Source organism: Helianthus annuus, chromosome 1, assembly GCF_002127325.2.
Source record: "Helianthus annuus cultivar XRQ/B chromosome 1, HanXRQr2.0-SUNRISE, whole genome shotgun sequence".
Classification (NCBI taxonomy): Eukaryota; Viridiplantae; Streptophyta; class Magnoliopsida; order Asterales; family Asteraceae; genus Helianthus; species Helianthus annuus.
In genome coordinates this window covers 31040921-31113009 of record NC_035433.2, presented here as the reverse complement: position 1 = coordinate 31113009, position 72089 = coordinate 31040921, and the positions used below count along the sequence as shown (strand labels likewise).

General features: G+C 36.1%; 1 protein-coding gene and 1 long non-coding RNA gene across 2 annotated transcripts; one reads left to right on the top strand and one right to left on the bottom strand.

Annotated features, from left to right (window-relative positions):
• Positions 1–28534: 28534 nt before the first annotated feature.
• Positions 28535–34618, bottom strand: LOC110944158 (RNA pseudouridine synthase 6, chloroplastic). The gene is made up of 9 exons (XM_022185874.2): positions 34371–34618; positions 32913–33041; positions 31869–32123; positions 30992–31073; positions 29776–29891; positions 29639–29693; positions 29445–29556; positions 29195–29364; positions 28535–29109 (listed from the first exon to the last, which is right to left on the bottom strand). The coding sequence occupies exons 1-9, from the start codon at positions 34571–34573 to the stop codon at positions 28834–28836; spliced, it is 1398 nt and encodes a 465-aa protein (XP_022041566.1). The 5' UTR covers positions 34574–34618; the 3' UTR covers positions 28535–28833.
• A 1218-nt stretch (positions 34619–35836) lies between these two features.
• Positions 35837–49900, top strand: LOC118492355. The gene is made up of 5 exons (XR_004893333.1): positions 35837–36167; positions 46190–49195; positions 49313–49408; positions 49484–49710; positions 49776–49900. It is a non-coding gene; the product is annotated as an uncharacterized LOC118492355 (long non-coding RNA).
• The last annotated feature ends 22189 nt before the right edge of the window (positions 49901–72089 follow it).

The following is a 72089-nucleotide window of genomic DNA, read 5'->3' as shown; positions in this document are numbered from 1 at the left end:
TCGGCCCATTTTTGACACGTTTAAGCCCCGTTAACCTCATTTCAAGGCTCTAAAATGAAGTTAAAGTATTGGGAACTCAAAACGTGCTCAAAAATATCTCGGATGTCGGTTCATTTGGTCATACAATCGCGTTGTTCGGTTAATTACGACGGAAGTCGTAACGAACGCAAAATCGATCCAAATTGAGCGACGAATGGATTTTTATCATGCCAAATCACTAAAATAAAATATTTTAATGATTACATAAATTTTTGGATGTACGGATATATTCAGAACGTAAGATATGCGCGAAAATGCAAACTTGTGCACTTTTTGACGCTTTTAGTCCCTGTAAGATCAAATAAGCATGTTTTCGCACACCAAACCCCTCAAAGCTTATTTCTAAGCTATGTGAAGGTTATTTATGGTATGTTTAGCTTATGATCAAGTTCCAGACTGTTCGACATCATACGAATCAGTATATTTCGCAGTTTGACATAAATAGTCCCTGCGATCGAACAAACTTGTTTTCGACACACCAAACCATTCAAAACTTATTTCTAAGTTATGTGAAGGTTATTTAAGGTATGTTAAGCCTATTTCACTATCCCGGAGTGTTTGTCGCATTAAACTGACTGTGTTTACGCACCAGTTTGCGTATAACCTTCCAGAAAGCGATTTAAAGCTTGAAATCGAATCGAATCGAATTGTGAAATCACCAAACACGTAAAACAAATATAATAACACCAAAACACATTGTATTATTGATAATTAACATTGTTTTGCATTGTTCATCGATTAAAGAGCACTCACATTGTATACATCGCGTGCCCGTTCTTCTTGCTTGCTATCATAGTGGCTATAAATAGCATTGCAAAATCCATTTTTGCACATCTCCTCATCTGCATAACTATTTTCTATGATCTTGTCGACGATGTTCTTACAACTAATCGGGACCTTCACAAACCGGTTTTTCCATGTCTCCACAAGTTTCTCAGCAACAGCACATCCTTCCGCATCCCTCACCACCTGTATTCCTCCGTAAGGTACGCCTATTATTCTACGGATGCCCTCTTTATCAACTTTTATTTGTCTGTCCCCAAGATTGATTTCCATTTTTCGGTATCTAGCCTATCGACCACAAAATACGCCAACGATGCATTTATGTCTGATACTTTGAGATTCAGTATCTTTCCAAATCCAATTTTACGAACCACGTTTCTCTGCCACCTCGTCAAGATGCTAACAGCTTCAAACAATTTGTTCGGAGAGGTACGCGTCGTTATCGTCGGTAACTCTTTACAACGCTTCGCCCTCGCACGTTTCTTGATGTTACTTTTTCCTTTTTTGGTGGTCCTTGCTTGCTTCCTTTTTTGAACTTGAAAATCTGGTCAACCGCATTCATCTCACAATCTTCTTCGTAATCTAAACAATTATCAAAACCGTTAACAACGTACTATAACAACTTTTGTATACATATAACAATATAAACAATACCTCCTTTCACGTCTTCGTCTTGGCTGGCCATGCGTTCCGCGTCAGTCGTCTTCATCATCTTTCTCCCACAACCCTCGGTAGCTACATCAAAATCTAATCAAAACACATTTTCCTATTGTTGTATACACAGACAATTTTGATAACTGTTGCGTGCATATGTCATAATTTAACTTACCTCTACCAACTTTTTCCTTCCCATTTTGGGATGTGTGTTCCTCATTAAGTTTGTTACTATCACAAACTTTGTTAATTGTTTCCGTCTTGCACACCTCGTCGTTTCCTGAAGTAAAAATCCACAACCATTAGGACGCTAAATACAACTTCGGCCGCATAGGCACTGATTGATTACGGTCATAAATATCAATGCATATATGTTATACCGTCCTGTATATTGGAGAACGGCACACGAACCGCTTTAAATGATTGACCACTCAGAAGCCTACATGCTTGTCGTTTTCTTCTCTTTCCCAAAACTGTTTCATTCATACACCCAACCAATTAGTACACACGAAAAGCAACGGTTTCACAAGCACTTTAACATGTTTTGACGGTTAAACAAACAATCTAACTGTGCTATTACTAACATCTTTTGTTGTCTTCTTTTCAATGTCAGGACTAGCACACACATTCGCTCCTTCTGTACCCGACCCTTTCTCATGTCTTTTAACATCAACCATCTAAATACCTGTTTAAAAATATAAACCTCAATACCTGTTTTTTAATCTAAATCCCACATACAATACACTTATGTACATTTTTTCCATTAAAACTACCAATTGTGTTCCTATCCATATGTAATTGAGAAAACTCATTTACACAGACATCAAATTGGTGTACACATTAAATAACATTAAAATACACATATTTACTTTAGTTTTTTTTACTCATCTATTAAAACAAGATAAATATACCTTCTTTACATCTAGTACACAAGTGTACACTAATAACATTACATCATCCTACGAAGAAAAAAAGCAAGCTACAACCCATGGATACACTTGTGTATTCCGACTATATCTTTTTTATCTATTTTTATGAAAAAAAGCACATTTACACAGACATCAAATTGGTCTACACAATAACTACATGAAAATACACATGTGTACTTCAGTTTTTTACTCATGTTTCAAAACAAGATGACTACAACTTCTGTACATACAATACACAAGTGTACACCAATAACATTACACCAAAATATGAAGAACACAAGCAACCTCCAACCCATGGCTAGACTTGGGATTTCCGGCGACACAGAGCACCGTCGAACATCCGATTCCGAACCCACATTCCGACGATACAGGGTGCTCATGTCATCGAATGAAAACTCAGCCAAAACACATACTCATACGAACATCGTTCGATTAAACAAATAACACAACAACATATTGATTCCATATGATCCGATTGAACAAACCCTAACTTTTCGATTCTCTAAAAAAAGAAATTAACACTGATGTACATCAAGAATCAAGGTAGTGAAGTAAAAACTTACCGTCGTTAAACTTCTGTTCTCTACCGTCGCCGAATTGCTTCTCCATTACCATAGTTTTAATTGCCGTTTGGGGGTGTTTGTAAGAGTGATGTTATTCTGATTTGTAGCTACCTTCAAGGAGATTTTGTTAGAGTGGGATATATAGCTATGATTACGGGAAGAAAAAGATTTCTCACAATCAAATCACAAGAATACGTTACTTGTTTCCCATAAATATAAAAGTTGTATTTTGACAAAAATATCCCTACTATTTAATTATAACTATTTTATTTTAATAAATAATTACTAAATTGGATTAGAATCAAATCTCAAGATCTAAAAAACCAATGGCTATGATTTGTTCACTTTGTTCACAACTTAACCCTTGTTCACTCTAGAACCTTACCATATATATATATATATATATATATATAGAGAGAGAGAGAGAGAGAGAAAGAGAGAGGCCGGTTATCATACAATATGCCTAATCATACATTATGTACGCTATAACCACAACCGTCAGATCATCTCATTTAAACCCCGTGCTTAACTATTAAATTAATCAAATTAAAATATATAAATGAAACCGCCAAGGTTGAAATCGTCCATTGCGAAATCAAAACCCCTGATAATCAGCAAACAAAAACTCACAATCAAACCGTAAACCCAAATTCAGCATTGCATTCTTCTTCCCCAAGTTCCCTACTACTTACTGTTGCGATTCAACGAAGACTGATGAGTTTTAAGAAACGGAGCAAGGCCAACAACGACAGACCACAAGCAAAGAAGATGAATCCAGGTATCGAATGACATATGCGATTTTATAATGGGATTTACAGGGGCTTTGGATGACATATGCGATTTTGTTTGTTTAGTAAGGTTTTTATCTGAAACCTATAGTTTTATAAGATTACGTATTGTTCATAACTACGATTTTGTTAGGGTTTATGTCTGGTATGTTTTTTTATTAGGTTTTGTATGATTATGTAGGTTTGATAATGGTTAGCTGATACATGTGCGATATTATAGAGGGTTTTGTGAGGGATTCGAATGACAAATGCGATTTTATATGTTAAGTTTTGTTTGTTGAGGTTTTTTCTCTTAGGCATGCGATTTCATAAAAGTTATTTTTGTCTAGGGCATGTGATTTTGTAATATTATGCAGTTTTGGTAATGGTTAGCTTGTGCATGCGAATTTATAAAAAACTCCATGCGATTTTATATGAGTAGTTAGTGTTGGTATATGATTAAATGATACGTGCGATTTTATATGTGTTTTTTGTGTGAAGCATGCGATTTATAAGATTATCTAGTTTTGGTAATGCTTAACTAATACATGCGAATTGATAACTCATTCATGCGATTTTATCAACTTAATGAGTTTTGATACATGATTAACTGATAAATGCGATTTTATAAGTTTTTTTTACTGATAGCATGCGATTTTGTAGAAATAGATTCTGATGATGACTTTGAAGACCCAATATCAACATTGAAAAAAGTGAACAAAATAGAAAAAGAAGGATTGTGGAAGAAAGTTCTGATGAGGATGACTTTGTTAAGCCACTGCCGAAAAGAAGAAAGATGACAAGAAATCTAAGATACAAACAAAAAAACCTTCAAAAAAGGTGGAACCACCGAGAACAGAACCTAGGACTTTCTTCGAATACAACAACAAAGCAATACTGTTGAGATGTCAACCTAACTCGTATATGGATACTGTGAAAAAAAATTCAAAAAAACAGGTTGATGAGGTGAAGAATATGGGATTTGGGGCTATTCTAGATATGAATATCAACCATATTTCGACACGTTTGGCATATTGACTAGCCAGAAACTTTGATGAGATGTTCGATACGCTAAACGTAGGTAGACACCAAATAAAAATTACATCGGACACAGTTTATGAGGTATTTGGAATACTAAAGGGGCCAAAGCCAGTTGAAATAATAGTGGATAAAAGAAAAGTTAAAAAGGTGGAGAAAATTGAAAAGAGTAAAGAACTAGGAAATACTGTCATGGATACATTCATCAGTCAATGGGGGGGAAACGCGAGAATTACCCATGGCTTAATTGCAACTGCAATAGATAATCAAAGAGATGGGGGGAGCCTGTTTAGACTAAATTTCCTGGTGTACTGGATGACATTTTTTTGCGGAGATTACAAAGGCCACAACTGCAAATGATAGATGTTTGCTTGGTATAGATGCTGTTGAGGACATACCGCATCTAGATTGGTGCTCATATCTACTGGAAACTTTATGTCGTACACGAGCGGGCTGGAAGAACTTTAAAATACAGTTCGTGGGACCTGTTGCCTTTCTTACGGTATGCCTTACTACATTTGATAACATATTTACAAGACTAGTTTGTTTTGTTATATAATTAAATGATACATGCGATTTTAAAAATATTTTTGTTTGAGCATGCGATTTAAAAGATTAGATAGTTTTAGTGATGGTTAACTGATACATGCAAAATCATTACTATTTCATGTGATTTTATCAGATTAGTGGTTTTGGTAAATGGTTAAAGAATACATGCGATTTCATACGGTTTTTGTCTGATAGCATGCGATTTTGTAGAAATAGAGTATGATGATGACTTTGAATATAAAATAAATACACATTTTAAGTAAATATCAACTCCTTTTTATATTTATACAGCTTCTATACACGCATGAGTACAACAAGAGGCTTCCACTGTTCGAGAAAGTCGAGGAGATACCGGTTATTCGTTATATCACATTTACGGAGATTGATAAAGTCGAAGAGCATATTTCAGATAACGGACCTGTGTGGACAGCAAATGAGAGTGAAAATGAAAAATAAAAGGGTCGTTCAACGGAGGAGTATACACGACTACCACCCGTTGACACCACAATAAGCTACAGAAGAAGGACTGCACGTGCAGTAGAAAACACAGAAACCGAGGAAGACCCTAACGATAACGAGAACATTGATGATATGATGGATTTCAGTTTTGAACTCCATGAAATGTCTCAGTTGAACCTTGTGATGGGAGTTGGGACACAGACACAGAAAATGATGGACTATTGCAACACTCCTATTCACTTTCACCATCGGTAGTCTACGATTCGGCCCATCAACGAGATCGAGAGGCTTCGAACATCAACAAAAAGGTAAGCCCAAAAAATATTAATTTCACTTAATCCATTTATGTTTAACATCTGGATTGATAGTATATTAACTCGAAAAATATTACAGAACCTATTGAAAAAAATGAAAGCCAATGTCAAAAAATACATTAAAATGGTTCAAGATGTTCAAGGGATGAACAACTTAGTTTCAGAAGCAAAAACCAAGTGTTTTTTGGATCCGGAGATTGTGGAGGCCTGTAAGTAGTGGGATGAGACACTTAGGAATAATCCCATTTGTGTGCCGCCTGATTCGGTTCAAGAGCCTGAAACTGCACCCTCTAATGTTCATCAACAGCCTGAAAATGCAGCTTCTGAAGTTCATCATGAAGATACTACAAACGAAGAAAGTAGACAGAATGAAGAAGCTCAACAAGTAATATCCAATGTTTTGGAACAAATGGCATCAGAAGGTATACATGCGATTTCAAATTAACACATGCAATTTTATGTAAAAATCACCATTTCCTATACACATGCAATACCTTAAAAATACACATGCGATTTTATGCATACACTTGACATTTGATTTCGCATGCAATGTCATGTATAACATGAGATTTTGATTCTGATGTATTAAAATTCAATAATTTCTATCTATAGGGGTACTGCAGCCAGATGATGAAGGATTGACAAATAAAGATGATGGAGGAGTGACAGACACCCTTATTGCAAACATTTAAACTGTCAAAACGGGTGTATACGCTTACAAACCACCTGTCAAAGGTAAAAAAAACACTTTATATTAGAAAAAAATAAAAAGAACAAAATATTATATTTTTTAACTTACTCTAGCCTGCAGAAAGTGGTGAAAACAAAACTGGTATGGAAGAAACAGTGAACTTAGCCGAATCTACACAAAACATTCAAGAAAAAGTTTAAGAAAAAGTTCAAGAAAAGGAGCCAGAAGTGGAAGCAGTCTCTTTAGGAGAAACTACGCAAAAGGACCCTCAACAAACCGATTCAGGTATCGAAGTTGAGAAGGAACCAGAAGTTGAATGCCCTCAGGTGACGGCTGAGGAATTGCAATCAGTTGAGTCGCTTTTGAGCCTGGGACCCAGCCTGGTAGAAAATAAGGGAAAAAAACCAGCTAGGGGGAGAAAAAACTCAAAACCAAAACAAGTTATACCAAAGGGGTTAAATGAACTCCTTTATAAGACAATAGAAGCCGCCAAAATTCGAAATGAGAAAAGATGTGAAGAGCTTGGAGAAGCATTTTGTTCCCCTTTCTGCAACAGAGTGGTAAACATGCACGAAGCACTCTTGAATCAAGAATTGCGTGTGATCCGATACACATTTTCTACATTTGCAAACATAGATTAAGTAAAACAATTATATCAAGTAACAAACATCAAAATATATACACTCAAAATATTTAGTTATTTAATTTTTGCCTAGCAGGGATGTATTTTACCTATCAAAAACTGGGGTTTACACAATCAAAGGTATCTTTGAAAGCTTCTACAGGGGTCAGTACGTAGCATCAAACGAAATAGATGCATTTGTGGATGTTCTCAACCTTGAAGAGAAGAAGAGGGATAGAAAATCATCACCATACAGACTCTTCTTGTTTAGCACAATGATGGTATGTTTTTCTAAGCATATTGGCATTTGAAATTAAAACAGAAAATGCATATTCAATGATTTGGCATACTAATCATAGTTAAATCGCATTTAGAATAGTAGATAGTTTTCCTGTGAAAACAAAAACAACATTTCACATACTATTATAATTTCGCAAACAGTATATATACAGTGCGCATGTGAAAAATTTTCACCCGTTATTTTGCATGTACTAAATTCGCATGTACAAATACCTTGTAATACATTACTTAACCTTGGTTCTAATTGCATAACATACAGCTGGATATCATGTACAAGGAGGAGAAATACACAGACAACCAACGTCTAAACGTATTTGCCTCAGATTTAGAAGACATAATACTAAAATATGAGGTAAAAAAACTTGATTCGGTTGACTTGGTGTTTATTTCGGTACTTCAAGGTGACCACTTCTATGTCTTGTGCTTCCACTTGAAAACCGACAAAATTGAGCTGATTGACAACTCAGCAGCTGAACAAGAGTTTGAGCAAAGATACAAGGGGCTTCCAGACACACTGGTAATACAAAAACTTATTCATATACATGTTATATTTTATGTAAAAGCTACTGACACAATGTTGCTATTTACAGAGAAGGGTATTGGTTTTATACCTACAAAAGGCCTTAAAACCAACACCGGCTACAAAAGCACTTGAAACATCAGTGATAGAAAGAAAAGTGATGGAATGGAGGACGGAGAATAATGGTGTAGACTGTTGAGTGTTTACGATGCGTCACATGGAAACATACAAAGGAGATAAAACACCATGGGTGACTGGGTTTGTGAAAGAAAATGAAGTAAACAACATACAGAATTCACAACTTCATCTCCTGAGGCACAGATATCTAAGTAAAATCATTCTATCCGAACACAATGTAGAGCGTTAAAAAATAATTAAACTGACAAATGCTTTCGATAAAAGCCGGACAGAGAAAAGTATTTCAAAGATTTGGACAAAATAATCCCAGATAGGTTGAGAGCATTTATTGGAAAGGACTAGTAGACTTGTTTGATCTTGAATTTCTGTTGCATATTTAGACTTGTTAGATAATGTTTTTAATTTCACATATTTTATGTATAAAATCGCATGTTTGACATTGAATTGCTTAAAATATGCAAAATGGGGAATATAAACATGCGAAATCAAATCCCATGCCATAACACAACATGCGAATTATATGAAACATAAAACACCTGCATGTTTTATTAAATAAAGCACTAAAATAAACAAGTTCATTCAAAAGATGAAAGGAACTTCATTTTCATCTCCATCAAGGATCTTAAGATAGTTATTGCATCTGCCAACTCTTTCAACTGCTTCTCATCCCTCTCACCCAGATCAACCATGAACATTACAGCAATTTCTTGAAGACTACTCACTTGCATCTGAGAAAGCAAGTTCACAATTTCCTGTCTTCTCTTCATGTTTTCTGTTACACGAGAAATGTTGGTTTCCAGCATCTCTTGACATGATCGATCCTCTTGAATTTGTTCCTGAATCCTTTTTTCTCAAAGACTGTTTGATACTTGATTCAGAAGAGGATGTTGGGAGGTCTGCCATTTTTTAATAAGATAAGATATAAGTGGTTTGAAATGGTGATAAAAAGATAAACTTTATAGTAAAAGAAAAACGCACTGTAAAATTATTGATATGAATTATTGATATCAATTATTGAACTGAATTATTTGATTTGAATTATTGAACTGAATTATAAAACACACTGTGCGAAATTACATATAATTACCTTTAAATCGTGCGAAATATTGAGCTAAATATGTTAAATACTTTTAGTCTGCGAAATGACCAACTTAACCATGCGAAATTACATATTAAAACTTTATTGTGTGCGAGTCCAACTTAAACATCCGAAATTATTCATATGATCCAATCTTTAATACCTGCGATATGTTAAAAACAACACATGCGATATTTAAAAACAACACATGTGATATGTTAAACTCACCAAATAAACCCAGAAACATCTTATCTTCAACCTATTTACAATCTAATAACATGAAAACACCTTCAAATCATATAAAACCCATACCTCAACCGTAACCCTATGATGAAAAAACCCAAAATAAACATCCTAAATGACAAATCCAGCATTTTCGGTATCCCCAATGTGTGTTCGGTATAGGAATCAATCAAAAAACCTACAAATCGAATTGATACGAACAACAATTAGATAGACGGTTTTGAAACGAACTCGTATCTGCTTTCTTATAGACGAAATTCCCTAATTAGCCCTTAGATGATTGAACAGAATGTCTGATATACCCTTATCTAATTAAATTCAATCAGGACACGTGAATGGCTGTGGGGATCGCATACGTAATGTACGATTAGGGGATTTGTATCCTACACTTCCTCTATATATATATATACATATAGGGTAAGGTTCATGCGAGAACCACCTTTATTATGAGAACCAATGTGAACACAACCTAAAATAGCTAAAAAAAACCTAACCCCCACCCACCCCCCCCCCCCAAAAAAAAAAAGCTAACCCCCCCCCCCACCTGTCACACCCCAGCCAATGACGGAAACATCAGAGTGAGACGAAATAGATTGCAAGAGACTTCATAACAGTATTTGTGACAAGTATTTAAATGATAAATTTTCATTTCATTTCTAAAGAGTCAATTACAAGGATTTGAAACAATACAACATGAATAATGAAATACAATACAAATAAAATACAAAATTTAAAGTGTGTATCTAAGCATCCTACTAGATTCTATGCATCATCAACATCATCGCTAAACCTGCAACATGTTTTAGAAGTGTAGTTCAATACAAAAGTATTGGCGAGCATACAAGTTTGGTGCGTAGTATATAAGTATAAAAACGATAAGGAACAATCCACATGGCAAACCTAGTTATCAAGATTAATGTATAAATTGGCATGCGATTAACAAGTCAACCCTCTGTTTACGCAAGTATGAAAGAATAAACCTAACATGACCTCTCGTTCACGGGTGGTGCGTTACTCCTATAGTGCTATACATGTTAAGTGGAGGCTTGTACGAAGCTAATGACAAGTTCATCACATAAGAATCACCCAGAAAACACAAATCAAGCATAACAAATAGTAAGCATGTATTGGATTGTTTGTTTATGTATTTGCGTAAGCGTATGTATACTAAGAGTGTTTTGTATATAAAAACATGTTACACCCAAAAGTGTGAAAATGGTAAAATGGGTTAAGTATACTCACAAAGTTGCATATGCTTTCCGATTATCCCATGTGACGAAGTTGTTGAGACTAGGAAGTTGAATGTGTTCAATTTGGAGTTTAAGAGGTGTTTACATATGGTTCTAGGGATTTGGAGTTTAAATAACATGAAAAATAAACATATGAAAATAATCATCTATCACCTATGACACTTGTTCTTGACACTATGAAACTCTAAAAGAGTTTAAATGTTTTCATGAAACAAAGTTCCATTAGAATCGTGACAAGTTGTCAAGGCCTAAGATGATACAATCTACTAGCTTGACGAATGTCCATTAGTTCATCACCAAGAGTTCGATAATTTGGTTCTTACATAAGTATTACATAGTGTATATTACATCTTATAAGTCAAGCATGAGGTAGAAGATTAAAGTCTTCATTTAGGCACCTCTAAGTATCATGGAATTCATACATGAGGTAGGAAGAACAAAGCTTCCATTAAGGTACCTCTATTGTTCACCACTACACTTGTTGTTATGAACAACAAGGAGGGTCATGAACTTACAAGAAACAATATAATATGAACAACTAATCTATGAGAAAACATCAAGCAATGTGTGGATTTTCAAGTAGGTTAGCCCAAGCTAATCCTAAATCACACAATCATCAAGTCTTGAACTTGAGCATCACTTGTGGGTTAAAACCCTTGAACAAAACAGAAAGTTTGTGAGGTTTATACCTTTGATTTTGAATGTCTCAACCTTGTTTTTAAGCCTAACTAACCATAAAAGTAGTTATAAGCATAAGGACATAGGTTTGAGATGAGTTTCCTGAAGTATAAAAAGTTTATCAAAGTTTGAAACAAGAACAGAAAAACCAGTCCACTTTGGAGCCCTTTTAGCAACATTCCAGGCTCTGGTTTTCCAGGGAAAACCCATGGAAACGTATCTAAGGTCAATACAAAGTAGTAGGAAAAAGAATCGAGTGAATCGGATAAGAATTGAGTAAGTTATGCTCACTTTAGTGAAGTGGTATAAATCTGCTCGAATTTCTGCAATCAGCTACGGTTTGGAGTGTTTGAGAGTGAATGGAGAGTGTTTAGAAAGTGAAAAATGCTTGGAGGAGGCTTGGGTTATATAGGGGATGGATTAGGGTTTCATTGGGTTGGGCTTTGGAAGTGTTTAGTGGGCTAAATAACTCAAAACAAGGAAATTAAGTGGGCTGATGCAAGGCTGTTAACAACCCTATAATTTTTATTTTATTTTATTTTTTTGACATTAGAAGGTATATATTTGATGTTTAATAAAGTGTTACATGGTGTCTAGTATGTATGTAACTTGTAACAAGGTCCAAAATGCATAAATGACATGTTTTAATTTAGCAAAAAGTGTGATAACATAGGTGTGTAAAACACATGAAATGTAACAAGTATGTATGGTTTATAGTTCGGTATGATCAAGTGAAAAAAAAACATACAACTTAATCTTATAATTGAATAACTAAGTGTTTAAATGTATGAAGCTTCAAGGGTTACGAATACACGATCATTGTTTACGAGTTATGCTTACGTTTATACGAATTACGAACCATGTATCAAACGAGTGCACGTATCAATGTATAAACATGTATAAACGATGTATAATCTTTTCGTTTCATTACGATCAAAGTCTCATATTTTACAACGATACAACGAAATACGATTACAAGGAATACAAGATTTCCAAAAAATAGAATTTCAAGCAATGGTTTCTAAATATGGAAAGTATGAAAACGCAGGGCGTTACAGTCTCCCCTCCTTTAGGAAATTTCATCCCGAAATTTATTTAAGAGGAAGACTTGAAAAGTTTTGGTCAAAATTGAGCCTTGGAAATTTTGAAACGGTTTGAAATGTACGAAACTTTGGAGAACGACAAGGTAAATTTGCAAGGGAGTTCGTTGTCTAAAATAATTTGAGGTACCAAACATAGTTGAAAACGTGTAGGTGCGTATATAGGTAAAGTGAGTCTAAACAAGTTTGGATAACTTAAATTGGAGATGTATTAAAAATGGGACGTATTAAGAAGGAAGATTTTGACAAACGGTTTGTATTTTGTTGGAAAGTGGGGTAGTTTACAGGGGAAGTTTTAAGGATAGTATAAAAATCATACTTTCGTAAAAATTGTTTATTGAGAGGAACGAAAAGGTTTGGTACTTTGAATAAAGCGTTAAAGGTATACTAAGTACATTTACACAAGAATAAAGAATAGGAAGACGATTTTAAAGGTAATGAGATAAGTTGGGATTTGAATGTTTAAACAAGCTTGATTGTGAACGGGGTTCATATGAAAGAAAGGATAATGGAGAATAATAGGAGTATGGGGCGAACGATTGACTCTAAATGAATGCAAGTATATGAATGATATAAGTATTAGATAGATGAAAATAGCATGTTAAAGATGAAGTCTCGTCATGGATAATAGGATATAATGCATTTGTGAGTTGTTTAAAGTTTGTATTAGGTCAAAAGGTCTGCAAAACACTGAATTTCTCATGGCACGTTTTACGAAAGTTTGGTAACATGGTGAAAACACTTATATATAGAAGTACCAGTGGCGTATCCACCACGTTTTGACCATGTTATGCCCGTCTCGTTATTCGGTGTCATGTTACGTTCCGCGTCTTACCATACGCAGTAGTACATTCTATGGTTTTCATACGCCTATCACTATAATCCCGTGTGCACCCACGATTATTTGGATCATCGCATGATCCGCATAGCTTGTACTAGTTGTGTATGAATCAAGGTATACATAATTTAAAAATAAGAATGTGTACGTATAAGAATATAGTATATAAGCAAGTCCATGCTTAAGTATGTATGGGACCTACGTAAGCGAATCACTCGGATTACGCTCGCGTATGGGTACGAATGTATGAATCATGAGTATGAATGAAAGTATAAGCATAAGTATAAGTTTAAGTATGAATATGCACGTAAGTATGAGTATAAACATAAAACGTACGAGTAGTATGAGTATAAGTATAAGTATAAGCATAAAACGTATGCGTATAAGTGTAGGTACGAATAATAAAATTTATGTATATAGTGTACGTTGGGACATAACGGATTTAAGCCTATAAAAGCATTCAAACGGTTGAGTATGTAAATACGAACGATATGAATGATGTTATCACGAGATATCGACTAAAATGTGTATGATGATATGCATGTATAGTTGTTTAAACGAAATGCTGAGTTTATCGAATCAAAATTAGATTGAGCTTGATTTGAAGGGTAGAATATAGTTTGTATATGTAAGAGGATATAAAGTACTCATTGGTTAAGCATAATGTATTTTGTGATGAATGGAAATGCTACTTTTGTTTTAAAAGAGTTTACGTAATCCGAAGATGGTCGATCCCCATGAAGTCTTCTTGCCCACGTGTTTTGTAAATTGGTGTAGGAAAAGTGTTAGTGCATATGTCTGTTGACTTCGTCTTATGTCTCGTATCGAGTCATGTAACTAGAATAGATAGACCATGACACGTTGTTCGAAAGAACGGACGAAGTGGCTAGGCCACCTCTCACGAGGTGACCAAGTTCATGCTTTCTGGCAAGTTCATGCTTTCTGGCCAGGTCGTGCGACTTGGACCAGTTCGTGTGGTCTGGTTCATGGGGTCTGGCATTTCCTATATATATGTGGTCTTGGGTCTTCATTTAGAACTTTTGGAACTTTTGGATTCCAGTAGAGAAGCTCTGCTGAAGTGTCGCCAGCTCGTGTAACTTTGTCAAATCAATACAATCGACATTTAAAGTGATTCTACGTGCAAATCTAGCTGTTATAACATCAATATGTCTGATTCCGCCTTTCATATTGATCGAGAACTCTTCTGAATGACTCGTTTGATCGAATCCCGATCCTACAAGTGGTATCAGAGCTCAGGAGGAAGAGTTCTTATCATTTCAGCTTGTTTTCATGGATAAAACTGATTTCTACTCATTTTTCTACACTTTTTCATCAAATTTACCGAGATTCCACGGCTAAAATGATCTGATCTTGACAAATAACACGTAAAATGCTGATTTGAACAATCTGCGAACAAATTTGACCGTAAATTCAAACTAAAAACTGATCAAATTTGACAAAATGATGAATTTTTGGACTTAGAAGTTTCAAACGGAGTGAATCTTGTTCAAATCGCGTGAAAAATATCCTCAGATCGTTCGGAAAACATTCAGATCGTGTGAAATTATGTCCAGGTCATTTGAAATTGGACTCCAGGTCGCACGAGTTGACTCCAGGTCGCACGGGTTGACTCCAGGTCACACGAGTTGAATCCAGGTCGCACGGGTTGACTCCAGGTCGCACGGGTTGACTCCAGGTCGCACGAGTTGACTCCAGGTCGCACGTCTATAACGCATTCAGTACTACCTCAGCTACTGCAAGTTCAGTTGTTCAGAACGTAAACAAGAATTAAACGGGAACGTTACAGAAACCTCCTAAGTTGATGAGCATTGAAGAATATTACAGTTGGTAAGAACGATTCGAGAATTGGGTTCTAGCAAATCATCTAATGTCTTGGGTTTGTATTGAAACTAAGTATGTTCGACCTCGTTCTGATGTGGGAGTTATAAAAATTATTTCTGAATTTTCGGATAAAGAGAGAGACATGTACAAGGCAGAAAAAATGATGATTAGTTTACTTCAACAAGCTGTGAAAGAAGACATTTTCGTATTACTTTAACATGACGGTAGTGCACGTTCGATTTGGGAAGCACTTCGCACAAAATTCGAAGGAAGTACGGAGATGATCAAGAATAAAAAATCATTATTAAAGAAAGAATTTGAATTGTTTTCAAGTTTGCCGGGTGAAACTACAAAGACTCTTATTGAGAGATATTGTCATTTAGTGCGTTCAATGACTCGGTTGGATATCAATAAAAATCGAGAGGAATGGGTTGAAAAATTAGCCGATGCTTTACCTCAAAATGAATGGGGTACATATCTTATAATTTTGAAGAATACCGGAGAGTATGATAGATTGTCAATTGCTCAATTCATTGAAAAACTTGAAGGACAAGATCTTGAACAACAAAAGATCGCTAGAATGAATAATTCAAGTTGTCAACAGGATATCAAGATGTATTTCAAAGGTAATATTCAAAATGTTGAAGCTAGTCCAAAGATCCAGACCGCTTTCAGCGCAGAAAACTCATCCGGATCACTCAATCAAAGTTCAATCAACAACAGTGGATTTTCTTCATATCCGAGTGTTAATCCTAATGTTTCAACTTCAAATTATCAGTCTCAAAGCTCAAACAATGGTAATGGTCATGTGCTACAATGCAACATCGCGTTGCATCTTCAGAACAGTCAGAATTTCTCTGAAGAAGTCGCTAAAGGTCATATGGCATTACTAGTTACCGTGTTAGAATCATATGAGAGTTTGGTTGCGGGAAGGATCGGAAATCCTACGTTAACAAAAGAAGATTACGATCAGATTGATGCTGAGGAGATGGAGCTAATGGATATTAAGTGGTGTTTAGCGAGTGTGTTGAGGAGAGCTGAGAAATTTAAGCAGATTACCGGAAGAGATGACTTACGTGATGCTAATGTTTCTACTTTAGGTTTTGATAAGTCTAAAGTTACTTATTTTCGGTGCAGGGAAAAAGGACATTTCAAGAGGGAATGTACCAACCAAGAAGCCGGTGGAGCTCAGAATCCTTTCAGGAACAATGAATATTATCGAAAAGCAATATATCATCAAGTAGCTCAACAACCGTCATCATCTCGTACTATTCCAATTGAAGATGGAAAGAAGAAAGCTTGTATTACTATGCCTCCAGATCAAGAAGATGAAAGATTGCCAGAGGGATTTAGCTGGGACAAATACATTCCGGCTGAAAGTAACTCAAAGTTTAGAGCAGTTGTTGCACAGATCATTCAAGAGCCAGAGTTGATGAAAGAATGGATGGATGTGTTTGCAAATGATGAGAAAAATCAAGATGGAGAGTCTGTCTCTTCAGAAGATAGCTCAGAAAAGACACATGTCTTTGATCAATCACCAATTGATAGCAGTGATGATGTTGAAGAAATTAAACAAATAAATATTGGTAAAACTCATCTATCTCCTGAAAGTTTCAAATTTTATTTTGCAGATAAATTGGAGAAGCTAAAGGAGAGACAAGCTGCAAAAGAGAAGAAAGAGGTAAAATGTGAGAATGTTGTTCAGGTGGAAGAGAAGTATGAACAGAGTGAAGAAGTTAAAGTTGTTGAGAAGATTGTTGAGATTGAAAAGATTATAGAGGTCACAAAACCTTGTCTGAAATGTTTGGAACCATGCAAACATTGTGAAAAGAAAGATAAGAAGTTTAGTGAGCTAGACAAGATGAAAGAAAAATTGTTGTTCGATGTTAAGTACGTGAAAGAATCTTATGATGTGTTGAACAGAACAGTCAACTAGTTGGAAAAGACAAACTCAGAAAGTGAAGATGCTTTGACAATGATTGTGACAACTCGAGTTTCCGACTTTCACTTTCGCATTTATTGCACATTGACTTTGACTATTTAGCTGTTGACTTGTTTGACTTGCAATTGTACATGTTGTGATATGATGAAATGTATTATGATCATTGCATATTTATGTGGATGGTGTTGTAACATGGAACTCATTGTAAAACTTAAACTGTTTACGTGTTGAACAACCCGACGAATCAAGCGCGACGAATCAAGTGATTCGTCATGACCCAACTCGACGAAACAAAGTCTGTTTCGCCATTCCAATCCCGACGAAACAAGTGTTTCGCCGGCCCAGTATCTCGCCGAAGCCCATTACGGGCCCAGAACCATTATGCGCGTATGAGTTATACGGGACCACCCCATTTGTCACACTTTAGCAAAACAGAAACCCTAGAACTCCCTTGTGTGTGACGGCAGCCCTGTGTTTCCCTAAGCTCTCTAGCGATCTAAACCATCATCTGCAATATCTCGGTTAGTAGCATGCTTGTTATATCGGTTTCTTGCTTCTTTGATTTCTTTATACCTGTTGTGTATGCTTGATTTCTGATCGAATGTGAATACATGTGTAGGATAATCTTGATTCGTTATGTATGATTAACCGGTTACGTATCTTTGTGCGAAACATGGTGTTGATTTATGAATCCTAATAAACAAGTCGGATTGATGTGAATAAGTGATTGGTGGAACTGGATTTAATGATGTTCATGTCGGATTGATGTTGTTAATCTTGTTGATTGAATATTGATCGAATACGTGTTAACTGTCATGAATCTACTTATGTTTTGGTAACTTGCGAATCATGTATTGACTAAGATGATGATTACACACTGAACGCTTCCTGTATGATTGCTACCTGTTGCGACAGCTGATTAGGGTTTTCTGTAAATTGTAACTGATTCATGACGTAACTGATACTGGTTCACGAAACGGGATTTACGGCGAAACAGAAAGGGTGTTCCGCCAAGGGTAATCGGCGAAACAGTAAGGGTGTTTCGCCAAGGGTAATTGACGAAACAAAAAGGGTGTTTCGCCAAGGGTAATTGACGAAACAGGACTGTGTTTCGCCAAAGGATTGAACGACGAAACAGTACGTGTTTCGCCAAGGAGGTGAACGACGAAAGGGATGGGTTTCGTCGGGGAAGGCTCACGGCGAAACAAAAGGTGTTTCGCCGATTTGAATAATCAGCACAGTAACTAAACTATTCTGTTAAATTTAACTGTGTTAATTAATGACTGTTAGATACTATGCATGACTTGTACGATGTTTGTTTGTGATATGTACTACTTGGTGAACATTGATTTGTGTTACTACGTGAACCTCATGAATGCAAACTGATTATGTATACGTGCATACCTTAGGACGTGATTGATTAACTGTGAGCGCATACTTAGCATACCGAGCAAACTAAGGTGAGTTCACACTCATACCAAGGCATGGGATTCCCGGGGTTGGGAATGGGTTGGAATATTGGAATTGAACAATTACTTGTACCTATGCTATTGCTAGACTATCTACCATCGTCCTCAGTTAGGCAGGGCACTTACGTAAAACCTACGTGAACTAGTACTTACCACTGTCCTCAGGATTCGAGGGACACTTACGTAAAACCTACGTAAACTCATACTTACCACTGTCTTCCGGGTCAGGAAGGACACTTACGTAAATCCTAGGAAAACCCCCGCGTACCACTGTCCTCGGTAAAGAAGGGCACTTACGTAAAGCCTACGTAAACCTCGTACGTACTCCTGTTCTCGGGTTAAGAAGAACACTCATGGTTACGAATAGTCTAGTGTATTTAAACATGGGAAGCCTCCACTAATTGAACATACAACTGATTTAGTTAACATGCATGGTTATGCAACGAACTTACTTACTGTGAACTCGCTCAACTAGTTGTTGACTTTCTGTTACATGCCTTGCAGGACCATAGGTACATTTGGGAGCTTGCACAGGGAGGAGCTGGTCGTTGTGGGCAAGGATAGTTATTACTATGTTAAACATTATGACATTTCAACTTATGTTTGTGATAGGTTACTTTTATGCTTCCGCTGAATATTGAAACTTATGTTTATGTTTGAACGTCATTCATATTGGTTTGGGTTGATATACAATTACTTTTTACATCGTTCAATATGATTGGTGGCTTGATCCTGGTCATGTCACGCCTCCAAGCGGTGGTACTCCGCGTGTGGATTTTGGGGGTGTGACAATGATGAATGCAGTTATGATGTCTAAGCAGAAGGCCATCAATCACTATATTGATGAGTGTGCAAAGTTGAAGCAAGAATTAGAGACTGAAAAGATTGAGAATGAAAGAATCAGACGATTGCTAATGAGTTATTCAAGTTCTGATTATTTGATTGATAGAATATATCCAACAGTAGCAGGTTTTGAAGCCTTTCAAGATAAGAAGTCGGAAGATACGGATACTGGTAAGAAACAAAGTGCAAAATATAAAAGGTGTCCGCCTCCAGTTTGGGAAGGGTATTCACCGAGACATCCAAACTCGGAACAAGTCAAAAAGGCAGTCAATATACATTTGAAGTCAGAAACAACGGATGACTTGCCAGATAACATCGATGTCAGTTTCACAACATCTGATACGGATCATGAGTCCGAGTTGATTAAGAAAGTGGTAGATTAGGTGTTGGATAACGATGAGGAGTCAGAGTCAAAAGTCTGAGTCTGAAACTTCGAGTTCATCAGTCAACAGTTCGAGTTCATCGGTCAAGAGTAGTCATAATAAAGAGATTCCGAAAACAGAAAATAGTTTGAATGATGAACCAATCAAAGTGGCATATACTTTGAATGATTCAGACAAATTATATTCTGATGAGGAATTTCCAATTAAAAATGTGAAAATTGAAAATATTAAAACAGTTTTTAAATTGATAAAAATAAAGTTTTCAGAAATAAAAAATAAAATGGAATTTTCAAAACTTAAATATACTTCTAGAGTTCAACAACGTTTAAACAAGAAGAAAGGTTTCGGTCCAGGTCATCAAAAGAAACCGAATCATAAAAGCAATTTCAAAAAGAAGGGGTTGGGTTTTGATGTTGAAAATAATCAAAATATTAAAGATTTTAAATCAAAAACTGTATTTGTTTCAGGGGGAAGTTCTGAAGAAGAGAAAAAGAGCTCATTCTGGAAGCAATCGAACAAAGCGTTTCTTGCAGAAAAACAGAAACATGAGAAGAATGAAGCTAATCAGAAAAAGGAGACAAGAACCTGTTACCGATGCAAAAAAGTGGGTCATATCGCCTGGAACTATCCAAAGGGAACCAACACACAACAGGGAGTGTCTTCTAAACTCAAAGAAAAAGTTGTTGATAAAACTGAACCACTAACTGAAAAATTTAAAATGTTTAAAAATTCCACATATGAAGTTGGTGAGTGTTCTAAAAGGTTTTACAAAAGAAGAGTGAATCTTAACAACCAAACGTGGGTTGCTAAGAAACTAGAGGTTAAATCTGGCGATGAATTTGTTTCTTCGGAAGCAAAGGAGCTACTTTCTGGCGATGAATCTGACTCGTCAAAGTCAGAGGAGCCACAAGTTGAGCTAAAAAGAGAAAAGTCAGTACCACCAATGGATGATGTCAACTTTCCACCATTGCGGGCTGCAAATTTAAAATCAAAATTTGGAAAAATGGAAATTTCGAATCAATTCTATTCTGAAAAGAAAGAATTCGATGTCGAAAAGGCTTTCAATGGGAAAGTAAAACATATTTTTGGAAAAATGGTCGATGGTAGGGCCAAAGGGGTAAAAGAATTTTATGAATCAAAGAGGATAACTTACACACCGAGTGAAAATAACTCGGATGCACCCAAGGCTGGTCAGGCTTGGGTGTCAGCATTCTTTGTTTGAAATCCTGACTTGCCGGAACTCCCAGGTTGATAATTGGGGAGTAGGATTCGGCATCTTTCTTGACAAATTCACAACTGTGATATTTCGATTTACAAGTAGTATTGTTGATAAGAACCTACAAGTGGTTAATCAAGGTCATTAAGTTGAACTTGATTTAACTTTCATACAAGTGGTTGAAAGAACAAAGTGATGAATGAATCCCATGGTGTGTGAATTCAACAAAACTAATTTTCCGAAAAAATCATTTTCATTAAAACAAACTTAAGTGTCTTGAAATCATAATGGGAAAATAGTTTGTTGTCAGGGGGAGTTCTGATTGTTTAAGCCAAGAGAATGGAGAATTGAAGCAATTCACATCAGTTTGTCATTTTATTTGTACAGTTTATTGCTTTTACTTTCAAATTTTCCCAGAAAATCAAAAATTGAAACATATTTTTGATTTTAGGGGGAGTAAAAAATTTAGAAATTTTGAAAATTTGAAAAATCCAAAAACATTAAAAAATCAAAAACGAGTTTCGTTGTGAAAAAGAGGAATGATAGTACATCAGTGGACTATCACAACATGCTAAAGAAATGGAAAGTCAAAATGTTTTTAAACAAGTCTCACTGATGATGTGCCAGTAGACTTCGCACGACTAGTAGATCGAATTTGAGATATAAACCTAAATATCAATACTTGCTTATCTCGTGGGAAACATCTCTCGGATATATGGGTAACCCCCAAAATCTTGTTTGAGAGATTGCCTGATTCTGAGATATTAGGTCTTTATACTATTTGATATCTGGGGTATTATACCTGGTCTTCTGATATTGCAGAAGCAATGGCCTAGACCTAGTATAATACTTAATGCGCTTTAAAAGCTTAACCTCTGCATAAAAATTGAAAAATATCGAAAGATATGAATCAATTGCAGTTGAAGAAAAGATTCCCTAAAGGGAACACACCTAAAGTCGAGCCTTCATCTCTTTGACTGAACGGAAGTTCATACCTGAGCTCTCAAGGTCTCGCACTAACCCAGATACAGATATCAAATTGGTATACTCACCTGTAAGACTGAATCTAGGGAATTTTGATACGGGAGTATATTCAGAGGTGGGACACGCGAATAAGTTTAAGTCCTTAAAACACTAATTCGTATCTCAAATCACTTGAAACTTGTGTAGAAGTTTAAGTGGACAACAATACTGACAATCAGAAGTGAATTTGTTTAAAACTTAAAGATAAATCAAGATCAACGGTGTTAGTGATAAGTCTCAAAAACTGATATGATCCTCTTACACAAACTCACAAAAAGATGTCTGTATATAGTTTATTTCCCAAAATCCAAAAAGATTTTCGGTATGTTTTAGCATAAAATTTTTGAAAATCCAAAAAGATTTTATTTTATCTTATTTTCGACAACTGATGTTTGAAAAGCTGATTTTCAAAATTTCAAGTGCTAAACATGATGAACGACAACAGGGTTAGGAGAGTTTGTTTGAACTGAGAAGTGATTTTGAAATGATTAAATGGTTCATTAATTTGAAATCAAAATTTGAGTGTTACGAATACAAGTGGTTAAGCAGAGATCATAAATGAGAGATCATGTTGATTTGAGAATGTTTCAAGTAGTTTCTAAAATTGTTATAAATAAAAAACCTTATGTTTTAGATAGAGTATGTGCAGGTAAAAAGCTTTGAAAGAGCTAGGTTTCGACTCCTGAGGATTTTCCTCGTAAGCGTATGCAGATTAGAGCCAGGTTTCCGATTCAAAGCTTGCAGATAGTGAATTCCAGACTGCGATCCCAGCTTATCGAAAGGGGGAGTCTGAAGACATAAGAGCCAGATTCAGATCTTGGAATAGCGTTCGAGATAGAAGATGCTAATGCTGAAGAGCTTAATGAATCAAGAGATCTGATCAAGAGAATTAGAAAGATCGAAGAGTAAGGTTGAGAATCTGGAAGAGTAAGAGAGAGTTTGATAAAGATGCTAACAATGGAGAATACTTTGGACAGAGCAAGAAGACTGATCAAGACGGAAGACTCAATACACTAAAGACTCGTCATCATCCAAGGGGGAGTTTGTTAGTGCATATGTCTGTTGACTTCGTCTTATGTCTTGTATCAAGTCATGTAACTAGAATAGATAGACCAGGACACGTTGTTCGAAAGAAACGGACGAAGTGGCTAGGCCACCTCTCACGAGGTGACCAAGTTCATGCTTTCTGGCAAGTTCATGCTTTCTGGCCAGGTCGTGCGACTTGGACCAGTTCGTGTAGTCTGGTTCATGGGTTCTAGCATTTCCTATATATATGTGTTCTTGGGTCTTCATTTAGAACCTTTGGATTCCAGTAGAGAAGCTCTGCTGAAGTGTCGCCAGCTCGTGTAACTTTGTCAAATCAATACAATCGACATTTAAAGTGATTCTACGTGCAAATCTAGCTGTTATAACATCAATACGTCTGATTCCACCTTTCATATTGATCGAGAACTCTTCTGAACGACTCGTTTGATCGAATCCCGATTTCGATAAAAGGTATGTTCGTTCCATCAAACAAGAAATTATGAATTTAGGAGGTTCTTGTGAAAACGAGGATCCTTAGAAAAGAAATTTAGCAAAAGGACTTAGTGATTGTTAAAAGTTTTAACAAATGATTTGTTGATGTTGAAAAGAGTATTTTGTAAAACGATCATATAACATCTATAAGATCTTATAAGTAATTAAGAAAGGTTGGTTTGATTTCGATTAAGAATGGAAGTCTCTAGTATAATGATATAACGTGTGCGTGTTTTAGTGATTAAGTTGAATATGAAGTTCATGGGCCAGAGATTCATTGGACCGATTAAATTGATAGGTAGCATTTCGTAAGGTTTTGAAATTCAGGAAATAAAACGTTTTGATTAAGAATTTCGTGTATGTGAATTATGTGAAAATAGATTGTAGGATAAGAAGTACGTTTGATAAAACAATGTATTTTGGAATTGATATAAGTGGGTATTTCGATAAATGATAAATGATTTAGGTATGAAACATGATTGTGTTTGCTTGATAAAATATTTTGAAGGAAAGTTTTGGTAACGATCACCTAGGTAAGAGAATCACCCCTAACTCGTTGGTGAGGTCGTTTTAAGAAAAGAAGGAGTGGAGTTAATCGTCAAGGTAAGGAAATCACTCCTAACTCAATGATATGTCTCCATTTTGGCGTTATAAAGAATGTAAACAAAATTGAGTGACGTTTTGAAATCATGCATAGGTATAAATGTATGAAAAAGATTTAGTATGATGTGTATGTGTGAGAGGAAAATATCGAAAGTAAATTCGAATTTGAAAGATTACATCGTATAAAATAAATAATAGAAACACATGTTTGATTAAAATTTGGGATGGTTCCAAAACGGAACTTTGACTAACCAAAATGGTCGAAAAGTCTTTCGAATTTGAGGAGCATGATTTGGCCTAATAGGTGGAATACTCTCGCCGACAAGTCGGTTAACGGTATTTACCCTTCCGGTTATTACATGTCTACATGTCCCAAATCAATCGAAATTTCGAGATTTGGCGGGATTTATGAAAAATTCAAGTAGTGGAACTAGTCGACAAGGTGCGGGTTTCACCCCTAACTTGACGATTTCATATCCTAAGTGTGGTTGGTACTCGTCGGGTCAAAATTTAATTTTAACACTTTGACGAGGGTCCACTAGAATTTGAAAGTGCAAATCTATATCAAGGTGAGGATCTCACTCCTAACTTGGTGGCGAATTTCGTGTAAAAAGAATAAATGGATGGAGAGTCTTTCACCAAATTGTGGGTTTCACGCCTATTTTGGTGAAGTCGTCTAGTTTGTGTATTACAAGTGGTTTCGATTTTAGTATAAATGAGTAAAAGACGTATGTTCAAAATAATAATAACAAGTATAAGCACATAAAGCATCTCAAGAAAATAACACGTAAAAGACATTTCAAGAATAGCACATAAAGGTGTCTCATAAAAATAGCATGTGAAGCAAGTATGGTCGAATTTGGTGCTTAACTATAGACTAGGTCAAAAGCATGGCAATTTTCCTAATTCTCTATAGTTATGGCTCTGATACCAATCTGTCACACCCCAACAGATGGCGGAAACATCGGAGTGAGACGAAATAGATTGCAAGAGACTTCATAACACTATTTGTGACAAGTATTTAAATGATAAATTTTCATTTCATTTCTAAAGAGTCAATTACAAGGATTTGAAACAAATACAACATGAATAATGAAATACAATACAAATAAAATACAAAATTTAAAATGTGTATCTAAGCATCCTACTAGATTCCATGCATCATCAACATCATCGCTAAACCTGCAACATGTTTTAAAAGTGTAGTTCAATACAAAAGTATTGGCGAGCATACAAGTTTGGTGCGTAGTATATAAGTATAAAAACGATAAGGAACAATCCACATGGCAAACCTAGTTATCAAAATTAACGTATAAACTGGCAAGCGATTAACAAGTCAACCCTCTGTTTACGCAAGTATGAAAGAATAAACCTAACATGACCTCTCGTTCACGGGTGGTGCGTTAGTCCTATAGCGCTATACATGTTAAGTGGAGGCTTGTACGAAGCTAATGACAAGTTCATCACATAAGAATCACCCAGAAAACACGAATCAAGCATAACAAATAGTAAGCATGTATTGGATTGTTTGTTTATGTATTTGCATAAGCGTATGTATACTAAGTGTGTTTTGTATATAAAAACATGTTACACCCAAAAGTGTGAAAACGGTAAAATGGGTCAAGTACTCTCACAAAGTGGCATATGCTTTCCGATTATCTCATGTGACAAAGTTGTTGAGACTAGGAAGTTGAATGTGTTCGATTTGGAGTTTAAGAGGTGTTTACATATGGTTCTAGGGATTTGAAGTTTAAATAACATGAAAAATAAACATATGAAAATAATCATCTAACACCTATGACACTTGTTCTTGACACTATGAAACTCTAAAAGAGTTTAAATGTTTTCATGGAACAAAGTTCCATTAGAATCGTGACAAGTTGTCAAGGCCTAAGATGATACAATCTACTAGCTTGACGAATGTCCATTAGTTCATCACCAAGAGTTCGATTATTTGGTTGTTACATAAGTATTACATAGTGTATATTACATCATATAAGTCAAGCATGAGGTAGAAGATTAAAGTCTTCATTTAGGCACCTCTAAGTATCATGGAATTCATACATGAGTCAGGAAGAACAAAGCTTCCATTTAGGTACTTCTATTGTTCACCACTACACTTGTTGTTATGAACAAGGAGGGTCATAAACTTGCAAGAAACAATAGAATATGAACAACTAATCTATGAGAAAACATCAAGCAATGTGTGGATTTTCAAGTAGGTTAGCCCAAGCTAATCCTAAATCACACAATCATCAAGTCTTGAACTTGAGCATCACTTGTGGGTTAAAACCATTGAACAAAACAGAAAGTTTGTAAGATTTATACCTCTGATTTTGAATCTCAACCTTGTTTTTAAGCCTAACTAACCATAGAAGTGGTTATAAGCATAAGGACATAGGTTTGAGATGAGTTTCCTCAAGTTCAAACAAATTTATCAAAGTTTGAAACAAGAACAGAAAAATCAGTCCACTTTGGAGCCCTTTTAGCAACATTCCAGGCTCTGGTTTTCCAGGGAAAACCCATGGAAATGTAGCTAAGGTCAATACAAAGTAGTAATAAAAAGAATCGAGTGAATTGGATAAGAATTGAGTGAGATATGCTCACTTTAGTGAAGTGGTATAAATCTGCTCGAACTTCTGCAATCAGCTACGGTTTGGAGTGTTTGAGAGTGAATGGAGAGTGTTTAGAAAGTGAAAAATGCTTGAAGGAGGCTTGGGTTATATAGGGGATGGATTAGGGTTTTATTGGATTGGGCTTTGCAAGTGTTTAGTGGGCTAAATAACTCAAAACAAGGAAATTAAGTGGGTTGATGCAAGGCTGTTAACACTATAATTTTTATTTTATTTTATTTTTTTGACATTAGAAGGTATATATTTGATGTTTAATAAAGTGTTACATGGTATCTAGTATGTATGTAACTTGTAAAAAGGTCCAAAATGCATAAATGACATGTTTTACTTTAGCAAAAAGTGTGATAACATAGGTGTGTATAACACATGAAATGTAACAAGTATGTATGGTTTATAGTTTGGTATGATCAAGTGAAAAAAAAAACATACAACTTAATCTTATAATCGAATAACTAAGTATTTAAATGTATGAAGATTTTTAAGGATTGCGAATACACGATCATTGTTTAAGAGTTAACCTTACGTTTATATGAATTACGAACCATGTATCAAACAAGTGCACGTATCAATGTATAAACATGTATAAACGATGTATAAAAGATTCGTTTCATTACGATCAAAGTCTCGGATTTTACAACGATACAACGAAATACGATTACAAGGAATACAAGATTTCCAAAAAAATAGAATTTCAAGCAATGGTTTCTAAATATGGAAAGTATGAAAACGCAGGACGTTACACCACCCCCCTCCCAAAAAAAACCTAACCCCCCCCCCCAAAAAAAAAAAAAAAAAAAAAAAAAAAACCTAAAAAAAAGGTGGTTCCTAACGGATCCTTCTCATATATATATGGTAGGGTTCATACGAGAAACACCTTTATTGCGAGAACCAATGTGAACATCAACAAAATAAACCTACTACACCACCCAAAACCTAAAAAAAAACCTAACCCCCCACCAAGCTAAATGTTAAAAACTAAACCATAAAGTTAAACCCCCCAAAAACCTAAAAAAAACCTTAACCGATAAGCAATTGAACTGGTATAAGTTCAAACCGGTTTTTAAAACACTGGGTGAGACTATATAATACATTTTCTACGGTAAATGTACACCTTGTGCTGTCCATCTGACCTGCTTGATGTTTTGCAACGTTTTTATACTGATATGATGTGCTTTACTTTTATTTACATTTTTATATAAATTTTATTCAAAACCAAGTCATCGCAACGCACTAGTTAGAAACAAACATGTCAAAAAACCAAACCAAAATTCATCTTACAATTTATGTTCCCCATTTCATTCTATGTGTATTCATTTAGATTTAACTTAAATATTTCAATTTTATGTTTGCAAACCAAAATTCTTCAAGACTAGAGAGTGAAGAATTTCAACATTAGGATTTCGCAATCATTCAGCGTCTTCAACTAATGTCATTACATATATTACTCCTCGTTAGGTCACACTTGCTTATTCGTGTTTTCGTATTCATATTAGTAACGTCATATTGTCATAATCAAAACAAATCAGCCATGGATTACGGGCTAACCATATAAATCTGCTCGTGTTAATGTACAATTTTGTGCTTATTTGTGTTTTAATGGTTCATTCAATTGAACCAGTAAAAAAGGTTTCTAAATCATAATTCCTTTTGACCAATACCAAGCCCACCCATCTCTAAAACCACACCCAAAATGGGTATTATATTTGGTACCATAAAAGTTAGTATCCGGATGAAAACGAACCTCACTTCCATATGCTAAGCAAATCTCGGTCAGTCGCAGAGGACAGGAAACAAAATTCTAGAAGTTTCTACTGAGCCCACCAAGGAGGTCCAGCTTCGTAGACATGGTCACCATCATCCCATGAAATTTGACAAGCTTGCAGGCCAATGGCTACACCTGGTTCCTTCCCATGTTTTGCAGCCCATTCTTCGGCAGCCTGTTCTCTATGAGCCTCACTTTCAAATTGCATTTTGTACTCCCCAAAAGGGTTTACCCCAGGGTTGGCTAGCTCTGCCATTGCAGCCGGCATATACATCGAGTCACCTACTATCGGTGCACCGCATGCTGCCAATTGAGCTCGAATCTATACCATGCAAATAGTAATTCACACTAAAGTAAAAGAGACCTAAAATTATAACATAAAGAAGACAAAAAAAAATATCATGTACCTGGTGGGTACGGCCGGTTAAGAGGTTGATTTTGCACTCATATGCAAACTCTTTATTCGGCCACCTAACATCCTCAATTCCATACGTCTTTTCAACCAAATCATTTGGCCAGGGAACTTTTCTGCATTCTAGGACCTCAAGTTGGCACATGTTCCATCCCTTAACGACGTCTACATGTTCAGAAGATATGTGTACGTGTTTAATTTAATTCAACTAAAAATTATTATGAAATATTAATAGTTATAATTACCTTTTGAAACAACTTTAGGAGCCATACGCAATGGTCGCATGTAATGGGTCATGACTCCACATGGCACATAAGCAGCAGCAAGTGCCAGATAAAGCTTCTTCACTTGTTTCTCCTGGTGGACAAATAAATACAAATCCATCATTTAAAATCATTAAAATATAATAATAATAACAACAAAAATGATTATAGACTACCCGGATCTTTCTATGAAAAACTGAGCAGTAATCCTTCGTTCTAGCTAGCACAACACTGCAAAACAAGATTAAATTAGTCATTAATAAAAAAAAAACTAACAAATATAAAATAACTAAATATAAGCTTGAGATAATACCAGCCTTCTGTGCAGTTATCAATCTGATGAGTTGTCATTAATGGAGTGGTTAATTCCAGGGCACGGGTAGCAAAATTTACGCAAGTTTCTTCAATATTGTCTGTAGTTCCACCTACCTAAGTAGATGGGAAGTGAGTGATAAAATAAAGAATAATTCTAATTGTTTACTTTGGATTTTTGGGTTACTATTTTTAGTATTCCTCAAACCACATAAAAGAGACCCACACAAAAATTAATTACAAGGATGGTACCTGTGGATTACTCATATTACGGTTATGGTTTCTAATTTTGAGAAGTTGCAGGTTTAGACAACTACTTTGCACAAACGTAACACAAAGTTAACCCCCATGGCTCCATCCATTTCTGGGAAACCATTGGTCTAAACCTGTAATTTCTCCACGTTAGAGACCAAAACCGTAATATGAGCATACCACAGCCATCGATGCATAGTTGTCGATGGCGAATAGCGACAAATAGCGACAAGGCACCTATAGGCTACGTAGCGAATAGCGACAAATAGCGACGGTTATTTTATAAATAGCGATTACACTAGAAAAAGAATTTTGAAAATTTTTATATGTATATTACATCAAAATACCCTTGTATATATGATATTTTACATGTATATTTAACAAAAACCTATAAATCCAGCTACTTTATAGCTATATCTAATTGATATTAACATCAAAAAAAAACCCCAACTGTCGCTAAGCTCGCTATTCATCGCCATAATCAACCTAGCGACACATAGTCGCATCGCCATAAAGCGCGCTATAGCGACAAATAGCGACGGTTATTTTATAAATAGCGATTACACTAGAAAAAGAATTTTGAAAATTTTTATATGTATATTACATCAAAATACCCTTGTATATATGATATTTTACATGTATATTTAACAAAAACCTATAAATCCAGCTACTTTATAGCTATATCTAATTGATATTAACATCAAAAAAAAACCCCAACTGTCGCTAAGCTCGCTATTCATCGCCATAATCAACCTAGCGACACATAGTCGCATCGCCATAAAGCGCGCTATATCGACAACTATGCATCGATGTAATTAATTTCTCACAAAATGAAAATAAAAGATGCTATTATTAATAAATGGAAGCAAAACGAATAAAAATCATAATGCGATAATATATACAAATACTGATGTGCCAGTATATACATATCATAAGATAAGATCAAGGGGAACATATGCACATACTGATGTGCCAGCAGGCTTGTTGAGAAGCACATAGGACTCTGTCACAGAAATTATTCTGGACCTCCAGTCAATTTCATAACATCTGGTGAATTAGAAAAATGTCGATATAAGCTGAATTGCCAACAAGTAATGTCACATTATTTCACACATACAGCTAAAAGTATGTGGCCGATTAATCGGCGCCTAGGCGCTAGTCGGTGGGTTACTGCCTAAATTTAAGCTAGTCGGTCAAAAAAATTGGTTATGGTCAAAATCGGTCAAAGTCGGACAAAATCGGTAAAAGTCGGTCAAAATCGGACTAATCGGGCCCATGTTTTTTGACCCAAAAAACCCAATTTTGAAACCTGGCCCATGGTTTAAAGCCCAAATTTTAGTTATAAACCTATTTTAACATTTAAGTTTAGGTATGTTAACATTTAACCCCCTCTATCTTTCACTAGTTTACATATGGTTCCTAAACTTTTAAATTTATTAATAAAAAGTATAAAGTTATCTCCTAAACTTGTAAATTTATTAACAAAAAGTATAAAGTTATCTATATATATATATATATAAAAATTTGTAAAATTATACTTAAAAACTCCAATCCGATTAATCCCTAGGCGGTACCTCACTACCCGACTAGCGCCTAGCGCCTTCTACAACATTGGTATGTGGTGTACATATAGCAATTTAGTATTTTGAACTATAAAAAACGGATCAGAGTGTTGAATATTTATTTAACTTACCAATAAAGCAAGTAAAAGGTCAAAATGTCGAATGGCAAAAATAGGCTTACTGTTTTTTTTTTTTTTGTATTTAACAGTTTAAAGAACGCAATTTTACAAGTACGAAACAAACTTTAGCATATAGGGTATAGTTTATATACTCACGGCACCTTGGAAATCTTTTTGGGCGTACATGCACCCTCACATACGTCCCTGCTTCAACGAACTGATCAACATGAGTAATCCTAAAAGTGTTTTGTGCCTCTCTGATGGTTTTTCCTTTAATTGAAGGTCTCATTTTTAGGACTGATGGGTCGGTAACTTCATGGTACAACTTCATTTCCTCTGGTGTGGCAGTTGAAGGAGGCTTTGGGCATACAAGGGCATAGAAAACAGCTCCAAAATGAATAAGATCTGCAACGTACCTTCAAAGTTTAACCATATTAATTGTAATCTCTTACTTTTTTCATTTTTCTAAACCATTTTGTAATTCTAACTTCTTCATAGTTTTTCTACAATCCCATCTATAAAATTGATTTCTTTCCAAAACAGTATCATCATTATAAATTATAATTTACTTGAAATTATATTTTGAAAAACACTAGCACTAACGCACTGCTTAAAACACTTATTTAATTTTTATATAATTTTGTCATTTACAAGATAAATTCCAGTCTACAAACCACAATATTGTTAGGATGCTACAAAATTTTAAGCCGCCTTAAGATTTTCAGTTTAACTATAAATCGAGTTTTTTAATCCTTTTCTTATTTCAAAATATATGTAATGCCTCAGATAACACAATATGAATATAATTTAAATATGGCTTTTTAGTTTCTAAATTGTGATAGCAGATTCGATGAAGTTATATCTACGCCATTGTCAATTACATATTTTCTGTTAAATATTGATATATAATTTTGTACCTAAAGTTGAGAATATGAACTGTATGTTTCAATAAATTTCTGTAGGTCAATCAATTTCACCATTGCGTTATGACTTATGAGTACTAGCTTACACTCGTATAAAAAGGTACAAATTAAATATGTAACCTTTTTAACAAGAGTTTAGTTGTTTGAACCATAACCTTGTGACAAATGCTTTTGATAAATAATGGAGCATTCATAAAAGAACACATCCGAGTGTAAGCTTATGTTAACTGGTTGTTAATTTTAACACAAGGGTAGAAAGGTAAAAAGAACATAGCAACTCACAAAGGTGGAAGATCCAAAGCTTTGGTAATAAAATCAAGAATAGTCCCTTCTTCTCTAACAACCAAGTGCTCGATTCTGGGTTGAAAACTCTCAGCAGGGCATGGAAGCAAGCGACCGTATTCTGAGTAACTGAAGAAAAATCAAGTTTTAAGTATCAGATAATCATTTAGCAAGTACCCAAATCTTCCTGTAAATGAAAATTAAATTAAACAGCCTCTTCGTGCATATTCAAACATGTCACAACAAAACAAAAGCATCATGAAGCAAAAGATATCCATGCAAATTCCTGCTGCAATATGAATTACAGTACATATCCATATTATGAACATGCTTACACACTTTTATGTAGGGTTGTAAACGAACTGAACGAACATGAACAGGGCTTTGTTCGTGTTCGTTTGTTAAGGATATAATGTGTTCATGAACACTTACCAAATGAGATTTTATGTTCATGTTCGTTCATTAAGGAAAGGAACGTGTTCACGAACGGTTCACGAACACAGATAAAATCTGACGGTGGTGGCTAGAGGTGGATGGTAAGAGGGAGCGGTGCTAGACCTTGAAGCCCTAATCGTTGAACGAAGATCGATAGTACTTTTCGATGTGAATAATGAGAAGGAAAGTGGAACGGTACATAAACAAGGTGGAGATGAGGTTTCGTACTTTTTTGTTTGGGTAATTATTAGATAAATAAGAATTAAGGAACATAAAAAGTTTAGATAAATTAAATAAATGTTAAAAAATCTTTAATGAGCAACATAAACAAACGAACATGAACGAATGGTCACGAACACATTACCGAATGTTCACGAACGCAATTGAACGAATGGAACATCTGTTCGTGTTCGTTTATTTAACTAATCGAACGTAATTTTTTGTTCATGTTCATTCATTAACTAAACGAACAAACATAAATGAACTTCCCGCCGAACAGTTCACGAGTTGTTCGCTGAACGTTCAGTTTGTTTACAGCCCTACTTTTATGTAGTAACAATACACCTATGTCTAATTCTTTGTTGAACGGCTCTCTGGAAATGGCTCTACTTTGCTGACTCTAGAAAAATGACTAAAACATGTTTGCATAGTCTAGTTTAGCATACGGCAGCCGCCCACATGGCCTAGCCCAAAGCCCATTACTACTCAAACCGTGAATATGTGATCCCCGGTTTATACACTAACCCATGAACAAGTTCATGCAGGACATGTATCAGCTTCACATTTATAGATCCTACAAAAGGCGCTGAGGGAAACGCATCAGGAGCATAAAGGCTTGCCTCATGTATTTCTTGGTCAAAACTAGGGTCTAAGGTTTATATGCAAAAAACAATGAAGAACTTATGAAACAATCCAGCATTATAGTTCCCGAAAGTTAATGAGTTTATTTCTATATGTCTCAATCAATCGTGTAATGAACAAAAGAGGTCTGCACTGCAGGGGGGAATGAATGATATGTAATACCGTTGAGTGGATACTGTTGAGGTAACCGCTGCTACTGAAGAAGTGGAATCGGATGCGATGGCTCTGGTGTTGTATTTGCGGTGAAAATTGCAAACTGAAGGGCGAAACCTTGTGGATTTATGGCGATGGGTGGTGACAGCGGCCAGTGTTCGTAGTATTGTGAGGTAGGTGGGGATGCACAGCAGCGATGGAACCATCGCCATTTCTAAAGTAAACAACGCGCTTGCAGAGAAGAAGAAGAAGAGGGGATTTGGTGCTTAGACGTAGGGTATGGTGTTGGGTTGGGCATTGGTTGACACGTGGAATTGGACCTCCCCATCGCCTGGTTACGTGTTTGTGGGGTATGACGGGGCGTGAGTTGGGTGCACCGGTGGCAGAAATTAAAAAAAAATTACAAAAAATTTATAAAAAATCACACAACATTTATAAAAAAAAACCTACAACTTCATTAAAATTTAAAATTACATAATCCTAAAAAATACATAATTTATAAAAATTACAAAATAAACCTAGAGCGTTAAATAAATTTCAAAAAGGTCGATCTTGTCGAACACCTTTCGCTCCTTGCCTCGAAACTCTATGTTCGCCACCGCCACCCGGTCCTCGTGGCTCAACTCGCCGCTCGGAACCGCTTCGTAGTAAGCCTTGAAACGGTCGAGCTTGGGCCGTAGCTCGTGCCATTTATGTTGGCACGCGTTAAGGTTGTGGCGGTCATTACCGACGTTATGTCGGTAGGCCGCGAATGCTTCCACCCAGTATTTTGTTTGGCCTGGTGGCCGTCCCTTCATAGCGTCGACGACGCTAGTGACGAGTGTCATTTCTTCTTCATGGGTCCACGATGCCATAGCGGTGTTGGGTTCGTGGGATGGGGGGACCAGTGGGGTAGCGAGTTCAAATATATAGAGGTTGGGGGTAGCCGGTGGGGTTTCGGTTCGTGGGATGGGGGACCAGTGGGTTGGGGGTTACAAATATATAGAGGATGTTGGGAGACCGGGCTGGCGGTTTGGTGGTATGGGGGGACCGTTTGAATTTTTAAATTCAAAATTTGAATTGACCGCCTGACGTGGCGGGGTGAGCAAATGAGAATCCGCCAGCTCGCTTGGCCATACCGCCCCACGCCCGGCTTGAAAGCCAAGCCCCAAGGGGCCACGCCCCAACCCAAGCTCACCCGGGGTGGTGCCTTGGGCGTTTTACCCCAACCCAAGCCCCATACCCCATGGCCTTAACTTTAATGGCTGAGATGTTTGGGACCTTGGGTTAACACTAGGCATGCCACTAAAAATCCATTTGGGTATTTTGGGTCATTTTAAAAATAGATGGGTTGGGTAAAAAATAATTAAGAATGAGTTAGAATAAGTTATAAGATATCTATTTAAAATAATTCGTGAGTCATAATGGGTTATAAGATACCTATTTAAATCAGCCAATGAATAAATTACCTTATCCTATGATCCTATGTGCTTATCTCATGGCTCCCATCGAAATCTCCATCAAAACCCTCCCACCATATAAATCTCCAATCCTCATTTCTCCAAACAATAATCACAAGAATTGGGCTCTGGATAAGCAACAGCAACAATGGCAGCTTCCTTACAAGTAGCGGCAACATTCATGACACCAACCAGAAGGGTGCGGCTCAAGTCTTCTACGAGCATCTGCAAGGCCTTTGGTGTTGAATCTACTAGATCCAAGGTGTCTTGCTCTCTTCAAGCTGATCTTAAGGACTTTGCTCAGAAGTGTACCGATGCGGCTAAGATCGCTGGGTTTGCTCTTGCCACTTCTGCTCTTGTTGTCTCGGTATGTTTTTTGCACTCCAAGTGTTTGATGAAATGCTTACGTGAGCCTTGTTGTGTATCATAGATTTAGAGCTTGTATGGTCATATGTTGATCTTATATTCTACTTGTTTTGTTGATTTACATTACTAATATTTATGGTAGACATTGTGAAATGTTTAATCTTAGTATGCATATAACATCCCAATCCGGAACAGGCTGGCATGTCACTATTGCAGATATCAAAAACCAACAAGTTTCAATAAAAGCAAGAATCCAAGAAACAAAAAGTCTTGAATCCACCAGAAAACCTAAGTCTTATATTATTCAGTTACTGAAATAAAAAGAAAACGAAAACTTGAACTTCATATTCCTCTCACTCATCCTTGTTTCCCCTGATTACCTGTAAACACATAAAACAAACACGAGAAAGAAAATACAGCTGAGCCAAAAAGTTGCCCAGTAACAGAGAAATCATTAGTAAAGTAGTGACATGCATACGAAGAGCAAAAATGGATCGGTACATATACTAAACAAATCTAAAAGATGGCACTTAAACAAATACTTACATAACTTGAATCCCAAAACTTATACTGAACAGATAACAGATACTGAATATAATCAGATGCATATAAACATATCATAACTGAGACAAGACATACATGACAACATGTAACACTAAAACAAGTCACATAATATAGAAACACCCACGAGCCTAAACAGAGGGGTACACAGCTATAGTCATGTACCGAGACGGTGCGTGTAGGCGTATACACATTATTCCATCTCAACAGGAATCAGGAGTCAGGATTCAGAGCTAAGATCGAACTATTCGCCTCTAGGGGCCAGGTGCTACACAAGCACAACTAGAGACGCCGTGAACTTTAGTTACGCACTATCACGATGAATGACATGTCGTTGACGCCCCAACGACAAGACTTAACATATAATTGCTCGGGTGACAGAGTACAAAGTCGTATAAGAAATAAATGTATTTTTGACATGAGTCTAAAGGGAACATGCAATAATGAGCGCAAGATCTAAGGTGTATTGCATTGTACAATATATAGTAATTACGAAACATAAACAACTAGTGAAACATCCGTACTACAAAGTAACGGATTGAATAAAATACTATAATGTTAAGAAAAGGAATCCGTACCTTAACTTAGCCAAGCAAAGCAAAAGAGAAAACAAATCAAGTACTCTTAACGAACACGGAAACCTACAGTGTATTATAGTTGAATCAGATTATAAACTTTATTAGATTATTCACTTATTAGATCAAATATTGGTTTTATTCATTTATTAGTCTCCATCTTGGATTTATATAAAAAAAATTGAAGTTTTGTGTGACACATAAATACCCAAGGTGTAAAACTAAAAAAAAAATAAAAATAAATAAATAAATAATAATAATAATAATAATAATAATAATGCTATATCAAATACATATGCTAAATACAACACACTTTTTTAGTACATAAAAACTTTTTTAAACACTCGTTGAAGCTTGATGCCTTCCATCCTTTTTTCCTCTTCTTTTTATAGCCTCCTTTTTTAGATAAGCTCCAGGTCTTTTCCGTTGTCTTTTCTTTATTCACATGCATTCATAATAACAAGAGCCTTCCTTGTAACTTTCATTTTGTCAAGAGGTCTTGATTGTCTTCTTTATGAAAGAAAGTTCACTTTTGGGAATTTGGACTTCTTTAATGATTACTTCCTCCTTAGCCATGTTCATCCTGGTCTCTTAAAGTTGGTGGGCATGGGAAAAGAAAATTTTGACTCCATGTGAGTCTTAAAGGCTTGTTTAAATGTCTTATCTTCGAAGGGTAAAAATATGATGATTTGAATATCTTTTTTGGAGTAAAGGATTTATAAAATCCTTACTTATCAAATGTTTGAACCTCATTTTGAGAATCAATACTCATAGTGTCCTTGTCTTTTTGTTTATAGCATATTGGACACATATCTCTTTGATTCATACCTTTTTTATGATCTCTAAATAAGCAAACCTTTTCTTGAGCATGAGGACTCGATTTTATTATGCATTTTTCTAAAAATTGGATTTTATCCTCTAAATATTTTTTGGCTGATGGTGAAGTATTTTTTGCTGGAGAAATCATGACAGAAGAAAACATATTTTTCCCACCATATGTTCTAAATCCATTTTTAAAGGCACTTTGCAATGCTTGGAGTATTACTTTAATTCCTAATCCTCTTATGTAATGAAAAATCTGTCTTTCAGTATTACCTGAATAAGTAAAGGTTAAATTAACCTTTTCCCACCATATGTTCTAAATCCATTTTTAAAGGCACCTTGCAATGCTTGGAGTATTACTTTAATTCCTAATCCTCTTATGTAATGAAAAATCTGTCTTTCAGTATTAACTGAATAAGTAAAGGCTAAATTAACCTTTTCTATTTGAATAAAGTGAAAAGCTGGATAATAAAATTCATTATAAAAATTAGGCCATGCAGAAAAGAGTTTTAGAGCCATGACATCTTTTGGAGTAATTGTAGGATTATTTAGATAACAATCTCTAACTCCATCTTTAACCCATCTTGGTAAAAAGGAGATTTCGGGAAAATCGGATAAAGGAAGATATATCTTATTGACTGCTCAAAAGTCATACCAGTATCTTATCTCTTCAGCAGAGTTTTCTTGTAGATAATTGATTCTAGAGAAGATCCCTATAAAATCAATATATCTTACATCTGTATTTTGAAGGCTATATATTTCCTTCATCTTGAACCATTGTTGCTCAACATAATTTGGTTGAGTTGGCAATTCTTGAAAAATATTTTTAAAGGTAGAGGTTTTCCCCATATTAGGGAAAAATAAAAAAGATTTTTCTTTAGGTTCTTCCTGGTCAGAGGTAAGATCTATCGTTTGTACTACAACTGATGAAGTGGAAGGATTATCTCTTTTTTTCCCTTTTTTACTTCAGGATGAATGAAAGAAAGATCTATTTTTTCTTTAATGTGATGCTTTACTAGAAGCTTTATCTTCATACTGTCAACCTCATAAAATGATATCTTATAATTTATGAGAAGACAATTTCTCTCAATCAAATCCTTTATATCTGGGATCTTCTCGGGGTTAACATTTCTCCCATATCTTTTGCAATTTCTTTTATCGACATTATTTGTTTATCCATATCTTCAATATATTTATCCATCCTTTGGGCTAATTCTTGTTCCTCCATCCCTGGTTAAGAAATTAGCTAAAACATTTTCATCAGATTTGATTATTTCTATATCAAAATGATACTCAGATAATAGTGTCTACCACCTAATAAGTCTTTTAGATTCTGGTTGAGAAGACAAGTTATTTTTAATAAAAGTCTTTACCTGTGTATTATCTGTCCTTAGCAAAAATTTATTTGGTAATAAAAAATAATAAAGCTTTTGACAACTTTTAATAACAACTAATAATTCTTTTTCATTTATATGATATCTTTTTTCAGTATCACTAAAAGTACCCGAACAATATCTACAAATACTTTCTCCAATTTTTTCTTTTTCAGAATTATAATCTATTTTCTTAAGTACCCCACTCCAATAGCATTCTGAGGCATCTGTTTCTAAAATAAGATTATCATTTTCTTTAAGAAGTTGTAATTTTGGTAGGTTTTTACAATATTCCTTAATCTTTTTAACTTGGTTTTCTAGATTTTTATCAAAAGTAAATATTTTATCTTTTTAAGTAGATTTTGAAAGGGCTTTCTTAATTCTGCAAGATTTTTTTATAAAACCTGAAGCATAATTTAATATGCCAAGAAAACTTTGTACCTGTTTTTTATCTACTAACTTATTAGGAAATGTTGTAATCTTTTCAAGAATATGACTTTGGAGTTCTATTCTCTTTCCATCTATTTTCATCCCTAAAAAAGTATTTTTTTCTCTTGTAATAGACTAGTTTTCTTTTCGGATAAGGCTAACCCATGTTTTATACATAAATATGCGAAAATATCAAGATGTTTTAGATGCAAATTAACATTGTCTGATAAAATTAAGATATCATCTATGTAAACAAAAATAAAATAATCTTTGAATATTATATCCATTTTCCTTTGGAATATTTGTGGTTTTACGCTTTTTAAAATATCTTTTTCTAAAATGGCTTCTTTTCTTATATTTTCTTTTTATCTTTCCATAATAAAAAGAACTATTGCATCCTATCATTAAAGACATTTTTGGGCTACTACAACATAAAGATATTTTTCTTTTTAAGTTTTTACTCATTTTAGCTAGTATGGCATCTCCACACCACTCGCTCAATTTATCTCTAGCATGTGTTATTCTTTATCCTAAAGTATTAGTTGTTCCTGGGTTATATGTACTCATTAGTTTTTGTCCCCATGGGTCTGGTATCTTTGCGAAAAATAAGGGTAATTAATTACATGTATCTGGTACTTGGTTATAGATATGATAATAATAATCTTGAAAAACACAAATATATCTATCAATTTCACAAATATCACATAATTGTAGACGTAATAAAGCTGTCAAATATTTTTGTATAGTTGCTGGGACTTTTATTATATTACCTTCCCCACAAAACTCTAATCTAAAAGCTTCAACAGCTCTTATTATTATGTTAGCTATATTTTGATCTTCTGATTCAAATATGTAGTTTTTTGCATCAGGGCTTATGTTTTGCCAATATCTTAAAGCACTATTTAAAAGAGTCCTTTCTAAAAATCCTTTTATTGTTTCAATGTTCATTTTATTAACAGAAACTGCTATTCTAAAGCGGTTTCCCATTTATCTATTGTCTCTTCAGTATTGTTCACACAATCTATATTCGAAAAGGATTAATTGGTTCATTTTTCATAACTTGGTATGGTTTGTAATTATCTTCTTGTTTCATTGTTGACTTTATTGCAGCATATCCCAGAGTAGGCCTTTGAGATTCGTTTCTTATTGGTATATTTTTATCATTACTTGTACTAGGTGTATCATTTATATTAAAATTTTGATGGGTTTTAATATTTATAAAATTTTCATTTAACTCCATATCCCTTACTTTAGTTATTAAATTCTCTACCTCAGAATCTTCTAAGTTAGAGATTATATTATTTTCACTTTCAGTATCTGAACTCATTTCTAATTTTCTTTATAATCCTTAGGTATTTTCATGTCTTGTAAGAGTTGGATCAAAGGATCTTGTAGTCTACTTATTTTTTCTTTATCTTTCCTATTAGGACATGTAGACTCTAATAATTCCATAATTTTATCTAGTCTAAAAATTATATTTTCTTCATAAAATATGATCGTTTTTTGTAATTCTATCAAATCTTTTTCTATTTTTAAAGAATTTTCATTTTCTTTTAGTTTATTAAAATTATGGTTATCCATTAAGATGAATTATATTGCCAATCAGTATCATCATATACAAAGTCAGAACTAGTCCATTCATATCTACTAAAATTAAAATCTTCGTCGGATATATAATTTTCATCAAAATCAACTTCAGAATCTAAATTTTCGTTTTCCATTAAATCATTTTGTTGATTTAATCTAAGCATGATAACTTTATTATATATAAAGTTTAAATTTAATATAATTAAATTGTCAAACTCAATGTCATGTAAAGTAATATCAATATCTAGAGCCCCCGCGAAGGAATTATGCGTGGCTCTGATACCATTCATATTGCCCTTGAGGAGTAGAAAATGCGGTGTATCCAATACTATCAGGATGCATTTTTATTTGCCAAAATCCACTTTTACAATCAAACTTAGAAAATATCTTTTTATTTCTTGTCCAATTTATTAGACTTTCTTTATGAGGTAAAAAATATCCATCAGAAACAGTATTATCATTTATTTTTTTATAATTTATCACCATTCTAGGCTTACCTCTCTTAATTTCTGCATGTTTTCGTACCATGAATGCTGATGCGTGTCAGTGTATATATGTTTTAGGTATGTATTTTAAGCCCTTATACACTTTTTTAGCCAAGTTTTAAATTTATAAAACACGATATTTACTAACACTAAACACACATATGGGCAAGTGCACCCATCGTGGACGTAGTATAGTGTTGGTAAGATACCGAGGTCGTCCAAGGACACAAGAGCTTTTAGTAACGGTTTATCCTCAACGTCTAATCAAATCAAAATGTTAGAAAAAGATTTTTAAATTAAGAAAATAAAACTAACTAAAATGCTGAAAATAAAATAAAAATAAAAACAGATAGACAAGATGAATCACTTGGATCCGACTCGTGTGTTAGTGTAACCTTTGATTATTTTCGCACTTTTGCACTTGTTTAAGAGATTATCTTAGTTATTGTAGTAGGCCCCTCTTTTGAAGGCGACGTTACCCTCAACCCAGTAGTTTGAGTCAGCAAGGATACAATCCTAAAAGGTCGGATTATTGAAAGATAATTAATTAAGTTATTAATGCATAATGTGGTAGGCCCCTCTTTTGAAGGCGACGTTACCCTCAGCTAAGTAGTCTGAGTCAGCAGGGATACAGTCCTAAGTAGCTGGGTTAAAGTTTTAATAGTAGTTTAACTTATGAGGGGATCAAAGAGTTTCCCCGCCATCCAATACCTTTGGGTATTGAAGGAGGTCCTACTAAATTTGACCCAGGTCCTTTGCAGGATCTATACACTGAACAATGGCAAGACTCTTACCAAACCGTTCCCTTAACCCCCGACCAGGTAGCCAACATACCTCCATATAGACCGTGGAGATATGAATGGTGAAAATCTTTTATTTTATATAGACAGTAAAATAATGCCAAGACACCACAGACAAACGATAAGGAAGAATCACCTACAACATAAGAAACTAGTAATTAAAGTCATTAATACAAAACCAATTAAAAATTGCAAAAGATTAAAAATAAAAAGTATTACACTAAACACTTGTCTTCACCAAGTGATGTAAGAGACTTAGGCAAACATGGCCTTTGATTGTCAAGAACTCTTACGATCAATCTTGGATCCCGAGACGACTCACACACTCTATGATGGACAATGGATGATGGACAATGGATGATGGTGTTATGGTGGTGGTGGGTGGTGGTGAAGTGTGAGAGAGGTGGTGTGCCAAGGGATGAGTTGAAATGTCTCCAAACACTCCTATTGTAGGATCGTATTATGACCTAAATGAGTCGTTCAGAAGCTTTCTCCTTGGTTTCAGGTGCGGAATAACAAGAAACTAAGGTAGAAATAGCACGCAGATCACTTTAACTACTTGTTTTATTGATTTTACACTGATTACACTTCAAATCTCGCACCGGCAGCACTTCGGCACGATTTCTCCAACTGTTACAAATGAGATTGCTCCTAGGCTATATATAGTGTGCTGGGTTCGCTTATTGGACAGGTCCAATAAGCGATCCATAAAAGCGATCCACACTCATATCCGTTCGAGCGATCCAGATCATTGACATATGAGCGGACCTGACATGTTCGCTCGAGCGGTCCAGCTAACATGTCGTTCGAGCGGACCACATATATGTCCGTTCGAGCGAACCACACTTAATTGGACCTAAATGTTACACGTTTTCTCGTTTTCCGTACATTTTACAATCAGTCCTATTCTAAGACTCGAACGAAGATGTAGTCGATAGACAACTGCACCAACAGACTCCCCCTTGAATGTTGACGGAATCTTCAGTGAGAGTCTTCAACATGACATTCTCGGATATTGTTCGGTCTTCTTCAGGATTCTACCTGGATCTTTCTTTGGCTATAACTTTCGTCAGACTCCCCCTATCATCCTGCTAGGATTGTCGTCTGGGATTTGTTACCACCATAGAAATCATCTCCTGGCTTTTCTCTTCAAACTTCTTCTCAGGTTCTGATGTATCTCCTGGCTTTCCCTAGCAACAGGATCAGAAACCTGCACAACTCAAACAATCTATTACAAACAAATAAAGTTGTGATTCAACTTAATGAATCAACTAAACATTTGAGAATTTTTACAATTTAAACACTGATCACAAATTTGAAACATTTCAATTTCTGATTCAACCTAATGAATCATTTTAAACATTTCAAACCACTTAACCAACCTGTCTTGTTCCTCAAGTTTAGCCTTTGAGAATTTGAAAATCAGCTCTTCAACATCAGTTGTCGAAAATCTTTTTGGATTTTTCAAAATAAGAAACATAAATGCAATAACAGAAATTAAATGCAGAAATGAAATATGTACAAACATATTTTTGTGAGTTTGTGTAAGAGGATCATATCAGTTTTTTTAGACACATCACACGCACCGTTAAGCTTTTAGACATTATAAGTTCTAAACGATTCACGTTGATTGACAATATAGTTGTCCTCTTAAATTTTCATACAATTTTCAATCTATTCAGGATACTATTTAAGTGTTTTATGAACTTAGTTCGATTCATGTGTCCCACCTCTTGAATATACTCCCGTATCCAGAATCCCAATATTCAGTCTTACAGGCAAGAATACTACAATGATATCTGTACATAAATTAGGGGTTAAATGCGAGAACTGAGGGATCTCAGGTCAGAACTTCCGTTCAGCAGAGAGATATCAGCTTCGACTTAGCAGTGTGTCCCCTTTAGAGGATCTTTTCAGCTACAACAGATGATTATCAATTTTATTGTCTAATCAGCTGAGGGCTTTATGCTATGTTTCAAGCATTTTGCGGAAAGTATTAGCCAAGGACTAGGTCAGAACTACCGTTCAGCAGAAGTCCCGGAATAATACCCCAGACATCATAGAGTATAAACACCTAGTATATCAGAATACGAGACCTTTCAAACGAGATTTCAGGGGTTACCTATATATCCAAGTAGTGTTCCCCACGAATTTCACAAGTTTGAAATTTTAGGTTTATATCCCGAATAAATCTACTAAATGTACAAAAACCTATCGTCACATCATCAGTGAGACCGTTTATTACATTTGACATTACATTTCTTTAGCGTGCTGTGATAGTCCACTGATTTACTATCATTTCCTCTTTTTCACAACAAAACTCGTTTTTGACTTTTTAATGTTTTTTGACATTTTCAAATTTTCTAATTTTTTTAAAATCTTTCTCCCCCTAAAATCAAAATATGTTTCAATTTTGATTTTCTGGAAAATTTGAAACAAACTGTACAAACTTGACAACTTGATGAGAATCACTTCAATTCTCCATCCACTTGGCGTAAACAATCAGAACTCCCCCTCACAACAAACTATTTTCCCATAATGATTTCAAAACACTTAAGTTTGTTTTAATCAAAATGGTTTTTCCAGAAAATATAAGTTTGTTTACCAAACATTTTAGGTACGGGGTTACTTCATCATCTTGTTTTCTACACAAAAGTAGGAAAAACCAAGTACAAGTTAATGTCCTTGATTTACCATTTGCAGTCCAGAATCCTCTGTACCACTTGCAAAAATATAAACTCGACTAATACCACTTGAAAGAAAAACACAAACAAACCTTTTTACCGTTTGTTTGATTGACGTTACCGATTAGAATTTTAGACAGATGCCGATTCATGATCCACGATACCATCTTGGGATCTCCGGCAATTCCTGCAAAACCTTCAAACACAGATTTATAGGCTGAACAGAAGCTCGGGCACGGCCCCGTGCCCGCTGGGCACGACCCCGTGTCCATCCTCGTCTCTCTCTTCATTAATTGTAATTCGCAATTACAATAAATGCGCCTGCAGGAAGTTGACCACGCCCCCGTGTCCGCTGGGCATGGCCCCGTGGTGGGCAGTAGAAGCTTCTAAAGGTTTGTCTTCTCTGCTGCTACTTGGGCACGGCCCCGTGCTCGCTGAGCACGGGGCGTGTTCAGTCTTCTGTTTTCTTAGTTTTGCTTGGGAAGATGCTGTTGAGGGGTCGGGCATTCCACTTTTGTTCCTTTTCTTGTATCTATGTTAGATTTTGCTGTCTTTTTGCTTCTTTTGTTAATTTGAGCTCATTTAATCCTGAAAATACAAAAGGAAGACAAAAGCACACTTTTTCCAACATTAGTACTAAAAAAGGGTTAGTTTTATGCCACAATTGATATAATTTATATGTTGCATTTTGTGCATATCAAATGCAGGAGAACTATGAGGGCTATGACTAGTTTTGATTAATTTTAAATCCAGGAGCTCTTTTATCTGGGAGCATTCTTTTCGGTCTTCTGGATTATATCTCATGGGCTTTACTTTAATTTCTTTATTTTTGTCTTTCATTTCTAATTATATTGTTATTTGATTGTTATTCCAAAATTGTAATGGATTATCCGTATAACACTGTCTTAATTTATATTTTATATTTTCTATGTGGTTATCTAAGTTTCTTAGATTTACTTGGTAATCTATTTCCTCAATTTTAGGTAGGGTTGGTATTTGTATTTGGCATACTTCATTAAATAAAAAAGAAAAATCAATAGTATCTTTTATACTAAAACAATCAGAATGGTGGATATTTGATATAGCATATGTAATAGAATATGGTCTATTTTGTTGTCTAAAGAAATCTTTTCTTTTAAAATCTTGTAATAAAGTTAAAGTTTTATCAAAATCTTTGTCTTGGATATAATAGGAAATTCTTGGGTTGAAGAAACAGTGATCAGAATTGACCGGAATCAATCAGATTAGTGGTTTACTCTCTGCATAAAAGGGGTTAATCCTCTCGTTGATTCGGGGGTTTGGCTGATTTCCTTCTCCGGTGATCACTGCAAAACAGAAAGCCGTTAGACTCGCCACAGGAAGAATGGGGGTTCTCTCCGTGACCACCCTCCGGCGTGAGGATGAGTACAGTGATCTCGAGGAAGAAGAAGAAGTAGTAAAGTAAGAGTGAAGTGAAAGTAACTTGTGAGATCATACCTGCAGCGTCTTATTTATAGCCGGTTTTGGCTGGAAAATGGTGCGACAGAGATAGTAACGGAAAGTGCTTTTCCGTTTGGTGGTTATTTTTCCTTCCGTTAATCTTCGCACACGGATCGTGGGTCCTGATCAATGGTTGGGGAGTTGCCACGTGGAAAGTGGTTTTGGGTAGATCCTTCTCCAAGTTAGTGCTATCATCGTGATTTAGATGAGTATCTAGGATTATGCCACGTCATCATTCAGTTATAACCGAATGGCCATGCACGATGAGCATTTAAGGCTTCTAGAAGATCTACAGCTGTAAACCGTTATGCCTTTGCCACGTGTCCTTCTTGTTGTAACAGAAAAAGGTTCCTTTGTTCAAGTCTTGATTTCAGATGCGCGGAGATGTTTAGGATTTTATCTTCAAGTCTAAATGTTCCCTTGCGCAAGCCTGGGCAAGGGTGTTAGTTGAATGTTTGTTTCTCCTTTTCTCCGGCGCGTGGTTATCAAAGACTTTCTCTTCTGCATCTTGTTTAGAACTGCTGCGCAGCAGCGCACGGTCTTCGTTAAAGATGTTCTTGAAATAATGCTATGGTATGGTCTTCCGCGCAAGGTTTTGGGGACCGTACTTCATTATTATACTGTTTCTTTCCAAATCCAGTATAAGACCACTGCGCGACCGTGTAGGGTCTTATTCAAGATGTTTTTTGGAATAAGGTTATGGTATGGTCCTGTGCCCCTACGCAAGGTTTTTGGGACCATACCCCTTCAAGTCCCCCCAGTCCAGTGTTGCTTCTACGCAAGTAGGTAAAGCACTGGATTATATAAAATGAAGTGTGCGCTTTTTGCTTTGAGAAGTAGCAGGCTTGCTTGGCGCGAAGTATGAAGAATCTTCTTGTGGAAGATATTTTATTTGTTTCTTCATGTTGAGGTTTCCATGATTTCAAATTTTGAAAATTTTGACTCATGGCAGGTAGCAGGTAAAAGGTATTGTGATGATGTGTGACATGTGACGGTTGGGTGACAGGCTGTCACTTGTCAGACGTCACACATTAATTGGGCGTCGTCAAACGTGGTTCACATGCGCGTGTGGGTTTGTTATTTGTTCCCCACTCGCCCTTACTACCTTGGTAATCGCATTTTCTTGAAAAGGGGTTCTGCGGTTTTCGAGGGCATTAATGGCGATGGGTATATAAACCCTTTTGAGTGGCTTCTTTTTTCATTAGCTGTCGTTGAATCCTTTCATCTTCTCTGATTTTTCTTTTAGAGAGAAACCTGCAACTTGTGTGTTCTACCCTTTATGTCTACTGGAGAACATCCCGAAGATTCTTCAGAAGATATGTTTGCTTCATTACCACCGCTGAAGTGGTCGAAAGAAATTTTCGATGGTTTGGTACAGAACTTCAAGTTCCCCACGAGTTGGGGTGTGATGTATCCTGACGAGGGTCAGATGGCGGCTCAGGCTTCAGCCGGTTATATTACCCTTTTTTGGGACTATTTTACTGATGGTAACTTCCGATTACCTACTACAAGATTTGTTCTTGATGTTCTTGGTTACCACAAGTTCCATATTTCTCAACTACATCCCATCAGAATGGTTCGGATTCGACACTTCGAATTCCTTTGCCGATCGATGCGTATTGAACCGACAATCAATCGTTTCCGGGTATTTTATCAACTTCATTGCTCGCAAGGTTTTTATTCCTTTGCCCAACGTTCATCGGCCAAGAAGATCTTGCTGATACCCCCCCCCCTAAAAAAAAAAAATCTTTTCATGACTGGAAACCCGAATTTTTCTTTATCAAAGCTGGAGTGATTCCAATGAAGATGACCTTTAGGGGTGCAGAAGATATTAAGGTGGAGAATCTGAAGACTCTGGAGTCGGAGATTTGGTACCAGGACCTGAAGGATATTCCTTCTATTGAACTTCCTGAGAGGGCCCTGGTTGCTGCTGGCATGAGTCTTCATTGGAAGATGGACCATGAGGACAAACCAGTATACATGGAGGGTGACACAAGTAAGACTTGAAATCTTCCTACTTTTTTTTCTCGTTTTTTTGTGAAATAATGTGAACTTTGTCATTGTTTTTGCCTTTGCAGTTGTTTTTTTGTATGTTGTTACATACAAGAGGGAGAAAGGAAAAATGACAACCATCTCGAATGGTGCTGATGAAGAACTTTGGTATCATCAGATAATAAAGAATTTTAGGCTTCCACGGGATAAGGATCTAGCGGTGCAACCTTCTACTGGTGCTGGTAAGTTTGTTTCATATTTTTTAAACAATATTGCAATATTATTCTTTGCTGTTTTGGCGCGTTGGGTAATATTTCAAAATTTCTCCTAAATATGCGAGTTAATTAATTTGGGCATAGGCCCTGAGAAGAAAAAGAAACGTGTGCCTGTTGTTGCTGCTGCGCTTAAGAAGGCTGATGCACCAAAGGCAAAAACTGTCAAGGAAGAGAAGAAAGGTACGCGCTTCTTTCTTAAACCCCGGTGCGATTACGTAGTGGTGTCTGATACGTTAGAAGGTCTTGCGCCTGTAGGTTTTAAAAAACCAAAACCAGAGCCTCAAGATACTGCGGATGTTCCTCCTTCAACCCAGATGAACCCATAGACTTGGATTCGAGTCATGAGCCGCTGGTAAGGACGAAGGATGTGAAGAGAAAACAGGCGTAGGTTAAGGCTGCGGCGCAGCCTGCAAAGAAGATGACAAGAAGGAAGATTGGCAAGAAAGGCAATTTGGATGCTTTCGTTGCGAAATTTTCTCCATGTGAGTGTCTTCTTTAGCTGGTGTTTTCTCATATTTTATGTTATTCATGGACTTTTATTTTGCAGAAAAACCTACTTCATCTGTTCGCGCGGAGTCATCGTTTGTTTTTAATGATGATCTCCCGCCCTCACCACCTCCCGCATATGTAAAAGAACGGTTGGAAGGTACCAAGGCTACCAAAGCGGAGGTAGAGAAGGCTGTCGAAATGAAAAAAAACCTGAAGTTGAAGTTGAGAAGTCTGTCGAAGTTGAGTTGGAGACGGAGAAGGTTGTGGAAACGGAGGCTGTGGATGTTGGTGCTACCAAGCCTAAGTCTCATGAAGAAGTAGCGGCGGAGAAAGGAATGGTTAAAAAGCGTAAAACCAAATACTATAAAAGAAAAGGATATAACCAAACTTTTAAGCCTACATATAAAAGTAAACAAAATCCTAAAAAATGTAGATGCTTTATTTGTCATGAGGAAGGACATTTTGCAAATAAGTGTCCTAAAAAGTTTAATAAAAATCTTAAAATATTTGAAATAGATGAGGATATTGAAAAAATGATAGATGAAGGAGAATTTATACAAATTAACGATCTTCATAATATAGATTCTGATGAAAGTATATTTATTTTAACTGAAACTGAATATACGTCCTCTGAAAATGAATAAGTCTGACATAACTACTACTAGTAAAACGGATAATCTTATAATAGATTGTCAAGAAGAGCAACTAGGAGAATATAAACAGGAAATTTTAATAGATAAGAAAAAATTAAAACAAATACAACATGAAAATTTTCATTATCGAATTATTCGGGATTTAAAATAAATACTTTACAAAGGTTGGGGATAAAACCAAGAAATCATCATCTATAGAATATTCAGGAACGAGCTTTAGATATTAATATAACATCTAACAAAGTAATGATACCATTGTTGTCTAAAAAAGATATTCAAGAAAAACTACAAAAGGTAAAGCTTGAAATAAGGAATACTTTGGGATGGGTACACGTTGGAGCTATCCAAATAATAATAAAATCCACCTTTAAAGAAGGTATAGATACCCCTATAGAATTAGCAGTTATGGATAATACAATCCAAAACAGTGAAGGAGCATGTTGATGTGTGTAAAATGCAACATATAAATTACATCAAATGAGGCATAAAACTAACCCTTTTTAAGTACTAATGTTGGAAAAAGAGTGTTTTTGTCTTCCTTTTGTATTTTCAGGATTAAATGAGCTCAAATTAACAAAAGAAGCAAAAATGCAGCTAAATCTAACATAAATACAAGAAAAGGAACATAAGTGGATTGCCCGACCCCTCAACAGCATCCTCCCAAGCAAAATAGAGAAGGCAGAAGACTGAACACGCCCCGTGCTCAGCCAGCACGGGGCCGTGCCCAAGAAGCAGCAGAAAAGACAAACCAGTAGAAGCTTCTATTGCCCACCACGGGGCCGTGCCCAGTGAACACGGGGGCGTGGCGAAAGTACAGCAGGCGCATTAATTGTAATTGCGAATTACAATTAATGAAGAGAGAGAATGTCAGACAGGCACGGGGCCGTGCCCAGCGGACACGGGGCCGTGCCCAGCCTTCTGTTCAGCCTATAAATAGGAGTGCTTGGTTTCATTGCAACTCATCCCTTGGCACACCACCTCTCTTACACTTCATCCACCACCCACCACCACCATAACACCATCATCCACCACCATCATCCATTGTCCATCATAGAGTGTGTGAGTCGTCTCGGGATCCAAGATTGATCGTAAGAGTTCTTGACAATCAAGGCCATGTTTGCCTAAGTCTCTTACATCACTTGGTGAAGACACATGTTTAGTATAATACTTTTTATTTTTAATCTTTTGCACTTTTTAATTGGTTTTGTATTAATGACTTTAATAACTAGTTGCTTATGTTGAAGGTGACTTTTCCTTATCGTTTGTCCGTGGTGTCTTGGCGTTATTTTACTGTCTATATAAAATAAAAGATTTTCACCACTCATATCTCCACGGTCTATATGGAGGTATGTTGGCTACCTGGTCGGGGGTTAAGGGAACGGTTTGGTAAGGGTCTTGCCCTTGTTCAGCGTTTAGAGGTCCTGCAAGGGACCTGGGTCAAATTTAGTAGGATCTCCTTCAATACCCATAGGTATTGGATGGCGGGGATCCAAACTCTTTGACCCCCTCATAAGTTAACTACTATTAATACTATAACCCGGCTATTTAGGAATGTATCCCTGCTGACTCAGACTACTTAGTCGAGGGTAACGTCACCTCCAAAAGAGGGGCCTACCATAATTTGCATTAATAACTTAATTCATTATCTTTCAATAATCCGACCCTTTAGGATTGTATCCTTGCTGACTCAAACTACTGGGTTGAGGGTAACGTCCCTTCAAAAGAGGGGCCTACTACAATAACTAAGATAATCTCTTAAACAAGTGCAAAAGTGCGAAAATAATCAAAGGTTATACTAATACACGAGTCGGATCCAAGTGATTCATCTTGTCTATCTGTTTTTATTTTTATTTTATTTTTCAGCATTTAGTTAGTTTTTATTTTCTTATTTTAAAAATATTTTCTAACATTTTGATTTGATTAGACGTTGAGGATAAACCGGTACTAAAAGCTCTTGTGTCCTTGGACGACCTCGGTATCTTACCAACACTATACTACGTCCACGATGGGTGCACTTGCCCCTATGTGTGTTTAGTGTTAGTGAATATCGTGTTTTATAAATTTAAAACTTGGCTAAAAGTGTAAAAAGGGCTTAAAATATACATCTAAAATATAACACACTTCACGCACATCAAGTTTTTGGCACCGTTGCCGGGGACACAAGGATTTTAAGAAAGCTTAAAATCGACGGCCTAATCAGTTTTTCAAAACCTTTTAAAACGCGCGCACATTTTTCTGCATTTTAGTTTAGTTTGCATTTACAGTAGCCTGAACAGGGGGCCGTGCTCACTGAACACGCCCCCGTGCTGCATATTTTTAGTTAGATACCCAGATACAAAGTCTGAACACGGGGCCGTGTCCACCAAACACGCCCCCGTGCTCAACGAGACCAGTAACTTTAATTAAAACGCCCAGATACAGATCCTGTACACGGGGCCGTGTCCACTGAACACGGGGCCGTGTCCAGCCTTCTGTTTCCGTCTTTATTTTTGTTTTCTGGTCCCGAGACTCAGTTGTGGTCTATTGAGTGATTCTTATGGATCAATACTCAGGAGGCTACAACTACACCTATGAGGAGGATGATTATATGAGAGACTATTGCACTAATTGTGGTAACCCGCACTCGGTATAATATTGTAACTTATTTCAGCCATCCACTTCATACAACTATTATGAGGAGCCCAGGTACGAGCCATCAACTTCATATACATCCTATGAAGACCAAAGCTATGAACCTTCTCCCTCATACTCATATTTTGATGAACCAAGGTATGAGCCTTCATGCTCATACTTTGAGGAGTCAAGATATGAGCCACCACCTTCATACACTTATTATGAGGAATCATGGCGTGAACAACCCACCTCATATGAGTACTATGAAGAACAAAGTTTCGACCCTTATCCATCATATACTTACAATGAAGAACAATGGTATGAACCATCTACTTCATATGAGTACTATGAAGAGCCAAGGATCGAACAACCGGATTCAAGCTTTGAGGATCCCAATCCTTTCTCTATCACCGAAGTGACCGATAGGATATTAGAACACATTAAAACTATCGAACGATGCATAAAAGAATCTTGCGCAAGGGAAGAGGAGTCCCGCGCAAGAGAAGAATTAAAAAAGGAAGAAACGATAGTTGAAGAGTTAAAAATGGAAGAACAAATAAGTGAAAAACCGACACATGAGTTAAACAACGAAAGAGGTGAGGTCGATAACGCTAAATTACAAGAAGAGTCTAATTTTGAAGAAATTAATCTCTTGTCACCTTCTTTTGAAAATCATTGTTTAGTAACCCCTCATGCTAAGTTTTAAAAGAGCTAAACACTAGCACTAAAATTGAAGAAATGGTAAGTGTTAAGTTAACTAATGATCAAACTTCGCTAATAAAAGAAGACCCTTTTGAAATTAACATTACACCGGTTCCATGTTTCTTTCAAAATTCCTTTATTAGTAATATCACCATTGATAAAGATCTTTGTGTTAACATAATGGCTAACTACATTTTTGAAAAGTTAAGTATTAGTGATTTTGCTCCACTTCAAATACCCATTTTTCTATCCGATCGGAAAGTAATAAAATCAATCGGTGTAGTTGAGGATGTCTTGGTTCAAACAAATCAAATGGTTATTCCAACCGACTTTGTCATCATCGATGACGCTCCTCTAGTCTTGGGGAAACCTTTTGTAAAAACTCATGAAGCTTTGAAAAACCGGAAATTCAACAATCTACCTCTTCAATTAGGGGCATTCAAAAGGAGCATAGATCTTGAGCTTTCAATGAAGTATCCTTTTGGCAATAATGACCCCCTAATTGAAGATGAAGATGAGCCACCCGATACAACTGAAGAAAAGGACCACTTTGTTGAAGAAGAGGTCGCCATAGAACAAACCTTTAAGGTTCTTGATCTAGATGAGCCTCAAAATAAGGTGTCTCCTAGAGACCCACCCATTGAGCTCAAAAAACTTCCTAAAGGTTTGGAATATGCTTTTCTAGACAAAGATGGTAATTTACCTGTAATTATTTCATCTAAATTAAGTAGCGTAGAAAAAGAAAAATTAGTTGATCTTCTTAAAAAACACAAAAATGCGATCGCTTGGAAGCTTTTAGATATTAAAGGAATAAGTCCTTCCATGTGCACGCACAAAATTTTAATGAATGATGACTATAAACAGTAATACAACCACAAAGAAGAGTAAATCCCAATGTGCAGGAAGTGGTTAAAAATGAAGTCATCAAACTACTTGACGCCGGACTAATCTATCCTATCTCCGATAGTCCATGGGTAAGTCCCGTCCAAGTAGTCCCAAAGAAAGGAGGCATGACGATAATAACTTGTAAGGCCAAAATACGTATTTGACAAAAAGTCGCAGCGGAAATTCGTGCCATAAAATTTCTTTCATTACAAACGTCTTGACTTACTTGAAAGTTCGTTTTAATATGTATCTTTTACAAAAATAAAGTATAAGTCCTGTTTACTAAAGTACATACTCGATTATTCCCGTACAATCTATTTTGTGACTCGATCTTTGATATCTATTCTTCGTGATAACCGCCCGTGATTCGTACAACCTGCACTCACCACATACATTCATAACATTAGTATACAATACATAAACAAGATTCAGTCTCGTACATTTCCCATTTCGTTATCTTTCTAACTTTAAGCATTTCATCTGCGTATCCATATCCTGGTGAGGCTTCAATAATGTACCTGCATTACTTTTCATTCTCAAGGCACACTATTAATAACGTATTACTCGACGTATCTAAATCATGCATACATACATTCTTACGTGCATACATACACATCTACATATGTACATACCTTCCTATATCTCTACATACATGCATACACTCACACGTACCTTCATATATACCAAAATACACATCTACATACGCACATACATTACTACGTCTCTACATACGTACATATACACATACGTATCTTCACATATACATAAATACACATCTACATACGTACATACATTACTACGTCTCTACTTACTTGCATGCACTTATATGTGCCTTCATATATACTTAAATACACGTCTACATATGTACATATACTCTTACGTACTCGTTCAAGATCTTATATACCTCTTATATATCCATACATTAGTTACATGGTACTTAGACTTAGATTTATAGCCCATAAACGTCAAAGGAATGATCAAAATTATGTTTGGGAGGCCCGTCGTGGTCCACAGATAATAAACCGAAGCCTACTATACCCAAATCAACTTAGATAACATTTTTCAGGTTTTTGAACATGGAGAGGCCGTCAGCGACGGCCCTAGGGGCGTCGGCGACGGCCCTTGCAAATGCCCGTAGCCCAAAACTTCCGTAGACAGTCAAATAGCCCGTCAGCCAAAAACTGACTTTCCAGAGCCCGTCGGCGACGCCCCCATGCCCGTCGGCGACGCCCTCTAGATTTTGCATTTTTTCTGCAGCTCCGTTTCATCGTCCGTACGCACTAAAACGCGCATAACTTTTGAACCGTTTACCCGTTTAACCTCCCGTTTCTTCCTGCATGCTTGTAAATTCACGTTCTACCATATGAACTTGAAATCCAACATCCGGTTTAAGGAAAATATTCACTTAAAGCTCTCAGCTTTATATACCCGTTTTCACTTATTCGACCCGTTCATGTTTTCGTCAAACTACTCATTTGTTTTAACCCAAGACTTACATAAACATTATAACTATAATACTTTTACATTGTCCGAGGTTCGTACTTGGGATTTATGCACCCGATACCCGGTATGCGTTAAACCTATTCATGTCATTCATTTATACGAAAGTAAACTTTGTTAATACAATTTCATATGAGAAATTGTTTGTCTATTAACCATGACTCACAACCGAGTCTTTAGACTATTAATCCGCGTCTCCAATTCTTGGTTAGCGTACTTATGTACAATTTTACCCATACCCGGTTATAGTACCGTAATCGATTACTTACACCACCCTTCCGGTATAGTAATAAAACCAAATTTTTGACCCATTCGGCCTACTTAACGTAAATTATCAATTTCATACAACCCTTCTTATTTGACTTCAATTATCATGCCTAATTAACTAGAACATAACCTTACTTAACAAACTAAGAAGTGATTCGGAAATCACTTACCTCGTGCGTCCGAGTTCGTGTCCGTTATCTTCTCTCCTTTTGATCCGTTAACCTTCTATGCTTTTATCTGTCTTGATATGATCCCTATACTTTCACATCATCACAATCACATTCTTATTAGCATACATGATTACGCATGTTAATGATCATATCAAATGCATATTTCCCATTTGACTTTCTTAGTCACAACTAACAAGCATATGACATATAATCCAATTCATATCCTTTCAAACTCATGAAATTCATCATGTAATCACAAATATCGCATATTAACATAACATGTACCATACAACTTCCTATAATCCTACCTTTACGACAACAAACCAAATCACGCTTCTTATGCGTAGTTGACCTTCAAAAGTCAACAGTTCATCATACAAACTTTTGGCTTATCCTCATGTATCCGTATCATCATTTATGATATATCAATGACACTATATACATTTCTTACTCACAATGCAATTATGCTTACAACCACATGATCACCTAGTGATATCAAACACAACGTACAAGTCCTTAATGCATAGTCTTGACCAAGACATACATTCAACCCGAATTCTTGTATAAGTTCCATCTAAAGCACCTTCTTCACGTTAGTATACTACTAATTACATCATTACTTAATCTTAATCATATATATCAAGCTATTTCATACAATCTCCCATCTTAACTTCACTTAGACATTCCATCATACACTTGGTGTGCGTACACCATTCAGTGCATATTGTACAACTAATTAAAGCACATTCTTCCTAGTTCATCCATGCATTAACATAATCTTTCACAAATCATTATCATAACCAAGCTTCATACGTTTTATATCAAATTATCCATCTAACTACTCTCTATAACACTACTCTAACATCAACATTATATAATTCATCATAAATCTTCACTAAACCTCATCTTCTTACCATTTCTAAGTGGGTTTTATCCCAACTCATCGATACAATCAAAATTGCACCTAACACAACTTCTAAATGATGATTCTAACATATACCAAAACTCAATTTCATACAAATTCGTGGATTGATCATAACCCACTTCATATCAAATTCACCAAATCAAAAATTACAACTTACCAAGTGATTTATAGGGCTAGATGATGTAGAATCTTGATTCATGCAAGAGAGTTAAGGTTGGGTTCTACTTCAATTCTTCAACATTCATCACCATGAGAAACCCTCATGCCTCCTTGCCTTGCATTCGATACCAACATCAGACTTATGTCTGATGTTTTGTGGTCTTCCCCACTTAACCCAAACTTCATTAAAAATGTGCAAGATTAACCGTTGCACTTTAGTTAACTTATTTCTTTCATTCTTGAGACTAGTAGATGTACAAACTAGGTTAACTAATCATAGTTAGTCAATTCTAGTTAAGTTATTTCATACATAATTCTAGTATATGCCATATTTATTAAATATTATATTTTTGGGGCGTTACAAGTCTACCCTCCTTAAAAGAGGTTTCGTCCCCGAAACCTTTCTCATTTTTTTTACTGAACCTCTTCATTATACTTAATCAAAGTGCATAATACGTACTGAATACATTCGGAATCTTGGCTAAAGATTTGGTTCCTAAACAAACGTAATTGTACACATTGTTCCTACCTTCTTGAATTGAGTAATTTACTTTCACAAACCCATAATAGGTCAGAAACTTATCCAGAGCCCTTATTAGTGTCATCACACTTTATAGTGCTAGTTCCTAGCACATTTCATTACTAACGGTTCGTTCATCATTCTACTGGCTGCACAGCCTATGTTTACGACTTTTGTCTATCCTTCTAATCAATCATAATACGCACATGTTTCTACTTATTTGAAATATTTCAATTCATTTCATTCTATTCGTATGTCCTGTTATATCATCCATGATATTTCATTTTGATTACCATAAATAAATCCCAACATTCCATACCATACTATACCTCTTCAACACGGGCTAATCATTTACTAACCTCGATTTCATTGCGTAGACTAACGATCTGCAAACCAGATCGGCCCGCTTCTGAATGAATCCTTGTCAAAGCCGATTCAATTCCATCCTTTCATGAAGTGGGTTTCCGCTCATGAGCATTCTTCTATCAATACCTTGTTCAGATGAACATGGCCAACAAGCCTAGCATCAGAGTTAGCATTTTCCATCGGTACTTGTCATTATTAATTTCTCTCCAAGTGTATTTTATTCAGGGTTTTAAATACTCTCAATTCTTTCATTCTTATAATTATTTCGTTAACCTTTTTATAAAACTTTCCCTTCCCGTCCATACTTAAGTTATTGTTCGGGTCGTAGCCCGTCATTCATTCCGACTCCCACGAGTCATTTACCAACGTATCTAATATGTGGCTTAATCAAAATTTCTTTCCTTAACTCAATTTTAAGTTCGCATGTCATTTATGGTCATTCTTTCGTCCTTAAATCCGTCTCGCGGATTCATACATATCCTTCATACACTCCATTACTTTTATGTTTTAATCCGTCTCGTGGTTTCAAACATATCATTCATACATTCCATTACTTCTATGTTTGAATCCGTCTCGCGGGTTCAAACATATCATTAATACTTTCCATTACTTCTATATTTGAATCCGTCTCGCGGGTCCAAACATATCATTCATACATTCCATTACTTCTATGTTTGAATCCGTCTCGCGGGTCCAAACATATCATTCATACATTCCATTACTTCTATGTTTGAATCCGTCTCGCGGATTCAAACATTGCATTCATATCTTTCATTCTTTGAATCCGTCTCGCGGATTCAAACATTTCATTCATGCCTTTCATTCCTTGAATCCGTCTCGCGGATTCAAGCATTGCATTCATATCTTTCATTCTTTGAATCCATCTCGCGAATTCAAACATTTCATTCATGCCTTTCATTCCTTGAATCCGTCTCGCGGATTCAAGCATTGCATTCATATCTTTCATTCTTTGAATCTGTCTCGCGGATTCAAACATTTCATTCATACATTGTTGATCCGTACTTTCTTACAGATTCAACATTCCTCATTCTTATCACTCACACTTTTCACTCTTACATAGTACTCTCAATCTCCCGAGAGTCTTACTACCCATTTCACCCACACGCCTACCTGCTACCTAATTCTATCGGACATACCTGTAACAATTATCACGGTCTCACGAACGTCATACGTTTTCTTGTGTACTGGCCAGGTACACATTCCACGTACTAGTTTCTTGTCTTCGCGTAATCGCCACCTTATGTCCGAAAAATTTAGTTTCGGCACGTGTAACATTTTCAAAACTTATTTACCATGTCGTTTTAAAATTTTTCTTTCACTTGCTTAATTATACCATTTCATACGCCCACACGTTAGGTTTACGTACCTGGGGTCAATTCGTCTCATTACTTGCCTTGATGCCGGTCCTAGACCGCATTCACGGATCATCTCTTCCAAACAATTGCGCTTACCCTTCACATAACATACTATTAGTTTCCTTCAAATACATAATCTAATACATACTTACATTCGCTTTTGCCTTTAGGCCTCGATCGAGTCTTGGATTGTACGGGTTCTTGGTCACGAGAGCACACCGGTTTCAGTTCAAGTATTTACCTCCTTCTACTTGATTCTCTCAAACCAGGGCTCTGATACCAACTTGTAAGGCCAAAATACGTATTTGACAAAAAGTCGCAGCGGAAATTCGTGCCATAAAATTTCTTTCATTACAAACGTCTTGACTTACTTGAAAGTTCGTTTTAATATGTATCTTTTACAAAAATAAAGTATAAGTCCTGTTTACTAAAGTACATACTCGATTATTCCCGTACAATCTATTTTGTGACTCGATCTTTGATATCTATTCTTCGTGATAACCGCCCGTGATTCGTACAACCTGCACTCACCACATACATTCATAACATTAGTATACAATACATAAACAAGATTCAATCTCGTACATTTCCCATTTCGTTATCTTTCTAACTTTAAGCATTTCATCTGCGTATCCATATCCTGGTGAGGCTTCAATAATGTACCTGCATTACTTTTCATTCTCAAGGCACACTATTAATAACGTATTACTCGACGTATCTAAGTCATGCATACATACATTCTTACGTGCATACATACACATCTACATATGTACATACCTTCCTATATCTCTACATACATGCATACACTCACACGTACCTTCATATATACCAAAATACACATCTACATACGCACATACATTACTACGTCTCTACATACGTACATATACACATACGTATCTTCACATATACATAAATACACATCTACATACGTACATACATTACTACGTCTCCACTTACTTGCATGCACTTATACGTGCCTTCATATATACTTAAATACACGTCTACATATGTACATATACTCTTACGTACTCGTTCAAGATCTTACATACCTCTTATATATCCATACATTAGTTACATGGTACTTAGACTTAGATTTATAGCCCATAAACGTCAAAGGAATGATCAAAATTATGTTTGGGAGGCCCGTCGTGGTCCACAGATAATAAACCGAAGCCTACTATACCCAAATCAACTTAGATAACATTTTTCAGGTTTTTGAACATGGAGATGTCGTCAGCGACGGCCCTTGCAAATGCCCGTAGCCCAAAACTTCCGTAGACAGTCAAATAGCCCGTCAGCTAAAAACTGACTTTCCAGAGCCCGTCGGCGACGCCCCCATGCCCGTCGGCGACGCCCTCTAGATTTTGCATTTTTTCTGCAGCTCCGTTTCATCGTCCGTACGCACTAAAACGCGCATAACTTTTGAACCGTTTACCCGTTTAACCTCCCGTTTCTTCCTACATGCTTGTAAATTCACGTTCTACCATATGAACTTGAAATCCAACATCCGGTTTAAGGAAAATATTCACTTAAAGCTCTCAGCTTTATATACCCGTTTTCACTTATTCGACCCGTTCATGTTTTCGTCAAACTACTCATTTGTTTTAACCCAAGACTTACATAAACATTATAACTATAATACTTTTACATTGTCCGAGGTTCGTACTTGGGATTTATGCACCCGATACCCGGTATGCGTTAAACCTATTCATGTCATTCATTTATACGAAAGTAAACTTTGTTAATACAATTTCATATGAGAAATTGTTTGTCTATTAACCATGACTCACAACCGAGTCTTTAGACTATTAATCCGCGTCTCCAATTCTTGGTTAGCGTACTTATGTACAATTTTACCCATACCCGGTTATAGTACCGTAATCGATTACTTACACCACCCTTCCGGTATAGTAATAAAACCAAATTTTTGACCCATTCGGCCTACTTAACGTAAATTATCAATTTCATACAACCCTTCTTATTTGACTTCAATTATCATGCCTAATTAACTAGAACATAACCTTACTTAACAAACTAAGAAGTGATTCGGAAATCACTTACCTCGTGCGTCCGAGTTCGTGTCCGTTATCTTCTCTCCTTTTGATCCGTTAACCTTCTATGCTTTTATCTGTCTTGATATGATCCCTATACTTTCACATCATCACAATCACATTCTTATTAGCATACATGATTACGCATGTTAATGATCATATCAAATGCATATTTCCCATTTGACTTTCTTAGTCACAACTAACAAGCATATGACATATAATCCAATTCATATCCTTTCAAACTCATGAAATTCATCATGTAATCACAAATATCGCATATTAACATAACATGTACCATACAACTTCCTATAATCCTACCTTTACGACAACAAACCAAATCACGCTTCTTATGCGTAGTTGACCTTCAAAAGTCAACAGTTCATCATACAAACTTTTGGCTTATCCTCATGTATCCGTATCATCATTTATGATATATCAATGACACTATATACATTTCTTACTCACAATGCAATTATGCTTACAACCACATGATCACCTAGTGATATCAAACACAACGTACAAGTCCTTAATGCATAGTCTTGACCAAGACATACATTCAACCCGAATTCTTGTATAAGTTCCATCTAAAGCACCTTCTTCACGTTAGTATACTACTAATTACATCATTACTTAATCTTAATCATATATATCAAGCTATTTCATACAATCTTCCATCTTAACTTCACTTAGACATTCCATCATACACTTGGTGTGCGTACACCATTCAGTGCATATTGTACAACTAATTAAAGCACATTCTTCCTAGTTCATCCATGCATTAACATAATCTTTCACAAATCATTATCATAACCAAGCTTCATACGTTTTATATCAAATTATCCATCTAACTACTCTCTATAACACTACTCTAACATCAACATTATATAATTCATCATAAATCTTCACTAAACCTCATCTTCTTACCATTTCTAAGTGGGTTTTATCCCAACTCATCGATACAATCAAAATTGCACCTAACACAACTTCTAAATGATGATTCTAACATATACCAAAACTCAATTTCATACAAATTCGTGGATTGATCATAACCCACTTCATATCAAATTCACCAAATCAAAAATTACAACTTACCAAGTGATTTATAGGGCTAGATGATGTAGAATCTTGATTCATGCAAGAGAGTTAAGGTTGGGTTCTACTTCAATTCTTCAACATTCATCACCATGAGAAACCCTCATGCCTCCTTGCCTTGCATTCGATACCAACATCAGACTTATGTCTGATGTTTTGTGGTCTTCCCCACTTAACCCAAACTTCATTAAAAATGTGCAAGATTAACCGTTGCACTTTAGTTAACTTATTTCTTTCATTCTTGAGACTAGTAGATGTACAAACTAGGTTAACTAATCATAGTTAGTCAATTCTAGTTAAGTTATTTCATACATAATTCTAGTATATGCCATATTTATTAAATATTATATTTTTGGGGCGTTACAAGTCTACCCTCCTTAAAAGAGGTTTCGTCCCCGAAACCTTTCTCATTTTTTTTACTGAACCTCTTCATTATACTTAATCAAAGTGCATAATACGTACTGAATACATTCGGAATCTTGGCTAAAGATTTGGTTCCTAAACAAACGTAATTGTACACATTGTTCCTACCTTCTTGAATTGAGTAATTTACTTTCACAAACCCATAATAGGTCAGAAACTTATCCAGAGCCCTTATTAGTGTCATCACACTTTATAGTGCTAGTTCCTAGCACATTTCATTACTAACGGTTCGTTCATCATTCTACTGGCTGCACAGCCTATGTTTACGACTTTTGTCTATCCTTCTAATCAATCATAATACGCACATGTTTCTACTTATTTGAAATATTTCAATTCATTTCATTCTATTCGTATGTCCTGTTATATCATCCATGATATTTCATTTTGATTACCATAAATAAATCCCAACATTCCATACCATACCATACCTCTTCAACACGGGCTAATCATTTACTAACCTCGATTTCATTGCGTAGACTAACGATCTGCAAACCAGATCGGCCCGCTTCTGAATGAATCCTTGTCAAAGCCGATTCAATTCCATCCTTTCATGAAGTGGGTTTCCGCTCATGAGCATTCTTCTATCAATACCTTGTTCAGATGAACATGGCCAACAAGCCTAGCATCAGAGTTAGCATTTTCCATCGGTACTTGTCATTATTAATTTCTCTCCAAGTGTATTTTATTCAGGGTTTTAAATACTCTCAATTCTTTCATTCTTATAATTATTTCGTTAACCTTTTTGTAAAACTTTCCCTTCCCGTCCATACTTAAGTTATTGTTCGGGTCGTAGCCCGTCATTCATTCCGACTCCCACGAGTCATTTACCAACGTATCTAATATGTGGCTTAATCAAAATTTCTTTCCTTAACTCAATTTTAAGTTCGCATGTCATTTATGGTCATTCTTTCGTCCTTAAATCCGTCTCGCGGATTCATACATATCCTTCATACACTCCATTACTTTTATGTTTTAATCCGTCTCGTGGTTTCAAACATATCATTCATACATTCCATTACTTCTATGTTTGAATCCGTCTCGCGGGTTCAAACATATCATTAATACTTTCCATTACTTCTATATTTGAATCCGTCTCGCGGGTCCAAACATATCATTCATACATTCCATTACTTCTATGTTTGAATCCGTCTCGCGGGTCCAAACATATCATTCATACATTCCATTACTTCTATGTTTGAATCCGTCTTGCGGATTCAAACATTGCATTCATATCTTTCATTCTTTGAATCCGTCTCGCGGATTCAAACATTTCATTCATGCCTTTCATTCCTTGAATCCGTCTCGCGGATTCAAGCATTGCATTCATATCTTTCATTCTTTGAATCCATCTCGCGAATTCAAACATTTCATTCATGCCTTTCATTCCTTGAATCCGTCTCGCGGATTCAAGCATTGCATTCATATCTTTCATTCTTTGAATCCGTCTCGCGGATTCAAACATTTCATTCATACATTGTTGATCCGTACTTTCTTACAGATTCAACATTCCTCATTCTTATCACTCACACTTTTCACTCTTACATAGTACTCTCAATCTCCCGAGAGTCTTACTACCCATTTCACCCACACGCCTACCTGCTACCTAATTCTATCGGACATACCTGTAACAATTATCACGGTCTCACGAACGTTATACGTTTTCTTGTGTACTGGCCAGGTACACATTCCACGTACTAGTTTCTTGTCTTCGCGTAATCGCCACCTTATGTCCGAAAAATTTAGTTTCGGCACGTGTAACATTTTCAAAACTTATTTACCATGTCGTTTTAAAATTTTTCTTTCACTTGCTTAATTATACCATTTCATACGCCCACACGTTAGGTTTACGTACCTGGGGTCAATTCGTCTCATTACTTGCCTTGATGCCGGTCCTAGACCGCATTCACGGATCATCTCTTCCAAACAATTGCGCTTACCCTTCACATAACATACTATTAGTTTCCTTCAAATACATAATCTAATACATACTTACATTCGCTTTTGCCTTTAGGCCTCGATCGAGTCTTGGATTGTACGGGTTCTTGGTCACGAGAGCACACCGGTTTCAGTTCAAGTATTTACCTCCTTCTACTTGATTCTCTCAAACCAGGGCTCTGATACCAACTTGTAAGGCCAAAATACGTATTTGACAAAAAGTCGCAGCGGAAATTCGTGCCATAAAATTTCTTTCATTACAAACGTCTTGACTTACTTGAAAGTTCGTTTTAATATGTATCTTTTACAAAAATAAAGTATAAGTCCTGTTTACTAAAGTACATACTCGATTATTCCCGTACAATCTATTTTGTGACTCGATCTTTGATATCTATTCTTCGTGATAACCGCCCGTGATTCGTATAACCTGCACTCACCACATACATTCATAACATTAGTATACAATACATAAACAAGATTCAATCTCGTACATTTCCCATTTCGTTATCTTTCTAACTTTAAGCATTTCATCTGCGTATCCATATCCTGGTGAGGCTTCAATAATGTACCTGCATTACTTTTCATTCTCAAGGCACACTATTAATAACGTATTACTCGACGTATCTAAATCATGCATACATACATTCTTACGTGCATACATACACATCTACATATGTACATACCTTCCTATATCTCTACATACATGCATACACTCACACGTACCTTCATATATACCAAAATACACATCTACATACGCACATACATTACTACGTCTCTACATACGTACATATACACATACGTATCTTCACATATACATAAATACACATCTACATACGTACATACATTACTACGTCTCTACTTACTTGCATGAACTTATACGTGCCTTCATATATACTTAAATACACGTCTACATATGTACATATACTCTTACGTACTCGTTCAAGATCTTACATACCTCTTATATATCCATACATTAGTTACATGGTACTTAGACTTAGATTTATAGCCCATAAACGTCAAAGGAATGATCAAAATTATGTTTGGGAGGCCCGCCGTGGTCCACAGATAATAAACTGAAGCCTACTATACCCAAATCAACTTAGATAACATTTTTCAGGTTTTTGAACATGGAGAGGCCGTCAGCGACGGCCCTAGGGGCGTCGGCGACGGCCCTTGCAAATGCCCGTAGCCCAAAACTTCCATAGACAGTCAAATAGCCCGTCAGCTAAAAACTGACTTTCCAGAGCCCGTCGGCGACGCCCCCATGCCCGTCGGCGACGCCCTCTAGATTTTGCATTTTTTCTGCAGCTCCGTTTCATCGTCCGTACGCACTAAAACGCGCATAACTTTTGAACCGTTTACCCGTTTAACCTCCCGTTTCTTCCTACATGCTTGTAAATTCACATTCTATCATATGAACTTGAAATCCAACATCCGGTTTAAGGAAAATATTCACTTAAAGCTCTCGGCTTTATATACCCGTTTTCACTTATTCGACCCGTTCATGTTTTCGTCAAACTACTCATTTGTTTTAACCCAAGACTTACATAAACATTATAACTATAATACTTTTACATTGTCCGAGGTTCGTACTTGGGATTTATGCACCCGATACCCGGTATGCGTTAAACCTATTCATGTCATTCATTTATACGAAAGTAAACTTTGTTAATACAATTTCATATGAGAAATTGTTTGTCTATTAACCATGACTCACAACCGAGTCTTTAGACTATTAATCCGCGTCTCCAATTCTTGGTTAGTGTACTTATGTACAATTTTACCCATACCCGGTTATAGTACCGTAATCGATTACTTACACCACCCTTCCGGTATAGTAATAAAACCAAATTTTTGACCCATTCGGCCTACTTAATGTAAATTATCAATTTCATACAACCCTTCTTATTTGACTTCAATTATCATGCCTAATTAACTAGAACATAACCTTACTTAACAAACTAAGAAGTGATTCGGAAATCACTTACCTCGTGCGTCCGAGTTCGTGTCCGTTATCTTGTCTCCTTTTGATCCATTAACCTTCTATGCTTTTATCCGTCTTGATATGATCCCTATACTTTCACATCATCACAATCACATTCTTATTAGCATACATGATTACGCATGTTAACGATCATATCAAATGCATATTTCCCATTTGACTTTCTTTAGTCACAACTAACAAGCATATGACATATAATCCAATTCATATCCTTTCAAACTCATGAAATTCATCATGTAATCACAAATATCGCATATTAACATAACATGTACCATACAACTTCCTATAATCCTACCTTTACGACAACAAACCAAATCACGCTTCTTATGCGTAGTTGACCTTCAAAAGTCAACAGTTCATCATACAAACTTTTGGCTTATCCTCATGTATCCGTATCATCATTTATGATATATCAATGACACTATATACATTTCTTACTCACAATGCAATTATGCTTACAACCACATGATCACCTAGTGATATCAAACACAACGTACAAGTCCTTAATGCATAGTCTTGACCAAGACATACATTCAACCCGAATTCTTGTATAAGTTCCATCTAAAGCACCTTCTTCACGTTAGTATACTACTAATTACATCATTACTTAATCTTAATCATATATATCAAGCTATTTCATACAATCTCCCATCTTAACTTCACTTAGACATTCCATCATACACTTGGTGTACGTACACCATTTAGTGCATATTGTACAACTAATTAAAGCACATTCTTCCTAGTTCATCCATGCATTAACATAATCTTTCACAAATCATTATCATAACCAAGCTTCATATGTTTTATATCAAATTATCCATCTAACTACTCTCTATAACACTACTCTAACATCAACATTACATAGTTCTTCATAAATCTTCACTAAACCTCATCTTCTTACCATTTCTAAGTGGGTTTTATCCCAAGTCATCGATACAATCAAAATTGCACCTAACACAACTTCTAAATGATGATTCTAACATATACCAAAACTCAATTTCATACAAATTCGTGGATTGATCATAAACCACTTCATATCAAATTCACCAAATCAAAAATTACAACTTACCAAGTGATTTATAGGGCTAGATGATGTAGAATCTTGATTCATGCAAGAGAGTTAAGGTTGGGTTCTACTTCAATTCTTCAACATTCATCACCATGAGAAACCCTCATGCCTCCTTGCCTTGCATTCGATACCAACATCAGACTTATGTCTGATGTTTTGTGGTCTTCCCCACTTAACCCAAACTTCATTAAAAATGTGCAAGATTAACCCTTGCACTTTAGTTAACTTATTTCTTTCATTCTTGAGACTAGTAGATGTACAAACTAGGTTAACTAATCATAGTTAGTCAATTCTAGTTAAGTTATTTCATACATAATTCTAGTATATGCCATATTTATTAAATATTATATTTTTGGGGCGTTACATAACTAATGAAAAAAATGAATTAATACCGACTAGAACCGTCACAGGATGGAGAGTTTGTATAGACTATAGACGATTAAATGAAGCAACAAGGAAAGACCACTTTCCTTTGCCCTTCATTGATCAAATGTTAGAACGACTATCCGGTCATAAATTTTACTGTTTCTTGGATGGTTTTTCAGGTTACGTTCAAATCCCAATAGCACCTGAAGACCAAGAAAAGACGACGTTCACATGCCCCTACGGAACTTTCGCTTATCGACGCATGCCATTCGGTCTATGTAATGCACCTGCAACATTCCAACGTTGTATGGTAGCCATTTTCCATGACATGATAGAAAAGACAATGGAAGTCTTCATGGACGACTTTTCTATCTTTGGAGATTCATATGACCAATGCCTCGATAACCTTAAACGAATGCTATCCCGATATGAGGAAACTAACCTCGCCCTTAACTGGGAAAAATGACATTTCATGGTAACAGAGGGAATAGTACTCGGACACAAATTCTCAAGCGAAGGTATGGAAGTTGATCGAGCAAAAATAGAAACTATTTCTCGATTACCTCCACCATCCTCCGTTAGAGCAATCAGAAGTTTCTTAGGGCATGCCGGATTTTATAGAAGGTTTATCAAGGACTTTTCGAAAATTTCAAGACCTCTAACAAAATTACTTGAAAAAGATGCACCTTTCATCTTTGACAAGGAATGCAATCAAGCATTTCTAACCCTCAAGGAAATGCTAGTCAATGCACCTATCATGATAGCGCCTGATTGGAAATTTCCTTTCGAAATCATGTGTGATGCAAGTGACTTTGCTGTTGGAGCAGTCTTGGGACAAAGAAAAGAAAAGCATTTCCACCCAATTTATTATTCTAGTAAAACACTTAACGATGCACAAGAAAATTACACAACTACAGAAAAAGAGTTACTAGCTGTGGTATTTGCTTTTGATAAATTCCGTTCTTACCTTGTTCTTTCTAAAACTGTAGTCTATACAGATCATGCAGCTATCTGATACCTCTTCAAGAAACAAGACGCAAAACCCCGTTTGATCAGATGGATTCTTCTCCTCCAAGAATTCGACATTGAAATTAAGGACAAAAGAGGAGCAGAAAACACTGCTGCAGATCATCTTTCACGCCTAGAAGACCCAGCTTTGGAGGCAACCAGGGACGAACAGATCAACGGAAAATTTCCCACAGAGTCCTTGGAAATGATGGAGAGCAGACAAGAACCATGGTATGCCGACTATGCTAATTATTTAGCTAGCGGTATAGTCACCAAAGGATGGCCGCATCATCAAAGAAAGAAATTCTTTGCTGATGTAAAGCATTACTTTTGGGAAGACCCTTATCTTTTCAAAATGTGTGCCGACCAACTCATCCGAAGGTGTGTCCATGGTAGTGAAGCACGAAGAATTCTCCGTCATTGTCATGAAGGTCCATACGGAGGACATTATGGTGCCGCTAGTACCGCACGAAAGGTATTTGATTCAGGATTTTATTGGCCAACCATTTACAAAGATGCACAAGATCTTGTAAAGACATGTGATGCTTGCCAAAGATCAGGTAATATTTCTTCCAAAAACGAAATGTCTCAAAATGGCATTTTCGTTTGTGAAATTTTTGATGTGTGGGGACTCGATTTCATGGGACCCTTCCCACCGTCAAAAGGAAACAAATATATACTTGTGGCGGTTGATTACTTGTCTAAATGGGCAGAGGCCGAAGCTCTTCCAACAAACGATGGAAGAGTAGTGGTAAAATTTCTGAAAAAATTATTCTCTCGTTTTGGAACACCAAAAGCTTTGATAAGTGATAGAGGTACCCATTTTTGCAATCATCAACTCGAAAAAATCTTAACAAGGTATGGGGTCTATCACCGGGTCTCAACAGCATATCACCCTCAAACGAATGGACAAGCCGAAGTGACTAACCGAGGTTTAAAACGAATACTTGAAAAAACCGTAGGTTTAAATAAAAAGGAATGGGCTGATAAATTAGATGATGCTTTATGGGCTTTTCGAACTGCTTATAAAACCACTATAGGCACAACCCCATATAAGCTTGTCTATGGAAAAAGTTGTCACTTGCCAGTAGAAATAGCTCACAGGGCCTACTGGGCAATAAAAAGCGTAAACTTAGACTTAGAAACTGCAGGTAAAAATCGATTCTGTCAAATGAACGAATTAGACGAATTAAGGAATTATGCATACTCTAACTCCAAAATTTATAAGGAAAGAATGAAAAATTTACACGACAAATATATTAAGCCTAATGAATTTCGAGTAGGAGACCAAGTTCTGTTGTTTAATTCACGACTTCGATTATTTCCTGGTAAACTAAAATCTAGGTGGTCAGGACCTTTTTCCATCACCCATGTTTTTCCTCACGGTGAAGTAGAAATTAAAGCTCGAAATGGTATTCCATTTAAAGTCAATGGCCAACGGCTGAAACTCTATCGAGGATCCATTGAGGATGAAGAGGAAGAGATCTCGCTTCAAACGGTTAACGAATGAAAAATACCCACATCATACCCGGTATGTTACGAACAGGTGAGTATACATCGAAACCGGTAAGACTTCTAACCATGTTTTCGAAAAAAAATGGGCACTCACACGAGCACATAAAAAAAATATTTTAAAAACTTTGCTCGGCACGGGGCCGTGTTCGCTGGACACGGTGCCGTGTCGACGCAACTGTCGGGATAAAACCCTCATTTCATAACAGTTACCTCATTCCACACGCCCCGTTTTGCCGAAAACGCTCTGGTTCAAGGCGATTTTCCGCAGATTTCCGACGTTACCTCCACGTTTAACAACATCAAGATGGCAAAGTTCACAAGGTTCAATGCAAGTGAGCTCAATGCTAGGGAAAGATACGAGCTACTTCAAACAAGGCCCGAGGAGTACCCCAGACGAGCATGCACGGACCTATTAACCTTGGTAAACCAGCTGGACCGATTCAACAACATTGTTACGGGACCACTAAGGGTTGCATTAACCACTCGGCTTCAGTCGGTGCATCAATGCACCATGGAGTTCTATAGTACTTTTACCTTCACTTCAAGGTGTGACCCGTTCGACAATGAAGGGGTTGCATTTCGATGTGGTGGGACGAGGTACTCAATCTCTATGGCACAGTTTGGAGCAATAGTGGGATTGTACGCTGAAGAGGAATCGGGAAATGAGGAAAGTACCGGGGGTTTACGAGATTTGGACGAGAATGAACGTCAAGCCGCATGGGCCCAAATCGGTGAGGGAATCTACAACCCTAGCAGCACCAAGAGTACTAAGCTG

Coding starts and splice junctions, on each gene's coding strand:
- LOC110944158 (XM_022185874.2), bottom strand. CDS start 34,573: ATGGCGATGGTTCCATCGCTGCTGTGCATCCCCACCTACCTCACAATA. Junction 29,892..30,991: donor ACAAGCCTGCTGGCACATCA/GTATGTGCATAT, acceptor CCATCTACTTAG/GTAGGTGGAACTACAGACAA. Junction 29,110..29,194: donor TAACCGGCCGTACCCACCAG/GTACATGATATT, acceptor TGCATGGTATAG/ATTCGAGCTCAATTGGCAGC.